The 72,089-nt window shown below is 47.9% G+C and overlaps 1 long non-coding RNA gene across 3 annotated transcripts; it reads left to right on the top strand.

The window, feature by feature from the left end:
* The first annotated feature begins 30,774 nt into the window (after nt 1–30,774).
* Nucleotides 30,775–48,343, top strand: LOC148002346 (uncharacterized). 3 transcript variants are annotated; one of them, XR_015634359.1, is made up of 4 exons: nt 30,775–31,250; nt 32,223–32,387; nt 44,619–45,933; nt 47,504–48,343. It is a non-coding gene; the product is annotated as an uncharacterized LOC148002346 (long non-coding RNA). The 3 variants fall into 3 exon arrangements; XR_015634360.1 differs by having other exon boundaries at nt 44,619–45,732; nt 47,504–48,342; XR_015634361.1 differs by lacking the exon at nt 44,619–45,933.
* Nucleotides 48,344–72,089: the final 23,746 nt, after the last annotated feature.

A 72,089-nucleotide genomic window follows, 5' to 3' on the forward strand; every position in this document is an offset into this window, starting at 1 on the left:
CTGGTTGACAGGGGTGTGTGGTCTCCTCCATAGAGAAATGCTGAGCTTGCCAGGGGAGAAAGGGATTGTGGACTTTGAAATAGGTTGGGCAGGACCAGAGAGAACTTAGCAAGATTGCGTGGTATCCTAGCAGGCTTTCCGGGTTGGTGAGAGATGTTGAGATGACACAAGACTGTGGCCCATTGTTGAAATGATGTGTGGGGACAGCAAACTGAGGTGACCATTGCCTGAGACAGCCTGTAACACACACTTACCAGCTGCTTGTCCCTATTATGGGACCTGGGCTTGAGACTTGCAATCCCATGTCAAAGGACAGTCTCCATTTTCCTGGCTTGAAAGAGACTGGAACACGAGTTCACAAGGAAAGGAAGTCTCTTAGAGAGTGTTTTGGGTCTGGTCTAAACCATAGAACCCTCCTCCTGGCAGGATCAGGGAATGAGCCCCAGCCAGAGGGCTACTGCTACTCAAGGAAGCTTTCTGGCCTTGACTCCAACTCTGATTCATCTCTCCTTGGGCCGATCTCTGCTGGCCTTCCTCGCAGTCCTTTGATGGACCGATGAGATAGCAGACAGGCTTTGAACGAGATCAAAAGATGATTCAAAGGCCGTGCCAGTTGCAGCAATGGGTGCCGGTGATTGGGTACACACTGGTTTCCTTCCTATCCGAGGTCAAGATCGGATCCGGGTCTGCATGTTTCAGTTGCCAGATCTGCCTCCTGACCCTGCCCCACCTCCCAGGGTGATGAAACTCACCAGCCATTCTTGACAGGCACAGTTGAAAACTGTGGAATTGATGCTGTTACCAGGCAGGGAGGGGTTGAATGATTTGCCTTATAGACACTGAATATTTTTAAGACCTCACAGTTACTGGGTTCAGACCTGGGATCTATGCCGAGACATTTTTATTCTAAACTCCAGAGAAACAAGAGGGAGTTGGTCAAGATGTCCTCGGCTAAACTAAAAAGGATAAGAGATATATGGTTCTCAGAAAGTGTCCCTGACAGTGTTGCCAAACCGGTATGAAAGATAGCTTCTCATCCCTCCCAGCTGTAGCTGCTTGCTGTTCTTGGCATGGAGTGGAAGTCCCACTGCGGGGAAAGCAGAGATTATAGGACAGGTCCCTGCACAGTGGGTGAGCCCAGCTGAGCTACCTGCGCTTGGACACTTGTAGAGGCAAAGTGGTTCTTATTGCAAGCTGGTCCCATCTAGTTCTAGCTGGCTGTCTGCATCCCTGGCCTCCTCTGGGTAAGATGGCAGGATCAGTTATGGTAAAAACTATGCCCAGGCTCACTGCCCAGAGAGGCATCCTCACAGGGAGGGTTTGAGGGGCATGAAGACATGGTCATCCATGTCCACAGTCACACTTTATGGAGCAGAACTAGTTAATTCTGGTGTCATATGGCTGCCACCTTAGGACACTTCAGGAGGCTATAAGAGACTGTAACTGAGCAAGACAGGTTCAAGGCCTGCCTGGGCTACAGTTTGAGTTCAAAACTATCTTGGGAAAATCAGGAGACCCTGTTTCAAAACAAAATGTAAACTGAGAGTTGAGGAGATGGTTAGGCTGGTCAAGCATGCAAGTGTGAGGACCCGAGTTCAGTTCCCCAGCACCCACGTGATGCTGGGCAGGTGTGGTACTCCCCTGTAAGCCCAGGCTAGGGGCTCCTTGGAGCAAGATGGATGGGCTCAGCTGAGAGAACTTTCCCGAAGACATAAGCTGGAAAGGCAGAGGAAGACAGCAGACATCAACCTCCAGCTTCTTGCTGCATGTGCGCACGGGAGGATGTGCATGAACATGTGAGCTCTCCACATGAAGCACAAATCCAAGCATGCATACCACATGCAAAAAACCTAAAAGTCAAAAGAGGCTGGAGGGATAGCTTAGTGGCAGTGTGTTCACCTAGTGTTTTCACGGCCCTGGTATCAGTTCCTGCCTCCCCTTATACACACATAGACACACTCACATTTACACATATACTCAGACACACCATGAACGCATACACATACTCACACACACCAAACACCTCACACATGTATACTACACACATACTACATACCACATACACATGCACACATACACACTCACACCACACACCCCTCTCACACACATGTACACACACATATACACTATATACTCACACACATACACACACTCATACACACTCACACTACATATATGTTCACGTATACCACACACATATACTCACACACACTACACAAATACCTCTCACACGTTCATACTGCACCCATACTGTACTACATACCACACACACACACATGCACCTCACACACCCATGTACACACACATATACACCACACACATACATCTCACACACATATACACACTACACATTCACACCTCTCTCACACACATACAGTACACACACGCACCTCTCATACACATGTATACATACATATACACTGCACCCTCACAACTCACACACACATACACACCACACGCTCACACCTCTCACACACATACACACCACACACTCACACCTCTCACACACATACACACCACATGCTCACACTTCACACACACACACACACACACACACACACACACACACCTTGCAAAGCCTTGCAGCTCACCTTTGGGATTGGTTTGTCCCTCATTGCTTCTGCACATTGATTTTTGCTATCAAACCTCACTCCCTTCCATCTCCTTAGTGCCCAAGGAAGCACAGAGGTGGGAAGGAGCCTGATCTTTTTAGCTAGGAGGCCAAAGAGAATTCCAGTAAAACAAAGAGGGCCATCCCCGTTAGTGTAGACTCTCCAGTCAACTCATTAGAGTTCAAGCCCCCGGCTATCACTCTCTAACTGGCCAACCTAAGAAAAGTGAACTACCATCTCTGAATAGGCTGGGAAATAGGGACCTAAGTACTCATGTGTTGCCATTTAGAGTTACGGGCACGATTCAATGTGTTTAGCACAGGGCTGATCAGTGGTCACAAAACTACTGATGCTGGCCTGGGCTAGGGGTTTAGATCAGTGGGAAGCAGAGCAGTTGCCCAGTATATGCCAGGCCCTGGGTCCCATCCCCAGCTCCAGAATAAAGTGGGGGAGGGGAGGGAGAGAGGAGGGGGAGGGAAGTGGGGGAGGGGAGGAAGAAGACGCCTCAGACCATTTCCTTGAGGTTGAGGAGGCTATCAGCCTGTCCCATTTGACAGTTCCAAACTGTACCCAGGACCAAGATTGCCAGATACAAACTGACTCATGATTTTGAACCACAGACACGTTACTTAGACGCCTCTGTCCCTGAGTCAAAGATCTCTCCAGATGGATGGAGAGGTGGGGGTGAGGAGCCCATGCTCCATCCTGGGTCTGCTCCTGTGGTCCTTGTCTTCCTGGGCAGAGATTGGTGCCGAGTGATTCCATCAGCAGAGCCTGGAGGGTACTGGAGGAATGGGTCTTGGCTGCCTTCTCTGGTTTTCCCCTTCTGGGGTGGACCCTTTGTAGCTCCCATTAAAGAGCAGCGAGGTTCAAAACCGACATCAACCAAGGCCCACGGCTTCCTGCACTTTTCCTAAGCACGTGGGCAATGTGCCTGTCTCGCAACCCTTTGACTCATCTTCCAACTCATCCTTGGTCTCCATGGTGAGTTAACAGAGGCCCGGAGAGGCAAAGTCATGTGCCCAAGGCCCGTTTTATCAGCTGCGGATTCAGGCTTTTATTCTATTTCTAACACACTGAGATGCTTGGGGGTTATGAACTGGGTGCCACGGTCTCTTGGAGCCTGTTATGAAGTGGGGGTGGGTGGGGCAGGGGCATATAATGCCTATTAGGCCTGTCGAAAGGGTCAAGATGAATTTGTGCTTGCCCAGGGCTCATGGCTTTATCTGGCTAGCCCTAGCTACATAGCTGTGGGCTCTTTACATTTTGATCATACATACATATATACATATGCATACATATATGCATATACAGTATACATTATTCATTATACATGTGCATATACATTATACATAATATGCATACTTATATGCATACACATGCTCATATATGCATATATATTATACACATGTACACTACATATACATACACATACATCAGTAATACTAATACTAATACATCATATGCATATGCATATATATACACATCATACACACATATGCATATATGTATATATGCATATGCATTATGCATATATGCATATGTGCACACACATATACATTATGCATATATGTGTATGTGCCTATATGCATATACATTGTGCATATATGCATATGTACATATATGTGCATGTACATTATACACTATTCATTATGCATACCTATACAAATGCATATACATATATATTGTACATATGTATAGTTTGGGAAACATATTGGTCACTTATGTCCCTCCTTTTGCAAATGGCCTTTCTTTGCTAGACCTGGGCCTGATGGGTAGCCTTTTTAATGTCCTCCTGGTGGGAAAAGGGACCTTGTCTTCACCTTTTGCCCAACTCCCATGTGTAGGAAGCAGGAAGGGATTGGGTACTTCTCTGTTAGTGTGCTACTTCACTTCCTGCTGGGCTCAAGAGCAAGGCTGAGCAGCAACACTGGGGTGACCTTTAGGGAAAGTCAGTGTGGCCCCCTGAGCTGGGAGAGTGCCGGACAGACAAGAGGGAGTGCACACAGGCATTAACCCAGGGTCCTTCCCTTAGGAGTCTTCCAACACAAAGCCCATGGTCCTTCTGTGATGGGAGAGCCCAAACACCCACAGATGCCTTCCCTTCTGGCCTTGGATCTCTCCAAACCTTCTCGCCTCCAATCCAGAGGGCCTCACATTCCCTTTCCAACATCCGTTCCTTCTGTGCCCTTTGCCCTTGGCCCTGCCCCAGATCCTGGCAACATCCTGTTCTTCCCTGAGCCGCCGGCCCCTACTACAGCTTCCCAGTGTGATGGGAATCTTAAATAAATGCTTCCTGTTTCAGAGCCACCTTATCTCCAGTTCCTCCCCAAGAGCCGAAGGCAGCCCGTGCTCCCTTCTAATTTTAAACCTACTCTCTTCCATTTCAAGGTCCCGGGAAAGGCCAGGGGAGATGGTCAGAGGTCCTGCTGACTGGCTGACTCAGCAGACATAGCAGAAGCCCTGTCAGGGGATCTTGTCCCACAGGGAGCTGGGCTATTTGTGGGGAAGTGGGTAGGATAGAATCCGGAACTCGTGACAGAATGGAACACTAGTTTTGTGGAAACAGAACCAAATGTGTTTTTGAAATAACCTTACACCCACCACCACCACCACCACCACCAAAAAGTATACAAGCTCAGCACCCAGTCATTGGATTCCTCTAAGAAGCCACAGGATACTGGATTCCAGGAGTGTCATTTAGCCCATTGGGACCTATCCAACCAGAGTGTCACTGGCCAGTGAGGGAGTTCTGAAGGAGTGTGTCACTCAGACCTCACCAATAGTGGTTGGACACTGAGGCTTCATTTTTCTGGATTCCCAAGGGAGCATGCTCTCCCAGATGATTGTGACAAAGATGCCAGAAAGGTCACTGACCTGATGGGAGTGGTGGTTCCACAGGTGCCATGTCCCCTGCAGGTTCTGGTGCTTGAACACTTGGTCCCCAACTGGTGGCACTGTTTAGGGAGACTATGAGATGCCCTTAGGCGGTGGTACCTGTCTGGGGGATACGAGCCATTGAACGTTATAGCCTCCAAGCTGTGAACAAGTCACACACCACACTCCCACCACCACAGATCTCCCCGGCGTCTACTGCCTTCCCTCCATGTTGGGCTGTATCCCACCAATCATGAGTCAAAATAAATACATCCACCCTTCGGTTGCTCCTGTGAGGTCCCGGCGGAGTCATGAACAACTAAACCTGCCCCAAACTCCCCAAAGAGGCGAGATAAACTCGCACATTGTTTTACCATGTCTGTTAGTCATTAATAAAAATGGCAGCCGTGGGATGGCCGTGGCCATGTCGGTGATATGCTAAGGTTGGAGCCTCTGTGAGCAGAAGCTGAGCAAGGGCAGAAAAGGCGTAGATGAGACCCCCAGTCACATCTTCATTCTTGAATGTGGACCTGTCTGAAACAGATTCTTTTCTCAGTCCAGTCACTGGCACCCCAGAGTCCCCCCGCCCCCGATGTCCATCCAGTCTCCCTCATCTGTGGCCACACTGCAACCCCCTCCTCCACACACCACCTCATGAAAGAGTTGTGGAGATAAAGGTGAGTGCATACTGAGAACATATTCCATGCCTGGGGATCCCCTCAGACAAAACTCTAAGCAAAGGGCTATGCACTCCACTTCCACACTGAAGTTCAGAGAGGTCCAGGTGTCTACCTAGGATTACCCAGCTGGGAAGCTAGACAGTTGAGCTGTAAATCCAGGGATGATTCAACCATGGCCTTTGCAAAACTTGGCTCTGTATTTCTTTCTTATTCTCATTTAGCATTGTTCTGAGACGGCCCCTGCTGTGTAGTTTAAGTCAGCCTGAAACTCCCTATGTAGCCCAGGCTCATCTTGAAATGAAGCCCCTCCTGCTTTATCTTCTGAGTGCCCACTCCCCAGGCCCAGCATTCTCTGCCATCTTTAGAAAAAGCTCGGGGGCAATTTCAGGCTAGGCTATGGAGTGTGAGCTTGGCCTCCACCGTGAATTGCAAACGTTCCTAATGTGTTCTTCGAGACACACCCCACCAGAGCCTCTGCTTCCTCCTCCCTCACAACCTCAGCTCTCTCCTTTCATCTACCCACAACCCTCTCCATTACGTCTAGTCTCAGCCAGGAATCCCTTCTCCCTTTTAATCGCTGTGTCCTCCCTTGAAAAGGTCCAGCCACCACGCCTTTCTGCCTGGACCTTTGCACCCTCTCCTCTTTGATTCCCTTGCCCTCCTGGGTGGGTCCTGGGCTCAGTTTTCAAACATCTCTTGCCTTGAGCCTCAGAGCTGCAATCATTCCGTGTCTCCACATCTGCTCCTGGCTGTCCTCCAGGCGCTGAGAAATGGGCCATATTGCCTTCCCGGCCCTTGCTGTGTGTGTGTGTGTGTGTGTGTGTGTGTGTGTGTGTGTCCACGTGTGTGCATGTTCAAGTGCACATGAATGTCGAGGCCAGAGTCTGATGTTGAGTGCCTTCTTCAGTGGTTCTCCATTAGATTTCTTTGAGGCAGTGTCTCTCACCAAACCAGATCTCACCCAACTCTGCAAGCCTACCTAGCTATTGAGTGCCAAGAGTCCACCCATTTTCACCTCCCTGTTGCACAGGGACTCCAGACTGGCCCCACTGTGCCAGGCTTTTGGACATGGGTGCTGGCATTCCAAACACAGGTCCTCATGCTTGCTGGGCAAGCACTTTACCCACCAACCCATCAACCTTAGTTCTTGACCTCTGTTCAGCAGCTCATCCTCTCCCTGTGCTCCCTCCTAAACAGTCGTTACAGTCTCCCTGTGCTTACACTTCGTTAAGCATGACCAAGCCCTCAGCCACACCATGGAGCGTGCGTTGGTGCACGCGTGTGTATGTGCACGTGTGTGTCTGATTTCACAGCCCCCTTTGGTACCTCAGTGATTACCCCCAACTCCATGAGATGGGTAAATTCTGTAACATTTCCTTTCCAAATGCACACTTCCACTCTTTAACGGGATCACGTACCAGGTGCCATCTTGGCAGGCAATTTCTCATGGGCTGTAAGGCTTTGTCCTGACATTGAACATAACCCGAGAGTCTACCAAGGGAAGATGAAATTAGAATATGCCCATAGAACACTTAACGTGTGGTAGGCACACGGAAGATTCTGACATAGTCTAGAATTGCCACTGCTGTGGTTGTTCGTATCTGGAGGGAGTTTTGAGTCTGTGGTTCTGTTCTTTTCCAGGTGACGTCCCGCAAGTTTCACTTTTTTTGATACATTGTTTCAGACAGCTGAGGCTGAGCAGTCACTTGTCATCCTGAAATGAGCGGTTCTGCCTTAATTAGCAGCCACCAGGGGGGAAAGCGGGGCGTCTGTCCTCACGCTGTTTACATTAACAGTCTTCCTCAATCGCGCATCAGATAATAGACACCACCCGACGTGTGAAAGAATATTCAAGCTAATCGTATCTGAATAGATGTCTGTTGCCTCAGAGAAAATGATCGCAATCCAAGCTCTTTGTACATCTATTTCTGGCTGCGTCCAGCAAGTTGAACGGGGGTGGCTTGTTGAACAACTGGGGGACGGGGGCTAACTCGGATCAGGTGTAGGGCGTGGAGTGGGCTCTCACCAGGCAGAGCAGTGGACTCAGCAAGAGGCTGTAGGCCCTGCAGAGAGGCGGCTCTGAGTCGCTGCACTCCTGGCTTTGGCAAACCTCCTTGACCTTGTGACACATGTTTTATCATCTAGAGGCCTCAGAGTTCTTATTGACACAACAGGATGGCAGGGTTTTGTTAGCTTCCTTTGCGTGGCTGTTGCCAGAGTACCTAAGAGAGACCTTCAAGGAGGAAAGATTTATTTAGTGCGTGGTTTTGAGGGTTTGGTTTACGTCCTTGGTTCTGTTGATTCTGAGCACCACACAGAGAAGGGAGCTGCTCACACCATGGTGGGTAGGAAGCCGAGAAGGTGTATGGTCCTGGACACAGTGCAACCTCCAAAGCCCTAACCACGCCCAACCACTGCCCAGTGCCCTACTTCCTTTACCCGGGCCTCACTTCCTGTTTTCATAATTTGGGGGCCAAGATCACACTACCAACTGGAGAGCGAGTATTCAATTCACAAGGCCCAAGGGACACTGCAAAATCAAACTGTAGCACATGATGAGCTGAAGATAACGAAATAAGAGAGTGTCCCATGCTTATTTAGTGTCTGACGTGCGGCAAGCACTCAATAAATGGGAGTTGTCACCCTGGAGCCTTTGTACCCACTCTTCTTCCTCCTTCCTGGAATCCTGTTCCCCTGAGAGATGGTAAGGCCCCTTTTACTCACAACAGTTTTAGCTTTGCTCCGTTCCTCCGGCTGAAGGTTTGCACAAACCCTCACAGGGCAGCATATAGACCTTGTTCCCCTTGTGACCTCAGTTCTACCAAAAGACACTTACATTGTTTACCTGTTGCCTTGTCTAGCGTGTGTTTTCTTTCCCAGCCTTACCATCTGTCCTGCTCCAAGCCACACAGGTGCTCAGTGGCAGGCACACAGTAGGTGTTCAACAATACTCATCAGAAGAAGGATGAATGTGTGTGTGTGCATGCATGCATGTGTGAATGTGTGTGTGGAAGCCAGAGGTTGACATTGGGGTGTCTCCTCCATCACTTTTTACCTTCTATTTTTCCTCGCCTTATTTTTAGAGACTGAATCATTTTATTATTTTAAGAGTGAGAGAGAGAGAGAGTGTGTGTGTGTGTGTGTGTGTGTGTGTGTGTGTGTGTCTGTGTCTGTGTCTGTGATTGTGTCTGTGTCTGTGTATGTGTCCCTCATGCATGTGAGTGTCTTCTGAGGCTAGAGATATTGGATCCCCTGTAGGTGGATTTACAGGTAGCTGTGAGCTGCTCCCCATGGGTACATGAGTACTGTGCTTGAGATAGTGTCTCTTCATTAGCCGGTTAGATCAGGCCGATGGGACACCCAGCTTCAGGGATCTCCTTGTCTCTGACTCCCCAGTCCTGGGCTGTAAACATGGGTCACCATACCTAGATTTTTAACTGAGGATATGGGGGATTGAACCCATATCTTCATGTTTGCACAGCAAATGACCAACAAAGCTGTGTCCCTACTACCAACCTTCCCCTGAACTCTGTGACACCAGCAGTAAGCCAGTCAGAGAGCAACCAGGTGCCGTCAGCATCTTTATCTAGCCCCAGTCCGGTGGGTCTGTCACAAGTATCAGGCAAAGAGAGTTTCATAAATCCCATTGTGTTCAAAGCCTCCATTCATGAGTGACAACTGTCACTTTGGCATATCTGAATTATTTCCATCAAAACTTTATGCAAGAATGAAAAAGAGGTTTCCTACCTGCAGGCCAGGTGCTGCCCCTGGCAACAGAGGTAGCAAAGCTGGGAGAATATCATTACAAGCACAGGGTTGTAAATGTGTGTCAGCCTTTAAGCTGTGGCATCCCAGGTCCCCCTGCCCCCAAGTAGTACATTTGTAAACTATGTTGCAAATAATTTGTAGGGTTGATAGCTCCCCTTGAAGCACCTCCACTAAGTAATACATTTGTAAACTATGTTGCAAATAATTTCTAGGGTTGAGAGCTTCCCATAAAGCACTCCTTCCCCATGGACGCTTTAGGACTTGGGATGAGAGATCTTTGTATAAAGGAACAAACTGACTCTCAAAGAATCAAATAATGTAAAGTACCATACAGGGCATATTTGGGGTGCATACAATTTAGTGTATATGTGAGGAATGAGATCATTGGGAGTTACTCTGTAGGAGATCTTGGAGTTGGGAAAATCAAAGAAAGTGTCTCATGGAGACTGGGTCTTGACGTATATGTAGGAGTTTACTGGGTGGGGATAGGGCACACAATTCCAGTAAAGGAAACACCAGTCATCACGGGAAGCTTTGAGAACATCCCGATCAGAGGCCCGGAAATCTGGACTGTTTCTGGCTTCCCAACAAACTGGATAATGAGAGCAGGCAATCCTTTTTGGCTTAGTGTTTCCTCTGGCTCGCCAGCCTCGCACAGTTGCACCAAATGCCGGGCAGAGTGGCTCCCTGCTTGTTGCATATTGTCTGAAGGAGAGCAACGAGAGGCTTCATGTTAATCAAATATTGTCACAAACGCTGGAGGGATTTAATGGCTCCGGTTTTGCATTTCAAGGCTAAATTCTTTCACCCCACAGTCTGCCTGGCTTGAGTGGCTGATGCGATTTGTGGGTCTTTTTTCCTTTTCTAGCTTTTGAGAAATAGAAATCATATTAGGAGAATGGATGAGGGAGGCTTTTGGGGGGTTATGTGTCTGTACCTCCCCTCCATCTCTCTCTCACACACACACCCTCCCTGTCTCTCATCCTCTGTTTCTCTCATTCACATACACACACATCATTCTCTCATCCTCACTCCATCTGCCTCTCTCTCTCTCTCTCTCTCTCTCTCTCTCTCTCTCTCACACACACACACACACACACACACACACACACACACACACACATCCTTCCTCCCCCTTTTCCTTCTCTCTGTGCCTCTCCCACCCTTTGCACATGAGTGTAGTTTGGAACATAGAACATAGAATGCAGATGAGATCAAGCTGATAGCCCTTAGAAGCACAGAGCGGGTTCTGAACGTGTGGTGGCAGGTTAGTAGAATGAGTTTGTGTTGGCGTACATGTTCAAATCCCTCCTCACTGCCATCTTGGTTTTTTGGGCTGCCTTAGGAAAATACCCCAAATGGAATACGGATTAGAACAACAGGCGTCTCTCCTAGTCGTGGAGGCAGGACGAGATGGCAGGGAGTCTCCTCTGAGATCTTGAGGGGAACTTTGTTCTTACTCCTTTCCAGCCCCTGATGGGGTCCTTGGCTTAGACACAGACACAGGACTCCACTGCTTGCTTCTGCCTTCATGTGAACATCCCCTCATGTGCCCATGTTGTAAATTCCCTCTGCATTTCTCTTTATAAGGACGACTATTATAGGACCCAGGACTCTCCTAAACTCAGGACACCCCATCTCAAGTCCCTTAACTTAATAACTAACCAAGACCCCATTTCCCCTGTTCCCATACCAAATCACTTTCAGTTTCTGGGCAGATATGTCTTTGGGGGCCACTACTTGATGGTGTTTTCAGTATAAGTGACTATACTTCTAGTTCACCACGTATCCAGGCAGATGTCCCAACCCAACAGAGCTGCCAACAAAACATGGATACATCTAGAACAAGATAATCGGCTCGGAGCTCGCTGTGCAAAGCCTTGAGCTCACCGCTGAAAGGACGGTGCTGTTCTCCTTAGTAGCAGCGGGTGGATATCTGTGCTGTTGACTCCCATCCAAGGGCTCCGACATGAGGAGGGCGGGAACGGCATCGGCTCAAACATCTGGTAAACAAGGCGGTGGTGCTTTCCAACTCTGCTGGTTTGGAATTTCGTAGACCCCAGAAGCAGATGCCTGAGGAGTAAGATGATGGATGGTCTACTTTCCAAAAGCGTGATTCTCCGAGACAAACGGAGCCATTTTTAAAACGAGATCAGCTGTGTCTACTTCTGCGCGTCTATCACCACCATCCAGACCCTTCCATCTTCACAGAAGGGGAGGGGAGGGTCACTGGACCCTCACTTGATATTCTAGCCACACTCCTCCCAGACATGTATATGTAAGTTTGCCCTAATTTCTCTTGGTCCCAAAAGCTAGCCTAGGGGCTAGGATAGGTTAGGGGAGGTTAACAGATGGGGACTTCATTTGAACAGCTGTGTGGAAGCCATCATTCATGCTGGGAAGACTTTCTATTGAGGTTGTTTTGGGGTCACCCACTCTCAGGTCAGTTCTCCCTCACTAATGCTCTGCAAGTAAGCCCAACGAACACATTGGTTCTCCAGAGCGAACTAATGGAGTTAAACTTCAGTTCTTCATTTGGGTCTCAGGCAGAGACACTGTTCAAACCCCTCTCCCAAAAGGAGAAGATTTTTATCAATGAAATAGTTGTGTTTCCTAAAAATATAGGGGGAGAAGGAATATGTTTGGTGGGTGTGTAGTCAGGTATGGGGGAAGTGAGTGCCTCTGCAGGCCCATGATGAAGCATCTCTTCCCCATGAGGGACCAGCCACATGACGGTATAGTATAGTATAGAGTTTATTCAGGACATGGAGAGGGGTAGAAACAGAGAAAGGCAGAGAGAGAGAGAGAGAGAGAGAGAGAGAGACAGACAGACAGACAGACAGACAGACAGAGACAGACAGAGAGACAGAGGCAGACAGAGAGACAGAGACAGACAGAGACAGAGAGAAACAGGCAGACAGAGACAGAGAGACAGAGACTGACAGGGAGACAGAGACTGACAGGGAGACAGAGACTGACAGAGACAGAGACAGACAGAGAGACAGAGACAGACAGAGACAGAGAGAAAGAGAGACAGACAGAGAGAGAGACAGAGACAGACAGAGACAGACAGAGAGACAGAGGCAGACAGAGAGACAGAGACTGACAGAGAGACAGAGACAGACAGAGACAGAGAGAAACAGGCAGAGACAGAGAGAGAGACAGAGAGAGACAGAGAGAGACAGAGAGACAGAGACTGACAGGGAGACAGAGACAGACAGAGACAGAGAGAAACAGGCAGAGACAGAGAGAGAGACAGAGAAAGACAGAGAGACAGAGAAAGACAGAGAGACAGAGACAGAGACAGAGAGACAGAGAGAGACAGAGAGACAGAGAGAGAGAGAGACAGAGAGAGAGAGAGAGACAGAGAGAGAGAGAGAGACAGAGAGAGAAGAGGAGTAGAGACTGGCCATGAGCACATGGAGAGACAGGGGCAAGGGATGAGAGGACAGAGCCAGAGAGCAGGAAGGTAAGAGAGCAAGAGAGAGTGGAGGGGTCAAGCAGCCCCTTTTATAGTGAGTCAGGCACACCTGGCTGTAGCCAGGTAGCTGTGGGGTGGAGCTAAGACAAAATGCTAACAGAAACCCTCTTCCTTTTCCCCCAGACACTGCCAACGCAGGCAGTCTGGGCATCATGGATATCTGACCCAATGCTGTTATACTCTTATGCCCAGAGTTAAGTACCAGTGAAGTCCATGGGCCCAGAGACTGGTATCAGAGTTATACATAGTCTAGAAGCTCACTGCCGTGGTTGGTGTTAATCTTTAACTTGACAAAATCCAGGCTCACAGGGGAGATGGGGTCTGTGAACATAGCTGTGTGAAATTGTCTTGGTTGTATTCATTGATGTAGGGAGACTGACTCAGCTGCTCTTCTGTTTCCGTATTGTAGCTCCCTGACTAGGACAACTTAAAAAATAAAAAAGCGTTTAATTTGTGGTTTACAGTGCTAGAGGAATATGTTTGGTGGGTGTGTAGTCAGGTATGGGGGAAGTGAGTGCCTCTGCAGGCCCATGATGAAGCATCTCTTCCCCATGAGGGACCAGCCACATGACGGTATAGTATAGTATAGAGTTTATTCAGGACATGGAGTCAGAGTAAAGGTACGGAGGCAAGAACAGCCCAGAGCTCACATCTTGATCTGCATGTTGGAAACAGAGAGAGGGGGAGGAGGGAGGGAGCCGTGTGAGACTTTTGACACACAGTCTCCAACAAGGTCTCACCTCCTAATCCTTCCCAGGCAGGTCCCCCAAATGGGGACCAAGTGTTCAAACATATGACCCTGTGGGGACTGTTCTCATTCAAACCACCTTCAGTGTGCAAGGCACCATTTGCTGGACCGACGACCCTGACTGTAAGAGAGGGGAGGCATGCTATACCAAGTACTAGCTTGCCTGGATGCATTGCTCTCTTCTGACCACTGGTACAACGTGACCGGCTGCATCCAGTCCCTGATGCCTCAACCTCCTGGTCACGAAGGACCACACTCTGAAGTGTGAGCTAAAACCAACCACTCCCTCTTACGTTGCTCTCCTCACAGAAGCAGAAGAGACAGAGGCCAAGGCCTCCACCGACATCACGGCCACACGCCATAAGCTTAGAGTACACAGGGCTGTGGGTTCAAACCTCAGCAGTGTTGTTTGGTTGATGAGTCCACTCAACTCTCCGAGCCTTGATTTTTCTAGTCGTCACAAGGGCTGGAGACATGGCTCTATCATGATGGACGACTTGCCTGGTCCAGGCGATGCCCTGAGGTCAACTCCCACTATTAGAAAAATGAAATATTAAGCTTATCTGCGTGTACCCAACACCGATGCCATTCTCACTGAATAATTACTGTTTATTTGTGTCATTGCTGAGGTGACCAATCAAGTCTCTTACCCCGTGGAAGTTGGGTTGTTCGTCTTTTTGTTGCTCTCAGGTACGTTTTATACAACACGAATGAGAATGTATTATCAGAAGCACGAGTTTCAAATATTTTTTCCCGCTTCCGTAGATTTTGGTTTCTTGATAACCGTGGCGCAAACGACTTAATCTTGATGAAGTCCAATCCCTTTCTTTACTTCCTTGCCCACATTTCCAGTGTGGTATCTCAGGGTCTCCTGTCAAATCCAAGGACGGTGCTTTATCACCCTAAGGATTAAAATGGTGAGGCTGGAGAGATGGCTCAGTGGTTAGAGCACTGACTGCTCTGCCAGAGGTCCTGAGTTCAAATCCCAGCAACCACATGGTGACTCACAACCACCTGTAATGGGATCCAATGCCCTCTTCGGGTGTGTCTGAAGACAGCAAGTGTCCTGGAATACATTAAATAAATGAGTTAAATAAATGAAGAAATAAACAAACAAATAGTTAAATGGTTTCAGCTCTTCTTAGGGTGCTGATCCATTCCCCAGAAATCCCCACAAGGAGGGACAGGATCTGACTGCAAGAGCATCTTTCAGTTTTCACCCATCGCTCGACTCCTATCTCTGATTCCCCTCTCAGGGCTCCACAACCCACCTGAAGCAGGCACAGTGAGGGATCGGAAGAGGAGAGGAGTGTAACTGGGTGACTGTGACCCACGGGTGAGAGATAATAGGTCCATGTGGTTGATGGATTTAGGTTCAAACATACATCCTGGCTCTTTGTAGAACCGTGTAAAGTCCCTTACGTGGTGCCTTGTGATCAGCCCCATGATGGGAGATGTGTAGGTGTGAGCGATTGAAGAGTAGTTGAGAATGATGTCCCCATGTGTCAGCAGAGTCCAAGGGATGTGCTTGGCAGCTGCACTTTCTGCTCCATCCCTGAGGCCTGAGGTGGCAGAGAAAGAAGCCAAGTGGCCAAAGGCTTCAGTGACTCAGAGGCGCCAGGAGAGCAGCCAGCTGAGGACAGACCTCCCCGTCCTGGGAATCTATTATTCAAACTCTGATCGCTCTCTTGAAGTCACACCCATTCAGAAAGCTCTCCACTTATAAAAGTCACCTTTTAATGGCACATTACAGCCTCCATGTTACTGAACCCAAAGTCTTTGTGAGTGCCAGGGAAGATTGAGTTCAGCCTCCTGGGGCATCATGGGAAAGGACTGCGTCGTGACAAAGCTGAGCCTCACCCTTGCCATCTGTCGAATGGGTTTGGTCTGACTGGAAAGAGTCACTTTATATATCTATCTGCTTATGAGGAAGATCGAGGATTGTCAGCGATTCCCCTTCACCCAGATCAGAATAAAATTATAAATAAAATTATATAATGTTTACGAAGTCTCAGTTACATGGTGATTAAGAAACAGTAGATTACATTATTTATACATTTATTGCCCATCATATTATGCACACAGTCTCTCTACACGATAAGGCCTTTAAGTTGAAAGGCTTCTTAAGTTTAACCTTAGACTTAATTTTATTTTATTTTTTCTGTAACACTGGAGATCAAAAAACAGGACCTCACATGTGGCTGTGCTTTGAAACTGAAAGACTGAGGGGAGGGGGAAGGAGGTCAAATCACAAAAATGGCAGAAAATAAAAATGCATGCCTATGTGGGCTGAAGTTTCTGCTTTCCCTGCCATGAGCACCCTTCCTCTGGGTTACCTACAGTCAACGTCAGATGTGCAGATAAAAACGATCCATGTGACAGTGTTTAAGTCTGTCACCTGCTGTACAGTACCTGCCTGGTGCTCACTATTTACCACCTCAAAAGTGCCTGGGTACCCCAGTGTGACGTTCAAGACCAGCACAATGTAACCCAGCGGTCAGACTGGCCTCTCCCCCATCCTTCCAAATTTCCCAACACTTGTTTCATGCGTATGTCCACAATTTCTGAGGTTTTGTTTTTTCTAATCGACCAGTAGATTGACCCAAAACATTTGCATATATGTCTAGCATCTCCAGTTCTGATATTATGATCATCGGCGTCAGGCTGGGGAGATGCCTCAGCTGGGAGGCCTGAGGGTCCACATCCCATCCGCATCGCTCAGGTAAAAAGCCAGGCTCAGCATTGCAGTATCAGCGATGGGGAGGTGGAGATGGGAGGGAATCCCATGGGGCTCTCACGGCCTAGAGGAATAGGGGTGAAGTACGACAGGCCCCATCTCAACAAGTAAACTGGACAGCGACAGAAGAGGCCGGAGTCTGGTTTCCATGTGCAGGAGCGCACGCACACACACACACACACACACACACACACACACACACACACACACACACACACACACACAAGCACACGCTCTCTCACTTGGATTACCGTAATTTACATCTAACCTCACCTCTCTGCCCCATTCTTGGCAAAGGACTCGGTCTTGACGACCAGCCAACACCTAATACAAACACACTCAGACGAGGGCTGAATAAAAGACCTTTGGGTTACTGAAGCATTTGGTGGGGATATTTCACAGGAAAAAAATGGGGTTTCTGAAGACACTGAGGAACGCTTTTTATTCTGTTCAAGAGACTCGCCCTCTGATGTGAAATCAGGACCCAAAGGCCCTCCGGCTGTAGGTTGATTTCCCACAGTTTTCGTTGGTAGCAAGTTCCCTTCTCTCTCCTTGAATACCACACCTTGGGTTCCATGGGAACCTCTGTGCTGTTGGTACTTTGGTCTGGCCTCTCTGAAGGCGTTCCTTCATGGTCTCTCTCCTCAGTACAGTCTTCTTCTCACCCATGGCCTCCCCTGCCCCAGGAGCCAATTATTCTCATTGGACCATCAACCCCGGCATGGAGAACAGGCCACCCCTCTTTATGGCCCTTCCTGACCCATTCATTAAGGCCAGAGAGAACGTGTTTTGGCTCAAATCGGGGCCATCAGCAGGTGGCCTGGGGTCCAGTCTCTGCTCTAAAATGCTGCCAGTGAAAGAGTGTCCCCATCCAGCCTTATTTCATGAGCCTTGATAGTTACACCTCAGGATGGAGGGAAGTTGGGAAGGGAGGGCATTTCAGAAGGATATTAAATAGAATCTAGTACAAACACCAGTCAGCAGCTATCCCTTCGTGGCTCCTTATTCCTTCCTATTGGGTCTGAAAGTAACATCCCGCCCTCCCCTGCAGCTCTTTCTGGGATAGGTCTTTAACCAATGTTTACCTCACGAAGGCATAACGTCTACGGAGAGCTGAGCTGTCCGCTTGCTCAAACCAGCGGTTTGCTACTGACGTCCTCTCGGTTAAGGTTCCCAAACTCCCCTTCCTTGGGCCTCTGTCTCCAGCTGGTCAAAGTCAGAGTGAGCCACAGATACCGTGGAATCCTTCCTTGTGAATTGCTCAACACCAACTGCCTTTGCTGCAGGCCCTAGGCAGGGTGAGCAGTGCAGGGGCAGACAGACCACGACTTCATCAGGGTACCATGTGCTGTGTGTGCTCTCTGGATCTTTCTGGCTTCCTAGATCAAATCATTTCCCTAGTCTATTGTTTTATTTGCTGCTGCTACTGCTGCTGCTGCTGGTGTGTGTGTGTGTGTGTGTGTGTGTGTGTGTGTGTGTGTGTGTGCGCACATTGTGCACATGCACAGGAATATTAGGTTTGTATGTACGAAGACATGTGTGGGAGGAAGATGCATATGTATATATGTTTGTGTGGAATCCAGAGGCCGACCTCAAGCTTCACCCTCAGAAGGTGTCTCCAATGGCCTGGGTACACCAATTAGGCTTAACCTGGTTGGCCAGTGAAGCCCAGGGATCCTCGTGTCTCAGTCTCCCCAGGTCTAGAAAGTCTGATGGTATTTTTGTTCCCTGCAGCCTGGACACACACTGATTGTGATTGTCATGGAGCCCAGAGATCCAGCTAGCATTTCCTCACCTCCATGAACTGTTCTTGTAAGGCCACAGATAACAAACACCCCTCTGCCAAAGGTGCCCAGTCACAGCTCCTCTGTCCCCTCTTCTCTGTCTACTTCCCTAGGCCCAGGATTTTCTTCACAGACTCACACAGGAGCATGGTGGAAAACAGAAAGGAAGGATGGGAGGAGGAGGCAGAAGCATTTTGTAAAACATGCAAAGAGCTGAGGACCTCTCACGTGAAGGCCCAATGGCTGCCGTGTACAGTCTGAAGGAAGAGGATAGCACAGCCCAGGTTTTGTCTGAGCCGATCACTGGTGGACTACAAGCTGCCCAGACATCGAAGGTCTTAAAAGGACAGGAGTTTTCTCTGAGGGTGCTACAGCTTGAGCTCAACAATGCGGCTCTGCCCAGGGCTGGGCTGTCCATGGGAGACAGGAAAGTTGTCCTAGTCAGTGCTTTCAATGGAACAGCTACGACAAGCGGAAAGTCATTGGGCTGAGATGCCTTTCTCCACATGCCCTTCCTCATGAGCAGGGACCCAAGACCATTCATGAGTTGGGGTAACCAGCGGTGTCAGATTCCTAGAGGCAGAAGCTGCCACCCTATTGGTTCACAAAATTACCTGCGTGTGTGTGTGTGTGTGTGTGTGTGTGTGTGTGTGTGTGTGTGTGTGAGAGAGAGAGAGAGAGAGAGAGAGAGAGAGAGAGAGAGAGAGAGGAAATAAAGTACACATGGAAGAATACAGTGGGAAGTAGATCAGGGGATAATAATTGCCCTAAGCCTTTGCAGGGTGTGTGTGTGTGTGTGTGTGTGTGTGTGTGTGTGTGTGTGTGTGTGTGTGTGTGTGTGTGTGATGTGAAGGGTTTCAGGATACCAGCCATTTTTTTTTTGACCTGAGTGATGGTTGTATTACTGTTAAATTTGACTATTAAATTGATTGGTTTTCAAATATTTCTTCCTCCTTCTCTCCTCCCTCTCCTTTTCTCCCCCTCCCTCTCTCCCTTCCCTTCCTCCCCTCTCCCTTCCCCCTACCCTCTCTTCCTCTGTCCCTCCCCTTCTTTCTCCCTACCTCCCTCCCCTTTCATTCTTCCCATTTCTCTCTTACTTTCCCTCTCTTACTGTCTTCCTCATTGCCTCCTTATCTCTCTCCCTCTCTCCCTCTCTCCCCCTCCCCACTCCTCTCTCCCTCCCTTCCCCACCTTCCCCTCTCCCAATGCTGGAAACTGAACCCAGGGTCTTGAAGGTGGCAGGAAAGCATTCTATCCCTGAGTTATGTCCTCAGGCCCCTGTTTTCTAGTCACATTTTGGAGTAAGCAAAAATTTGGGTGTACACACTCGGTCTGAGTAACTCCAAGTTCTGGGCAGCATGGTGTGTTAGGAAAAAAAACCCTGAAAGCTGGCTGGGAAGCCCTGCCAACAAGCTCCAGTTCACGCCTGGAAATGACAGCTTTGGAGTAGAATGTGACGCCCGCCCATGCATCTCACCAGAGGCTTTGACACATCCTGAGTCTGATGTGACGTCACGCTGGAGAAGGGGGCTCTGAGCACGTCCCCCAGGGATAAAGGCACAGCTGAGCAGCCCAGAGCAACCCCAAGGTCATCACTTGAACCCAGTCCTGTGGCTCTTGGCATCCTTCAGCCCTCAAGCACCTCGCTCATCTCTCAAGCTCTAGCCAGTCAGGTCTAGATTGGGCAGCACTCAGCTCCCTTAGCTGCACAAAAGCACCATTGTTTAGGTCCTGTTTTCTCGGAGGAAGTGGCCCATCTCAGCTATAGGAGTCTTGGCTGAGCCTCAGACATGAATAGGAAGAAGGTGCTTCTCCACTCTTTTGGCTGTGGACAGGGGAGTGGCTGGCTTGGCCAAGCACTCAGCACCCAGGATCTGCAGCAAGGCCGGGAAGGGCCATGGAAATAGAAGCATCTGGATTCCAGGAGTCACATGGTGACTATTCTGAGGCTAGCCTCCTTCCCCTCTCCCACGGTGCTCTGCCTTGGTGGCTGAGCATTCACACCAAGTATAATGAGAGAATGCATCTCTGTTTGGATTTGACAGACTAAGCCACACCATCGGAACAAGATCAGCACCTTTGAGGGCACTCTCTGGGGTCCACTGAGCCAAGGCCTAATTAAATCTACTGGGGGAAGGGTCTCTTGTTGGAGAAAAGGAGGTCTGTGTTGTGTCTTTTGAGAAAACACGCAGCTTGTGGATGGCGCTCCAGCGTATGGTTTGTCCTGGCTAATGTTATGTCAACTTGACACAAGCTAGAGTCAACTCAAAGGAGGAACCCTCAATTCAGAAAATGCCATCTGTAAGATCGGGCTGTAAAACAGATTATTGATTGATGGCGGAGGGCCCCGCCCATTCTGGGTGGTGTCATCCTTGGGCGGGTTGCTCTGGGCTCTATAAGAAATTAGGGGGAACAAGCCAGTAAGCAGTAAGCAGTAAGCAGTAAGCAGTAAGCAGTAAGCAGTAAGCAGTAAGCAGTAAGCAGTAAGCAGTAAGCAGTAAGCAGTAAGCAGTAAGCAGTAAGCAGTAAGCAGTAAGCAGTAAGCAGTAAGCAGTAAGCAGTAAGCAGTAAGCAGTAAGCAGTAAGCAGTAAGCAGTAAGCAGTAAGCAGTAAGCAGTAAGCAGCACTCCTCCATGGCTTCTTGGCCAGCTCCTGCCTCTAGGTTTCAGTTCATGTCCTGACTTCTTTCAACGATGGACTATAATGAGGAAGTGTAAGCCAAATAAACCCTTTCCTCCCCAATGTGCTACTTGGTCATAATGTCTCGTCGCAGCCACAGAAATCTTAGCAGGGACATGGGCACCAGAAAAACAGACCGAATGGGTGTCATGGACAATGTTGACATTGCCACAGTGCTTTGAGAGTCACAGAGAGTAGTCACTGTTTACCTGCTCTGTGAAGCCGGTGGGTCTGTGTTCACAGCTTCATTCCAAAAATAAAAAGAAAATGAATGAAGCTCTTTCCCAAAAGAGCGAATTCCTTTTACCTTTTCTCTTTTCTTTGCATTGAAAAGCTAGGAGGAAACTGAATGGGGAAGGATGCTGATTCTGATGCAAACGCTAGGACATCAATGATGCTAATGTTTAAGGATAGAAACACTACTGCAAAGAAAGGTGGAGAACAGGGAAGAGGAGGAGGGGGAGAGGGAATAGGGAGCAAGAGCGGGAGCAGGAGGAGGAAGGAAGGAAGGAAGGAAAGCAGGAAGACTATAGAAGCTGGAAAAGGAAAGGAGGAAGAGTAAAAGGGGTTCTGTTGTTCCTTGAGTACCTACTATGTGCCACAGATTATTGCTGTGGGTCCTTCCTTACCACTCTGCCTCTTCTCTGGTTACTTTCCCCTCTCCATAGTCCCAGTGCAGGCGACCACATCTCTGTGTGTAACCACTGGGCAGATGCCTGTCTCAAGCTGAGACAAAGCGGAGTGTCACACCGCAGGTAGCCATGACAGACACTTCTCCACCAAAAGAGATAAGACGGGAGCCGGCACTAAAAATGGAGTGGTGCTGACGCTTGCTGAGCGTCTGGAGGGAGAGATGAATGGTAAGAACTCCCAGTCTCAGGAGGCTCGAACATGCTTCCTACTCAGAGCAACATGAGTATTTCCGGACTTCTTCCCATCGATCTCCCTTCGCTTCCGGTTGAGCAGGGACTGGGGCTTGGGGGAGTGGCGTTGACGTCTTTCAATCCAAATAATGGCTGTGTCAATGTTCAGATTTTCACCAACTCAATCAGTTGAGTGTTTGGAAAGAGAGTTTGCTGCTCTTGCAGGAGACCCCAGTTCAGTTCCCAGCACCCACAAATGCCTGTTCACTCCAGCTACCGGAGATCTCACGCCCTCTTCTGGCTTCTGTGGGCACTCCGCGCGCGCGCACACACACACACACACACACACACACACACACACACACACACACACACGGCGCATATACTTAGGTGCAGGCAAAATGCCCAAACACATAAAATAAAATTAAAAATTAAAAAAGAAAACGAAGAAAAGTGGTTTCAAGTGGGTAGGGAAAGCTCCCATTTGCCCTTTCTCGTTGCATAAATCTTTTCTAGAATTCTCATTTAGGTCAGTTGTGAGGTTGAAGTGAAGCAACTCTCTGGGTTCTGAATTGAATGTGCTCATTTTTTTTCTTTCTTACGTTACAGTGGGAGAAGGGGTGGTGGTTTGACTCATTCCAGGCACACAACTCTTGGGAAACAGAGACAGGGATACCAGGTTAGTGGTAGTCTCGTGGCCTGCGTTCCCAACACCGCTTTGAGTAATCCAGAGACAGTGCACTGGACACATTTACAATTTCTTACCACTTCCCAGAGAGGCTGCCACAGAGCCTGGATCCAGATGTTCCAGACATGGGAATGAGATGGGTATCAGAAACCCAAGCAGCCTTTCCCACATCCCCATGAGCCGACAGTGAGTGTACGCTACGGGTCATGATGACCACAAACTCATCAGTGTGACGACAGATCTCGAAAACACGCTCACCCGAACAGGACAGGTTTAGTACAGAAACAACTGCTCTGGGGTGGGCACAAGGAAGAAAGCCACCTGTGGTGTTAACTGTTTTCCAAAGCAAGTCCAAAAATTCATTACTTAAAATAAAAATGTGTGTGTGTGTGTGTGTGTGTGTGTGTGTGCGCGCGCGTGCATGCGCCAAGCCTCTCATTAGCAATGGACCTGACCAAATAAATAAGCTATGCTGTCTGTCTACCCAGACTCAAGGATCCACCTCTCTCTGCTTCCCCAGGGCAGGCATTTCAGACCCACCACCATGCCTGGCCTTTTAAATGTATGTGCTTGGGATTGAACTTGGGTCCTCATCGTCGAAAGGCAATCACTTTACTGAGTGAGCCATCTGTCCAGCCCCACCACTACTTTATTTCAGTGGTCATTTGCATGTGGCCCGTCACTGACAACAAGACCAGAAGAATATGGGCCAAATTAATCTTGTCTCCTTTTAACATGTATTTTTGTAAGTAAAGTTTTGTCAGTACAGAGCACACTTGTTTTCCTGAATGGTGTGTGGGGGGAGGGGCCAGGGCGTCTGCGTGGAAATGAATGTGTAGCCGCAAACAGAGACTTGCAAAATCTGAAGTGTTCTCTCTGTCTAGTTCCGTGCAGGGAACAAGCAGCCTTTGAAGTGTGGCCGATTCAGATGTGTTTAATTCGGAACCAGCGGGCAAACCTTAGAAACTACGTGCTGGGATTGTCTTAAGTATTTTGTTGTGTTTAAGCGGATTAGTTCTCCCATAAGGGTCCTGTGAATTTGAGCATCGTCAGCTTCTTCTAGAGCTGTGCCTATCTGGCAGTCACTGGCAGAGGCTGGGGAGCAGGCCAGTCCTCCTTGGCTGAAGTCTCCACCTCTCCCTCTTGCCTTTCTTACTGAAGCTGAGGCTAGCTCACCATGTATCATGGCACTTGTCCTAGAACCCACACGAGCTCCCCAGGGGTGAATCTCTTCTGGGAAGAGGCCAGATAAGGTTTTGCTTCAGGTTGCTGTGTGCTAGGGGAGAAGTTGTGGTGGGGAGGTCCCCGGGATAAGACCCAGTTTACACAACACTTGCCTAGTATGAAGCACAGAACCCAGTACTGGATCCCCAGAGCCTCATGAACTAGGCATGGTAGGATAAGCCTGTGAGCTCAGCAGGAACACACACACACACACACACACACACACACACACACACACACACACACCATATGAGAATATTTAAGGGTTAATAGGGCCAGTTATGGTGGTCTACATTTACAGTCCCAGCACATGGCAGACAGTGGCAGGAAGATCCCAAGTAGTTTGGGCTCGGCTGAACTATTAGAGAGTCGCAGTCCAGCAAGGGCTACTGAATGAAACCCTATATAAAAACACCACACTCCCCCAGGGAGAAAGAAAAGACTATAACCTGTCTTTTAACAACACAAGCTCAAATATCACGTGTCTGTAGTGACTGTATTGTAGCCTCTTTGTTACAGTGAAATGCTGGAGTGAAACACATATATGCACACATACATACATGTATATACATGTACACACACAAACGTACATATATCCACATTCACACAATGCATACACACATACACACACATGCATATACACATGCACACACATATACATGTACACACACAAACACACATATACCCACATTAACACAATACATACACACATGTACACATGCACACACTCATGTACACACACATTCACATGTGTACACACATGCACATACATACACACACGTACACACATAAACACACACATACCCACATTCACACAATGCATACACACCTGTATAATACACTTATGTACACACATTCACATATGTGTACACAATGCAAACACACATGTACACACATCCACATCCACACACATGCATACCAGCAGAATAGTTGAGAAACAGCAAAGGGTGACGTATAATCTTATCAACATAATTTTACCTCTATATGAAATTCCATGAACACAGCAGCTACTAATGCCAGCTGATGCAGCCCAGCTTTATATAACAGTGCTTGTATGTCCAGCCCCATTCATGTCATTGTCACTAGTGACATACTTTTTGGTCTTGTCCCAGACACACTTAAATTCAGTTTTCCCTAGGAGCATCCTACCTGCATATCCAGAACACATAGGAACAGAGACAAAAAAATTAAAAAGAGTTGGGTTGAAAGCTGAAACGGGTTAGCTTCTAGGTTGGGGTGATTATGGTTTAATTACTATTACTAGTGGCTTTGTTGTTGTTACTGTCTTCTTCTTTTTTTTTTTTTTTTTTAACCTACATCTACAGTCTTCAAGATTTGGAGCAGGACTCCTGCCTACGAAGTACCACTGCCTTCTTCAGTCACTGGGCACAATTAAAGAGCACCCCACATACTTCTGGGATCCTTTAGGGGGAGCAGCCAGGTGCTGTTGAGCCCACAAGCCAAAATCTTTCCCCTCTCCATTCTGGATGGATGGGATGGATCAGTACAGCTCTAGAAAGATACCCAGAGGATCATGGGATTTCGTCAAGTGCTAGGAGTTACGCCTAACGACCAGGTTTCTGAGGATTTCTCCAGGCTATTGACAGAGAGCATCCTGGGATGTGGAAGGAGAGCCATGGACAGTTCCAGCCCACAAATGAACCCAACTTCCAAAAAGAAGGGTGTAGCAAGGGGAGCTGTCCCCAAAAGCCTTCTAGCACAAACTGAAAAGCTACTCCAGGGTTCAGATCAGGATCCAAGCAAAAGATGACACAGCTCAGACCAGCCTCTGACTTATGTAACCAGAGGGGGCGGGGCGGAGAAGGTTGGGCTGTTCATTGTTATGCAAATGAGATGCAAAAAATTTTCTCGAGCTCCAGGCGCCCCCTCCAACAGTGGCTTAAGAGAATCTCCGAAGATGCTTCTGCTACATGTGCAAGACATTAAAATTAGCCTGAACTCATCTGAAGAGCCTTTCTGACATCGCCATATGTCGGGAGCGGGGCTGCCCCTCCCATTCAGAGAACATCTTAAACTATTTTCAAATGATTTAGGTTCACCAAGACCTAAAACGTATTTTTCCTCCTTTTGAGTACCTTTTTAAGCCCCGGAGTATTTTGTAGGGAATTCAAGCCACATGCTCACACTTGACTCTGCTACATGTTGTTTTCTGAGAGTCATTTGGTGTCCAAGCCGACTTTGAGAAATGTATATTGAACGCATGAGTACATAGACATTGGCATCTACATGTGTGTGTGCGTGTGTGTGTGTGTGTGTTGTGTGTGTGTGGATGTGTGTAGACAGTATTAACATTACAAACAGGCGATTGTCTAAAACATGTAGTATCTTTTACTGGCTGGTAACTTGCTTTGAAAACTGCTTTGCCTATTTTTAAATCAACTTATTGTTTTCTGATACTTGTTTTTCTTTACTAACGTCGAGATCTAGAAGTTTCTATGCTTTGCATTTTAACTCCTTCTGAGATCTACGATAGGTAAATATTTTCTTCTATTCTATAGGTGCCTGACTTTCCATTGATTAGTATGTTTGTATATTCATGTGGGTGCATGTGGGTGGCAGGTGTGTATGGGGGTTGCACATAGATGTGTGTGTATGTGTGCACTCATGCATGCATGTGTCTGTATGTTAGTACAGACCAGAGGCCAACCTTGTCACTCCTCAGACACCGTATATCTTGTTTTTGGAGACAGTGTCTCTCACAGGCTGGATCAAGACATAACCAGAGAGCTGGATATCTGAAGACAAAACAGATCTCAAACAGAACTCACACCACCACCTCTATCCACACAGATTCATAAGCACACAAGTCCATCCCAGGCAGAAACACTGTGATTATTCAGTTTCCTGGCTGCCTAACTATTATCATTATTACCATTGTTATTTTGTATTGTACTTATTTATTTAGCATGTGTGCTGGGGAGAGGTGCATGCCACGGTGCTCATGGAGAGGTAAGAGAGCAGCTTGCAGAAGTCTGCTCTCTCCTCTCCTTTTTCTGCCTTGCAGACTTGGGGATCGAACTCAGAGCATGAGGCTTGGCAGCAAGTGCCTTTACACGCTAAACCCTCTTGCCGGTCCTCACCTGACATTATTAAGGGCAAGAGGGAAAGGAGGGTAGCACAGACACAGTCCTTAATGACACCCTGTGTCTCGTGCCAGAAGAGTGGTGAGTTTACCTGAAAGATTTTGCCCAAGTGTGGATGGATTTGGTTTGACACACGGACACCCAGGTGTGAAGACAGAGGAACAGGAAGGCAGGAGAATATTACTGTGTCCTCCCAGGCTCTGTGTGACCTGCTTCGTGCAGTCTGAATCCCCTTCCTTCCTACTGGATTCATAGCTTCACTTTTTACACCAAAACCAACAAAGGTTCCAATGCACCCGTAGGGTCTGTTCTGCATTGCTTTGTCTGCAAACTCCCCTCTTGCCTCTCTTGGGAGCTGAGATAACTCTCCCAGCTAAGGCTGTTACTCTTCTCTCAATTTGGTGTGTGGCATGCGTGTGTGTGGCGTGTGTGTGTGTGCGTGTGTGTGTGTGTGTGTGTGTGTGTGTGCCTGTGTGTGCATGTCACCTGAATGTTGCCGTGCATGGGTGATTTCAGGTATGTGTGCTGGGGTGCACACGTGGACGTCAGAGGACATCTTTCAGGAGTTTTCTCTTCCTGTGGTGGTTATAGGGATCAAGCTGAGGTAAGGGAGCCTTGTGCTGAAAGTACTCCTCCCCGTCGGCCATCTTGCTGGTCCTGTTATTTGTATTAATTACTGCCCTGCTGATTTCACAACTGTAAGTCTTAGCCAGTGCTGAACACTATGCACACATTCTCATTTAACCCTCACAGAAATGCCTACTCTTCCCTCCTTGTCCCACCTCCTGATCATCCCCTCCTCCCTCCTGTCCTCCCTTCTTTCCCCCTCCTGTCCTCCCTTCTCTTCCTGCCCTACTGCCTCCTGTCTTCCCTTCTTTTCATCTCCTCCTCCTCCCTCCTGTTCTCTCTTTTCTTTCTCCCCTCCTCCCCTCTTGCCCTCCCTTCTCTTCCTTCCTTCTGCCCTCTCCTCTCCCCTTGTCTTTCTCCCTTTTCCTTTCTCCTTTTCCTCCTCTTTATTCTCTTCCTTCCCCAATCCTCCCTCCTCTCCAACTCTCCCTCCTCCCCTTCTCTCCCTCCTCCTTCACAATCATTGTCCTCACTCTGTAAACAAAGCCAAGCTCACGCTCTATCCAAGTACATCAAAGACTCAGATGCTCGAGCTTCCTCTGTGGACTTGAGCCCCTGGCTGCCATCTTCCCCGTGGACCCTTGTGCTCCAGCAGCCTCCTGCCTTCCTCTCCTGTGCTCTACCTTGTGATGGCTGGAGGAACCATTCAGCCAATCAGGTATTGTGAGTAAGAGTCTTCATAAGCCTCAGTTACAAGCGGTGCAGCTGGTACCGAGTAGACCCTTGGTCAGCACCTGCACTTGACTGTTGTGTGGTCACTGTTGTTATAAGACCAAATCTCTTGTAACCCAGGCTGTCTTCATACCCACTGTGTAGCCAAGGGTGACCTTCTATTTCAATTGGTGGGGATGGGGGAGCAAGGTGGAAGGGAGGGTACCATGGAAACTTCTCCAGCCTGACCCCAGCTGCCCAGACCCCTGGTCTCCCGAGGCGGCCAGCAATGTTGGTATAGTTTTTATTTATCTTTCCAAAAATGTTTGATGCGCGCGCACACACACACACACACACACACACACACACACACACACACACACACACACCCCGAGAGAGAGGGAGAGAGAGATACATTAATATAAGTGAGTTGCCTTTCTTTTTTAAATATGCATGTTAGTATATTATAAATGTTGTCTAGATACTACTCCTTTATGTCAGCCTTGTGGATTCTCGTCCTGGAGATTGAACCTAGAGCCCCACGAATGCTTGGCAGGTCCTCTCCCGTGCTAAGAAAGGCCCCTGCCACGGAGCTACACCCTCAGCCCTCTTGGAAGACAGTTTTGTTTGTTTTGCTTTGCAGTGAAGTCTCACGAAGTTGTCCAGGTTGACCTTGAAGGTTTTAGCTGTCTTAGTCTCCTGAACGAGTCTACCATGACAGCCTGCAGTTCCAGCCCCCCACCCCCACCCCATTAAACACCGTTTAGGTTCCCAAAAGAGCGCTTACAAGCAAAACCTCTTGTCGGTTTTTGTTTTGTTTTGTTTTTTTGTATAAAATCTTTAATGCAATCTGACTCATTGAGAAGAGAAGAAACCTCCTATTTCCAGATTGATCTGTTCATTAACATCGCCTTTGAATGAGAGACACCCCCACCCCACCCCATCCCTCACCGGCTCCCTCGCCCCGGGATTGGTGGAGTTTGAAACTTCACAGGGTCTTCAGCACGCCTTGGTTCCTGAGTCTCTGGATGGAATTTCGGCCCTCACTTTCTTTAATCTCCCCTAAGCTCTCTCTGTTTTACCTAGGACAGGACTCTCCTCTTTGTTTTCAGACTCTGGGCAGCTCGGAAGCTTGTCTTGCTGGAGGCTGCCCCTCCCCCACCAGGTTTGCGCATGCTGTCCCTTCCGGCTCCAGAAGCACCTCTTCCCTCCTGCTCCCAAGGGGACTTCTTAGAATTTAAAGGGACTGAAAAGGAAGATCGAGGTGGGTGGAGCCAAAGAATGGAGGGTTCCAGAAACAGGCTGACTTTGTTTATGGAGATAAGCAAGCCTTTGCTGTGTTTCTTGACTGGGCTTCCCCTGTCCCTTCAGAAATTCTGCAGTTTCTGCTGCAATTAGTGCGCGTGCGCGTGCGCGTGCATATAGAAGCTAAAGGTTCAAATCTCTTCTTTTTGAATTCCTCCCTCTTGGTTTTTGTTTGGTTTTTGAGACAGAGTCTCTCACAGAACCCGGAGCTCACCAAGCAGACTGGTCTGACCAACCAGCAAGCCCCCATGGAATCCCCTGCCTCTGTCACCTCACGATTTCGGGTGAGCATAACTACACCTGGATGTAGACCTGGTGGTCTGGGGATATGAAGTCTCATGCTCTTATAAAACAAGCCCTGAGACCATCTTCCCAGGCTCCTCTCGAAATTTCCAGGGCTTAAACCTCTGCACCACCACTCCGGAGGCCTGGAGGCCTGGCATGGTCCCTGCCAAGTCTGACTCAAATCTCACTTTTTCAACCCCTCTCTGCCTCTGGGGTCTGCCTTGCCCACACTGCAAACTGATTTTCCCATCATCCGCTTACTCCGAGGTATATTTTCCGGCACAATTTCCTTCAATAATTCCTTGCTCCCCGAGGCGATCCTTGAGGCTGGAGTGAACACCTCTTCTCTACCCACACAGCGCCCCCTGCAACCCCCCTGAAGTCTCCCTCCACACTTTTCCCTACCTCCTTTCTCCACCAGAATGGCTCATTTTCCAAGGGGGCTTTCCACTTGGTACCTGTTCAGGAGAGCTAGTGCCTATGGGAGTCACTTTTGGACCTCACAAGCCTCGGCGTTTTTATGTGAATTCAGACGGCTGGAACACCCAGCTACTGCGGCGGATTCATGAACCGTTGGCATGACTGATCTGCCAGCAAAACTTCAAGACGTTTATGGGTTTGTTAGAATTACATGGCAAATCTTGGAAGGATTCTCAGAGTTATGTAAGAAGGGAAAAGGCCTGGTGTGGAGTCTCTCTCTCTCTCTCTCTCTCTCTCTCTCTCTCTCTCTCTCTCTCTCTGTGTGTGTGTGTGTGTGTGTGTGTGTGTGTGTGTGTGTGTGTGTGTGTTTCCTGCCTCCTCCCTTTTCATCTTAATACAAAGGAATGTGTGAAAAGCAGAAATGTTAACAGATCCGGGGCTTTTGGAGGCCTGCTCAGGAGACAAAGGTCAACGTGTGTTCAGCTCAATTGTCTGTATTCAAGTGCTGACAAGACAGAACAGGCCTCCGACACGCAGACTTCTGGCAGAGTATCAGACTGGATGCTTCCTTCTCCTAAAGAGGCCGTAACGCACATCCCGGGCTGAGTTCATTTCTGGATGGGAACGAATGGACGACGGTCGCCTTCTCTGACCAAGTCAAAGCCTCCTCATGATGGGGCCCAGCTAAGACCCAGCCTTAACCACGTTCTGAGACAGGTAAGGCATCCGAGCGTGCACGTGGCAGGAGCTCAGTGGATATTCCTGAGTGAGGGAGAAGATCTGTGTTCGCACTTGGCTCGAAGCGTCTGTGTTTACCATGGTTACTAGAGACACGGCTCAGTGGAGTCCATGGGGGGACTTCAAGTGAATGTACACATTTGTCTTTGCATGGATGCAGGCTTCATTTTGGACACAGTGAGGGCCATGTCCACGAAATGCTCAAAGTCTATCGAGAGAGAGAGAGAGAGAGAGAGAGAGAGAGAGAGAGAGAGAGAGGCGCTAGCAGCCAGTACTTGGCTTTGGTACACAGAGCTGTCTTTCTGTAAGAGGTTGTGTCCCTGCTTCTGGCTCCGTACCTTGGCCCTCCCAGAATGCCTTCAGTCTTCTCCCTATGAATGCGATTCCCAGGTCAGCCAAAGATTTGGGCAGAGTTTATACATGCCACCTGGGGCGTTCCCTGTCTGGCTCCTTGCTTTCTTAGAGGGCACAGATCATCGCCTGCCTTTTAGGCTGGGATCCATGAAAGTAGGAAACGTACATTGTGGAGCTGCTTCCCCCCAGATGCTCTGCACCTCTCGACTTTGCCCTCTATCAGTTGCCGTCCTATGCCTTTAAGTTTTACTGCTCTTTAAAAAAAAAGTGTTCAAGGCAACTGTTGTTAATTGCCAGAGATCATCTGTCCATCTGTCTGTCCGTCCATCTACCGTCCATCATCTGTTCATCTGTTAAATCACTTTTCTTACTTTCTCTTTATATCAATGATCCGTTTACATTATTTAATATCTATCATCTATTGGCCACTTCGATTAGCAGCTAACTGCTGGCCAATGCAGGTCTATATTCTTCAACTCGATTCTGATTTTGCATCATAGCAATCATGAAAGAGGACCACATCTGCACTGGGATCTATAGCTGTGAAAAGAAAGAAAAAAATCTGTCATAAAATTTGAATTTATTTAATTTTCACAGTGCCACTGTGGTCTAGGGTTGATCACCGTGTCCCTTGCTGAGAGCAGAGCCTTACCCCATCAGAGGTCACAGGGTCCTACGGAAGCACGAGGCTGCTCTGTCTGGCTTTCTCCAGTCGTGGTCAGAAAAGGTAGCTAACCAGATTCATCTGAACATCGAGGAAGGGTAAGAGAATAAAACTTTACTTTTTTTGCTCACATAACTCCCATCCGCTTCAAGTTTATCCAGTGACAACCCTGGCTTTAGTCATAAACAACCCAGGGAGAGAGATTGCTTGCCCTGCTGAATCAGTCACACACACACACACACACACACACACACACACACACAGAGCAGAGGAAGAGAGAGATCACAGGGGGGCAGTGTCAGTGGCTGCTCTGTGCACCAGACATGGGCACAGACCTCAGGGCAAGAGGAGCTTGGAAATGTAAGCTGCCAGCAAAACCACGGAGAAGAAATGGTGTGGACACGAGGCGCTGTGAAGCCCAGGCTTTCTGCGTGCCTAGGAAGCAGAAATGGTGTGGATGTGCTCCTGTGGGTTCCAAAGTGGCGTCTCGGTATCGTCCAGGCAAGGACCGTACTGATGAGGTAAAACGTAACTTTTACTCTCTAACAGTTAAGCAAATCTCACTGCTCTGAAGAGTTCAGAAATACAAACGAGGAGAGGGGAAGAAATGTGAACACCGCCCCCAAACGTCACAGCTATTTTGGCATATTAATAACTTTGTTTATTCTTTATGTTTATTTCCTATGTGTCTATGGTTGTCTATGTGCAATGGTTACCAATCATTTTCCCCCCACAGAGGTTCCGTAGCACACCTACTGTTCATGTTTCTCTACCGTCCATGAGGCTTTAGGAATATCTTTCAATAGGTATGCCTGATTTTTAAGGTGGAATAGAGACACCTTAAGGGTGGGATGGCTCAGAGGGCAAAGGCCTGTGGACCTGAGTTCAAACTCCAGGTCCAACATGAGGGAAGGAGAGAACCAAATCCTGCACTTTGGCCCCTGATCTCCACATGAGCGCTGTGATGCAGGCTTGTGTGTGTGAAGCCATGTGCACATGTGCGTGTACACACACCACATACACTAAATAAATGTCGTTTACATTTTAAAGGTTGAATAGTAAGTCGCTGCCTCCCACTTTGCTGATTTTGTTCTATTATTATTATTATTATTATTATTATTATTATATTTATATTTATTGTTACTGGTATTGGTATGCACAGTAATTTTGAGACAAGGTTTCACTGCCATGTTGACCTTGAACTCACATAACCTTCTGCGTCATGCTTCTCAGTGTTGGTATTACAAGTGTCTCCCCCACACAGGCCACCTTATTCTTAAGCATCGTGTTAGCATGTTGGTTGGAGTGGTCAGAAGCCAAGTTACTTCGGTTCAATCACAGCCCCAGTGGCGTTTTCAGGGCTGGATACACAGAGCCTGGATGCAGAATCCTCAGTAGACTAAACTATTAATCTGGAGTCAGATATCCCTGACCAGACTGGCAATGGGCACACATCCCTAGGCCCTCCTGGAGCTGTGCCTTGTGAGTCTCACAACGTCTCTCTTGACAATCAAACTTAACCATCAGGGATATTGATGTTGCCCTCTCTGGCCCTCCTGCTGGCACCACCCTTCCTTCCATGGGCTGAGAAGTCTGTGGAGTGGGTAGGCTGTTTTAGTACAACCTGTGTTCTCTTCCAAGCTACTCTTTGGATACACAGCCCTAGACACATTACACTTTGCACCCTGAATCTGCTTCTATGGACACCCTCCCGAGGAGCAGGCATGCTTGCAGTGTGCATAGCCCTGGTCCTGAGGCATGATTGGAAAGTCTATGTTGATGGAGGCTCACTGGGACCTGAGTGTCTTCTCATGTCTGCCCGTGGCCCCTCATGGTACAATCAGGGTGGCAACAGAAGACCTGAGAATTGAACAATCAAACTGTGTCATTATGAAAGTATGCTCTTCCAGACAGAGAATAGAAAAGGCATTTAATTGTTGATTTATAACTTTTCAAATAGTCTATAGGCCCCCGTTGATTTCATGCCCCAGCTTTGCCAAATACTTAGCCAGAATGTGTGTAACTTTTGGCAAGCTGCTTGGGTTTTTCTGTGTCTGGTTAGCTCTAACATTAGCCAAAAAACGAGTCTCTTCACTTGAAGAAGTTGGTGGGAATCAGATTAATATAAACTAACTGTTTACTTTTGCATCTGGCCCATGGGAGACACTGAACATTTATTATCGTAATTACGTTTTGTTACCTCTTAGGATCTTCTCAGTCTCTACAGAGCTAAGGATAACTCGTTGGCCACATTTTTAATCAAATACTTGTGCACCTGTATAATTATTTCTCTAGGAGAAAAATTAAAAAAACAAACACACACAACACACACTCTCTCTCTCTCTCTCTCTCTCTTTCACACACACACACACACACACACACACACACACACACACACACACACACAAACCCTCTTTTCACTAGACAGGAAATTTTCAGGTCAAAGAGAGCACACTTTTCCAAGTCTTTTGATATGTTTATGAAGGGCTTTGGGGGAATGAGGTTGGCTGATTATATTATTCGTCAGGTATAATTCCTTGCCTGTCGAGGCTTTGCACACTAAATTATCGAGGTTGTTAGTGACATTTTCAAACCTAAACTCTTAGTGGGAGAAAGAAGCCCTGAAATGAAAAGTTGGATTAACTCCCGAACAAAAACTAATTAGTAGCAGGAAACCCAAAAGGTACACAATGGAGTCAAGACAGAACTCGGAAGCCCTTGAGTCCGCTGTGGGCTGTTCAGAAGCCCTTAAGTCTGCTGTGAGCTGTTTGGTGTGGTGGGCGCCCCATGGAGAGCACTGGAGCTCGCTCCCACCCTCCGCTGACCTCACTTTTGCAGAGACTGGCTTTACCTTGCTAGTCTTTCTCTTGAGAAATCAGTTCTCCTCTATGATCAGCTGTCCGCCCCCGCAGCAGGTGGATTTGGCCGGGGTGGGGGGTGGGGGTGGAGCAGGTGTGACTTCCTTTTTGGTCATGAGCTGGAAAGGCATAGAAACCTGACAGAGTCAGGTTTGGGGTTTAGGACCCCCGAAGGGCAATATAGCTCAGGCATTTTCATCTGACTCGCAGGCTGTCCAGTTTCCACAAGGAAGCAGTAACTGGGACAGGTTCTCTGCTTCTTTGCTTTGACCCAAGAAATTACCCTATGTCTGTTCTTCAATGGGCACCTTGCTTGTTGGCTTCCAGAAGGGTTTAGCCATAGGAAGCATAAGGAGGAGAAGGAAGAGAGGGAAATGAAAGTCAGTGTGGGTTTCCTTTCCAAGTGGGCACATCTTTCCACATAGCTCTCTTGCAGCCCCAGCTTCCACTCTTGGAAGACCTCACAGGACTGAAGGATGCTAGTAGCATGGTCATAATACTCTTAGCTGCTCTTAACTTAGTCCATAACGTTCTGGGAAACTCCCTGCTTCCGACTGAGCATGCTCTGTGAATCTGGCCAAATTCCAGGCACGCAAGACAGCTTGCTGCTTCTTAAACTGGAACAGAGACTGTGTGCCGGGCACACCTGAACACTGAGTTTTGGTGGGTGATGTCTCTGATTCACGGAGTCTCCAATGGGATGACTTAGGTGATGGATGACTGGGACTGCATGGGAGGTGGTGGTGGTGGTGGTGGTGGTGGTGGTGAGTAAGCTTGTCCTATGTAGTGTCAGAGCAGAGCAGGGTTGGGACTATCTGACTCAATCATGTGCCAGCCACCTCAGAGAGAACATCTCCACCATCATCTAGAACATTCCCTGTGGGGCACAGGGCCACTGGTTATGGAACGCAAAGATATGATAAACCTAGAGGATCTGAGAGGAGCCCATCTCAAATCCCCCCTCCTTTTGTCTTGTTTTAAAGAATTGTCCTTGCGTAGCCTAGGCTGGCCCCAAACTCACAGAGGAAGAGGATGACTTTGAACATCTCATCCTCCTGCCTCTAACTCTCAAGTAGTGTGTGCCTCCATGCCTGGTTCATGTGACATTGTGGATGGAACCTGGGACCTCTGCGTGCTAGGCCAGCGCTCTACCCACCGAAACTCAGCATCTCTACAAGAAGCTTTGAATAACAAAGTACTGGTGAAGGTAAACTGGGAGCTGTCCCAAATCAGTGTTTTGATCCAGTTGTCCTTCCCGGCTCTAGACAGACTTCCTCACTGTGACAGAAGTATCATGGAAGGCACACTCCAGTTGAAAAGCATTTTAACTTTTTTGAAGGAGATTCTGAGCGAAGAAGTCTCCAGAGCAGGCGGGTCACCAGGGAAGCGGCCGGAAGAGGGGGTAACTAGTCCTAATCAAGTTACATGAGACAAACTGCCAGGAAACAGAGGCTCCAGAAGACGAGATACTGTAGAATCGGAACTGTGAGGGGTGGGTACATCGTCACGGGAACTCTACAGGTTGTTTGCATTACAGGGGAAGCTAGGCTCTTCTACCACTCTAGGCAGAACAGCCTCCTGCGTGTGTTGAAGACACAGTTCCCTCACAATGTTTCCTTCTCTTCAGAGATCAGACACAATGTTTCCTTCCCTTCAGAGGTCTGACGCAATTTGGGTCCCCAGAGCTTCCGTACTGTTACCGCTTGAGATAGAAATGGGTTCCATAGGTTTGATGATTTGTGAGGATGACACAGATTCATCTCAACTGTTACCATGGCGATAAAGGTTGGCGATGGGCTAAAGGTTGGGAGTGTCCCAGGAGTATTAGGAAGGGACAGGGGATCCCCCTAAAATTAAAGCTTGACATACCAGAGTTACCACTCCAGCAGAAGGGCAGCCTAACCCAGTGTGACCCCAAGCTTTCTAGTTGAATGAAAAATTGGGTAAGGACCTACTATTTTTCTTTTCCAATAAGATTTCAGTATATTAGGCACAAGAGCAGTGGGTGCTTCAAAATCATGGCACCCAGCATGGAAAATGTTCCAGCATCTCAGGGCATTGCCGCTAGAGGCTGGGGAGAGGGCTCCAGGGTTAAGAGCATCTTTGGGGGCATGGGTTGGGGGTGGTTCTTGCTTTCAGAGATTAAAGAACTACTTTGAGAGTTTTCTCCTTCTGCCCTGTGGATTCCGGGATCCCTCAGGTTTGCTCTGGCAAAGGTTCTGAGTTCAAGCCATGTGGGGCAAGTCAAAACCACCTGTAACTCCAGGTCCAGGGAAATCTGCTTTCCTCTTCTGGCCTTCTAGGACACTGCATAAAAATGGCACATAAATCCACACACAGATACACATAATAAAACAGATTACAGTTAACAAAGAGTGGATGTATTAATTAACTATTATTGATTAATCGATGGTTTGCTTGTTGAATGAAGTTTGGGTATACTTAAAACTAAAACCATCTAGCTCTCAGAAAGCGCAGGGTTCTGCCCTGACTGATAGAATGTGTCTACAACTATTAAACATCAGCAAACTGTCTTCACTTACACTATGGAAACTGGGACACAGAAAGGCTTTCCCAGGGTCCAGGCTGGTTGGGAGGTTCCTCTGAGCTGTCTGAGCTTGCCTTCAGATAGGAAGGTGTGTTTGTGTGGGTAGGGGTCCTTAACCTTTGGCCTACTGCACTTAAAACAGAGGAGAATTAGCATTCATGCAAAAGGCATCACGTGACCTAGCCTTTGGCCTCCAGAGCTCACACAGACCTTGGAGATTAGCTCAGCTTTCCCGAATGTTCTTATGCAACCTACGTTGTGGGAAGAAAATCGCTGGGTTGTGTAATCTCATTTCGTTTCAAATGAACCTCAGGTACAGGGGCAGCTACTGAAACCTGCAGGGAAACTAAGGTTCAGAGAGGCTGAACAAACTTGCCCAAACTCACCCAAACTTGTCCAGCCTGAGGGCGAAGCGAATGTAGGAGGAGGCTCTGTCCACTCAACTTCTCAACCACACAGCCCGGGGTCTACACGGCAGTGGCCACTGGGGAAACAAACACGAAAACTATCATCAGGGCTCCAGGCCCCGTGTCTTTTGAGGACTGAGGGCCACAAGAGTTTCCCAGCCAGTTCCGGACACAGCCAAAGATGTGTCTAGTTGAGTTGATAATTCCTTCTCAAGCCCTCACACACGCAGTCAAATGCACCCACTCCCCCGAATCCTGGAGCAAAGACTTTCACACTAATGGGAGGTGGAGCTGGCCTTATCTCGAAACTTCAAAGAAAGCCCCTCTTGATCTCTCCCTGCCCTGTTCCATGCTGCTGACACGGAGACCTGATGGAAAGGGGACCTGTGTCCTCCCTTTGATCCCGGGGCAAGCCGGGCAATCTCTGGTCTTCCAGACTTCACTGGCCTCGTGCCCTGACTCTATGATATTTACGGATTGAAACCATGCCGCCTTGGCTTATTCAGTTTTACTCCGTCACCCCCAGGGAGTGAGAAGTGGAGTTTCAGATTCAAAGGGGAGTGTGCAGGTGGGCACCCTGGCCAACTGGGTGGACCTGGTTCTCACCCTGCTCGATGCTTTCTTACCCACACTTCAACACTTCACATCGAACAGCTGCCCAAGCTGTGGCTTTAATCTGGGGGTCCTCGGCCCCTTCTATGATAAAGAGATAGTTATAGGCTCACTCTCAAAGCCTGCCCATAAGGGCCGGAGAGATGGCTCTTTCAGGGGGACCCGAGTCTGTTTCCCACCGCCCACACTGGACAGTTCATGTGTGCTTTAACTCCAGCTCTAAGAATCTGATGCTCTAAGAATCCTCTTGCCTCCGTGGATTCCTGTCTAACCGTGGTCCGCACAGACATGTGCACATACATTTTAAAGGATGCACATATCTGAAAATTATGTTTTCAAAGGTTCACAAGGCCACCAGATCCCCATCCTGTGCAGTTCTAGACTTAGACAACTCTGACTTGGGGTCCTTGCATGTCAAGAGGACAACAGACAATAACATGTATGTATGTATGTATGTATGTATGTACATACGTATGTATGTATGACTCCTTATGACTCAGGTCTAAATGCTTCAGCTCCGAGACCCTCAGTTTATCTATCTATACAATGGACATATTTCTAGACCCTGCCTCACACAGTTCCAGGGAAGATTTCACAAGTCGATGCACGGAAAACGCCCGTGGGTTATTGTTTGTGAAGGCTTTGCCTGGGACGACTGTTTGCCAGTTCTGATGCTGCCCCCGTGATGGGAGCCTTGTGCTCTCGGGTTTCAGTTTCCTCATCTGCCAAATGGGTTGATCCGCTTTGCAGACATGCTGACTTGATCCACAAGCACAGCTGAGGTAAAAGAAAGGCACGGGCAACCTCACCCTCTGAGGCCATAAGGGACCAACTCTAACTTCCTTCTCTGCTTCCCTACATGGGATTGCATACCACCACAACTGGGGTTTTCACACGAGCTCTGGGGATCTGAACTCAGGTCCTATTGGCAAGGCAAGCACTTTATGGGCTGAGCCATTTCTCTAGCTCGTGCAATCATTCTGTTACATGGAAAACTTTATGGGACTTGGGTGGGGGTCTCCGATGTCTGCAGGGGGTTGGGCTGTCTTGATCTTCTGAGAAGAGTAAGGGTAAGGGCAGGGGTGAGTTATGAGCTCCAAATACTTTAGCGGGATAGCTAATATTTGCTAATATTTCATGAAATTCATCAGGTCAGATATTAAAAGCTGCTTTTCATTAAACCAAGATAGAAAAGGATCTCAAATCACGGGGGAGGGAGAGGGGCTCTTGCACTGAGCTAATACATTAATCGCAGTCCATGGCCCTAACTCAGCACAGCTAAGCAGTACCAGAGCAGGTCACAGGGCGAAGCTGATGGGGTAAGAAAGATATCCACAAAGGCAGAAATGTTCGCCAGAGTGCACACAGACTCTGTCCATTCCCCATGGCAGGGTGAGAGACTTTAGTTTGGTATTGGTGTAGGGACCAGAGAATGGTGGGTAAACAGGACCCTAGCATGACCTCAAGAGATTCTGCAACCTTGAGGCTGCTAACTACCATCACAGTCAGCATCCTACCCCGTGACACCTTCAGCAGTTCAACCAACCGATGAGGACAGGCACAGAATGCCTTCAGGTGTCAGGTATCAGAACCGAGGCCCTACTCTCTTCCTGAGTTCTTGAACCCTGGTGGAGCCCTTTTTGTCTCTGTTCTTCACAAGGGAGGGAAAAGTGAACCAGATGAAACTGGGCAGAGAGGCAGAGAAATGAGTCAGGTGAGGAAAGAGCTGTCAAGGGACAAAATTTAGAGACCCTTGTCCACCGAGTTGCAGAAAGCGATGGTTTCTCCATCCCATGCCGTCGGCAGACAGTTGCCTGGGGTTGCCGGTTGATTTATGCCTTGCAGATTGCTGCTGGTGGTATAATTCATCCAGAGGAGTAAGGCTTAGGTCAATATATGTTTAAGTAAAAAGGTTCTGTAGGGCCCCATGGGGACAGACTGGGAAAGGAGCCTCCTACTGCCAGGAGAGGAGAGGCTAAGAGAAGCAAGGGTTGGGGAACAGGAAGGGAGGAGAAGGACAAGGGAGGGAGACACAGAACCAGAGAGGCTGATGGACTGGACAGAGCTCCCTGGCCCCCATGGGTTTCCTGACATTCGCTTCCACTTCCTTGACTTTGTGGGTGCAGTGTGTTCAAGCACAGATGTAGTTAATGTACTTAACACATGTATTAGGCATGTCAAGGGGGCAACAGGCAATAACATATATGCATATGTATGTATGTATGTATGTATGTATGTATGTATGTATGTGTGTATGCATGTATCAATAGCAATCATCTATTATGACCTGCCTGTCTCTTTATCTATGCCTGGTTTCCTTTCTGATGCTGTTATAAAAACATTCTGGCCCAAAACAACTTGGGTGAGGAAACGGTTTATTTTATTCTACAACTCTCAGGTCACATTTCCTTGACTGCTAAGGGAAGTCAGGGTAGGAACTCAAGGCAGGAACCTAGGGCCAGGATCTGATGCTGAGACCATGGAGGGGTGCTGCTTACTGGTTTGCTCTCCATGGCTTGCTCAACCCACTTTTTTTTATAGAACCCAGGATCCCCAGCCTAGGGATGGTGCTACCCACAGTGCCCCTCACATCAATCACTAATTGAAAAACCTCCCACAGGCTTGCCTGCAGGTCAATATGATGAAGGCACATTCTCAATCAACGTTTCTTCTTTCCAGATGATTCTAGCTCATGTTAAGTTGACAAGAAAACCAAAAACCTAACTAGTATACTATCTGTTCGATCTATCTATCTATCTATCTATCTATCTATCTATCTATCTATCTATCATCTATTTATCATTTGTCTATCCATCCATTTCCCATATCTGTCTTTCTATCTATCTATCTGTCTGTCTGTCTGTCTATCTATCTATCTATCTATCATCTATTATTTATCCATCTATGACCTATCATCTATCAATTGATCATCTATTATCTGTCTGTCTGCCTGTCACTATGTACACCTATCTGTGTACCTATCTCATCTATCACCTATCCATTTGCCTATCTATCTCTTTATCTATGTGCAAACATCCGACAGTACAGCACTGCCTGTTGTACGCACCGCACAGAGCAGGTTTCAGAACTTTACTGACGATGTCTTGTCCTACTTCTCGCGGTTAGCTACATGTGGAGGGTACAGCAGCGGGCAGGAATAACCAGAATGATATTGAGGCCCAGGAGGATTTCATCAGCCTTAGTCTGCAAACCAGTTCACCTTCCAGCCCACGCTATTGAGCCTCAGACCCGGAATACCTGCTGATTGCTCCTTCACTGGGGGTGGAGCAGTCTGGAAAGTTCCAAGTAAATTCTGGTGCCTCTTATCTGAGTTCTGTTCCTGGAAATTTCTGCCACTAAGACACACACACACACACACACACACACACACACACACACACACACACGCACGCAATCTCCGTAACCTTAAATCGTTTCGTAAGTGACAGATTTATTTTCCTCTGAATCCCAACACATTATGCTACCCAGAGCCTGGGAACTGACTCACAGGGCACTGAGCTATGAGTGTGACTTAACCTCATTTCTCCTATGTGAAGGGGGAAGAAGAGAAACCAGAATCACAGAATCCGTCCTCCCTGCCTGCAGATAGAACCTTCTAGAAGCAGGCTGACCCGAGGCCACCTCATCTCTGAGGATTTCTGCCTGCAGCAAATGCAAAATGCCAGGCCAATGAAACTCGGGGAGCATTGGGAACAGGTTTATATGACGTGTCACCTGCTTGTCATTTGTCTAAGATACAACCCTAACTGAGTGCTGCACACTGTATCTGGAAATACTAGGATCCAACTGATAAGGGATTAGGGACAAGCCGAGGAACTGTGGGAATTGCAGGACGTGAATAAACTCCATTCAGCCACTCTTGGCATCTGAGCAGACAGCACCACAGCCACAAGATCAGCCAAGGGGGATGAACAACCCCAGGGGCAAGGCTCTGCAATCCACACATTAAGTTCAAGTGCTGCGTGGCTGAGAGATGGGCCCCATGAGCAGCAGGGTTTCTCAGGAAGGGAAACTGGTGTCTTTGTCATTCATGGGTGAGTTTTCATAAGAAACCAAACAGGGACCAGATCAATATTTCTTGCGAAGACACAAAGTTAGGAAGTATCTTGTGTGGAGGTACCATTCTAAGCCACCCCAGGACCAAGTTTCCACTCCCAAACCCCAACAAGCCTCTTCCTGAATCCTCACTAGGGTCCTGAAACTACCTTGAATTATATGGCTTTAGAGAGACGGCATTGTTTACTCAGTTTCCCCAGATGCACCACCTGAAAGCCAGGAAAACTTAGAATTAAACAACCTCCTGGAGCACTCCACACTATTTTTGGCTCCTCCTCCTCCTCCTCTTCTTCTTCTTCTTCCTCTTCCTCTTCCTCCTCCTCTTCTTAAAGCAGGCTGTGTAAACCCTGCAAATCACTGACTCCCCCACCCCTGCCCCCAGTCCCTTCTGTGGTGACACTCAGCTAAGAAGGGCGTCTTGGGGCCAGCTCCCTTCTCCTCCTGGACCCTTGCCCTCCACACCAGGCGTCTTAGGCCGTTACAATAGTCAGCAGACAAATGCCATTAACAGCCACTCTGTGAGTCTCCACTTTTCGCCCGCCTGACCTTAACTAGGCGTCTCCGCTAATCTCTCTGACCCTGATCCCTCCTATTCTCAGCAGGGGAGGAGAATATTTACCTGTAACAAAGCTCTCTGAGCCCCTTAGATAAAAGGCTTTGTGTGAACAAAACAGACCTGAAAGCGGATTCTTCTTGTAATGGACCAGCACCACGTGGGTGTCTCGAGTTCTTCCTCCTCTCCTCCCCTGTCCCCTCCTCCAATCACACTGTGGATGGCGTCTGGTCGGCCCTCCCTGCTCTCTCTGGGTTAATCCACTACTTCTGGGTTTACGTAGGTTCTCCTTCCTCAATGGAGGAGCCCAAACTTTGAAACTTCACAGTGACTTTAGGGCCTGGGTAATTATTTCCAGGAAGCGGCTAATAATTCCATTCACTAGGCTGTTAACACCAGAAAAGTAACTTCAGTATTTATGACCCACGGAGATGGCATTGTTTGGGGAGGGGGGAATGGGACACACATAGGTGGGAAGGAGAAAAATGCCCACAGCGCCATCCTCCTCGAGCAGAGTGCACGCTAAGGAGGTAGGTTTTGCTGGGGTCCCACAACACTTCCCAAACTTGGACCCAGATCTGTGACCGCCGCATTGAGAATTTGCTTGAGACATTGCTTTTTGAATACAAAGTATCTCCGGGTGTGGGATTCTCTCAGGGATTGGAGTGTAGCAAAGGAACAGTTTGCTTCACTGCACTGCTCCTCCTACAAAGCAAAGCTAAACCCTGTGACCAAGCGTTTGAAACCACACTGAAAGCAGGAGTGTAGGGCAGCAGACATGAAGCTGCAGTCTCCTATAGATGCCAATTTAGGCATTAGAATAGCCACAGCTCAGAAACACCGAGCAATGTGGATCTACACACACACATGCACATGCACACATGTGCACACCACACAGGCACAGGCACACATACATGCACATGCACATACTCACAAACACATGTACACTCACAAATGCACATGGGCACTCACATGCTCACACATGCACACACATACACACCACACACGCATATACACGCACAGGCACACACACATGCACATGCACATACAAGCACACATATGCACATGCGCATGCACATACAAACACACACACACACGAACACACACACACTTGCAAACAGGCACATACATGGGCACACACACATTCCAAGGAAGGAGAAGAGATGGAAGGAAGGGGCAGGAAGGAAAGGTTAAATTCTCCAGCTAAAGATCAGGGAGAGGTCAGAAGTATGTGGGGTTTTCTTTTCGGTTTTTGTTTTTTTGTTTTATTCTAGAGCTCAAGTCAAAGAGAACTGTATGAGACTACATCCCCCCTCTTGTGAACAGAGAAGGATGCTAAAGAGACACAAACATGGGGCATCCTGCTTTTCCTGGTCCTCAATCAGTCCTGCTGTAGCCTGGAATGGAGCCCTGTTGACCTTCTCTGTCCCACGTCTCTCTTGGAAGATTTGAGGCTTCCTACCCTATCACGACAACAGAGATCTTCTCAACTGTCCCCAAGTGAGAGCAAACATGGCGGACCCCCCTCGCCCTAACAGGAGATAAAGAGAGGCAAGGATTACAGAGAGGGGAGAGCCACCCACAGGGGTTCTTCACCATGTGCCTGAAGAATGACTGAAACGAACCACGTCCGTATGAAGCCCTTGGCACGCCCTCAAGCAAACCATGAATGACAGTAAGCAGAGTCACAGTTGGGGAAATCACTGAGAATTAAGTGACAGAAGAAAATACCACCCAGGCTTCCTATGGGTCTCTAGGTAGCACACAGGATACTAGGGTAGTGTTGCCAGGGATTTGAAAATCCAATTGCCGTTCAAACCGGGGTGTGCAGAAGTCAGCCAGAACCTCAGCAGTTTGGCTACTTGCAAAAATAGAAGATTGAAATTAGAACTGGAGCCGCACAACCCTGTACTAAAAATGTCTAATGTGTAGCACAGACTTGCTCCCCATAGCCAAAGCAGGGAAATCTCAAGTCAAATAGGAGGTGACAACCAACAGCCCAAGAGGACACAAACCCTGGGAAGTTACTTGGAGGGAAAGAAGCTGTGGAAGGCTTGGGAAAGAGGTAGAAGACAGGAAAATGAGCTGGATGGGAATTGTGGTGGTGAAAATAAATACCACCCTGAGCAAAACACCCAGGGGATAGGTAGGTTCTGTAGGAGCAAAGAAGTAGTGGGCTTGAAGGCGAGTCCACAAAGACAATCTGAACAACAGAAAGAAAAGGAGATTTTTTCCCCCAAAAAGGAATAGAGTGTGTTGAGAAACTTCTAGATGACAGCAGCAGCAGCAGCAGCAGCAATAACAACAACAACAACAACAACAACAACAACAGAAATATAATGTCAAGTTCACTCAAAGTTCCAGAGAAGAGCATAAAGTTGAGAATAGGTTTGTTTGTTTTTGGTTTTGTTTTGTTTTGTTTTTTTGAAGAAATTAACAGAGGAAAATGCCATCAATTTGGACGATGACGTGAATCCATGTCCTTGGAGCATACGGACCAACCAGCATCCTCATCAGAACAGCTACCATTATTTGCAGGAATCTCCCTCCCCCAGGTTGAGCTACTTGTTGACGTTCCCCACAAAGAAGGTGGGTGGGGAAGGTAACTGGGTACCCACCTGAGATTCTAGCTCTTCCTCCTGCCCAGTTCTGCCCTAATAGCCCTCGGTCTCATGATCCCCAGAAGTACTACAGTATTTCGACCGTTGATGGTTAACTAACGGGGAGACTCCAGGGGAAGGCACCATCCATGCTGGAGTGAGGCTTTCTGGGTATGGCTGTTTTGTTGCCACCTATACTTCTGAAAGCAACCCCTCACCCATGCTCTATAAGGAAGCCCAACAGACTCATTGCTCCATTTCTTTTTTTTTTTCCCCTTTTCTTTTTTTCGGAGCTGGGGACCGAACCCAGGCCTTGCACTTGCTAGGCAAGCGCTCTACCACTGAGCTAAATCCCCAACCCCTTGCTCCATTTCTTACGCACAGGGGGAAATACCCAACTGATACAGACCTCCAAAAATCAAAAATTGGGGAAGACATAAAGAACTGTCCCATTCATAAAGAAAAGACCTAACAACTATTAATTCTCTATACAAGGAAATAATACACTATTCATGCCTGGAGGAAGCATCAAATATTTATACAGAAATCCCTCAAAAAGTAATATAGATACGTGAAGGTGGAATGTTAGAAAACATTGAGTAGTCTACAAGAAGACAGGGAAGGAACAACCAGGAGTAAAAGGCAGAGGGAACAGGAAAAACACATGCAACAAAGTGTCGGGCTTAAATTTCATGATACAAATAATTGCGCTAAATGTAACTGGCCTAAACACACCAATTAAATGGCAGAGACCCACTTTGAACATCATGAAAATGAAGTGAGTGATACAATTCTATCCAAAGAAATCGAGAGTGACTGCATACACATGAGAGAAAGTGAATGTGGGGCAAAATGAATGCAACCCAACTTATTTTTGAAACGGGCACTTCGAAAGATGTGTTTTGTACGGTGTCCCACAGGCTTTAAGTATCTCCCATGTTTCTTCACAAAAATCTAAAGTGTCTATGCACTCTTGTGGATTCTGAGAGTCCTGGCAGAGACCTTGATACAATTTAGGAACTAAAGGTAAACTTCGAAGTTCATTAGGTGAGCAGACTTGGTTGGCCTTCATTCTTTCAGGAAACAGGAAGAGGCTTTCAGATGAGGGTATCGCAGACAGTGGGCAAATGTGGCTTACTGCAGAGTGCAGCTGGCAGGCACTTCCCTCAGCATCTTCCAACCCCGTCTCCCCACCTTCTTCTCTGTGATGTAGGTTTCTGAACTTACTGATTTCAAATGCACCCATCTTACTCCATTACAACAGTCTTGTGACAGAGGGGATTGGGCAAAGGGTCTTGTGCATCCCTTCACCACTGAGCTGCATCCCCAACCCTCTTGGACACTTTTGAGATAGACACCATTGCCAAGGCAAGCCATGAACTTGCACTCTGCTGCCTTTCCTTCCAAGTTGAGATTGCAGACACACACCACCAGGTTTGGCTCCAGCTGCCCAGATTGCTCTTTCTCCAATTACCTATCTAGTTAATTCTCCATCTTCCTTCTTATGTTGACATCTGAGGTTTTTCTCAATTTGCTCATTTGAAATTACCTTCCATCAGGACTGAAGAAGCTGGAGGGGATGGCACCCCCATAGGAAGAACAACAACATCGACGAACTCCCAGGGACTGAACCATCCACCAAAGAGTATATATGGAGGGAACCATGGCTCCAGATACACTTAGAGCAGAGGATGGCCTTGTTGGGCATCAATGGGAGAGGAGGCCCTTGGTCCTGTGGAGACTTGATGTCCCAGTGTAGGGGGATGCTAGAGCAACGAGGCAGGAGTGGGTGTGTGGGTGGAGGAACACCGTCACAGAAGCAAAGGGGAGGGGGAGAGAAGAAGGATGGGATGGGGAGATTGAGTAGGGGTAACCTGGAAGGGGGATATCATTTTAAATGTAAGTGAATAAAATGATTAATAAAAATAAATGAAAAATTACCCTTCTATCATCCATCCAAGTCCATAATTTATATTTTTTTCACATCTCTTAACTACCATGTGACAATAGTTTTGCTTGCTTATGTGGTGTCTCTCTCCCACACGAATGTAAGACTCACAAATGTAGAGGGATTGTAAAATGGACCCTGCTCAGTATTTTTACCCCAGCAGCTAGCATAGAACCTGCTACATTGTACTAGTTCAAGAAATACTTGTAGAATAAATGTTGAGAGTGGGAAAAGAGCTTCCAAGAAAAGGTCATTCGTTGTTACAGTTCGACAGGTGGACCAGAGAGTATCCATGAGTAAGGGAACGGGAGGTGAAATCAATTGTTTCTAATCACGATTAATAGCAATGAAAACCAGGCACCACCTGTGGTTACTGATGCACCTCCCCTGTTACTTTCTTTGCTCATTAATTTGATATTAGTATGTTAATAATAAAACCTGGTTTCTCTGTAACGATTTTCCTTTTTTTGTTGTTGTGCTGTTTCCACAAGGGCATACAGTATAGCCTGACCATATCTTCATCATCCTCACCTCCTCATCATGTTTGTCCTTTGCCTATAACAATATCCAACCTGCCGGGATATTCCCCATGCATAAACTGAATCAATGAAACATTGGGCAGCAACAGGCTGTGGGCGATCACCTGTTGGCTGTTGGAAAGAAGGAAGAAGGAAGAAAGAAGGAAGGAGGAGGGAAGAAGGAAGGAAGGAAGGGTGAAGGAGGGGGAGAGGAAGAGGCAGACACTTTTCTGTGCTGTTACAGTCACCCAACTCCTGCACAGTCCCACATCTGAAGCATTTGTCCCAGCATTTGCAACTGTGGTTACGTGCACCACTCCAACTTTGGTGTATTAGTTACCTTTCTGTTGCTATGATAAAAACACCATGACAAAATGCCACTTATGGAAGAGAGAGTTTAATTTGGCTTAGGGTTCTAGAGGGAGAGTCCATCCTGTTGGAGGAACCACGGCAACAGACAGCAGAGGCAGGAAGATGGGTGATCACATCTTCAACAACAAATAGGGGGCAGGAAGAGTGAAAGAAATGTGGTGTGAGCTGTCAAAGCCCACCCCAAGTGTTGTGCATCCCCTAGCAAGGCTCCACTTCCCAAATGGGCCCATAAACCCCCTAAACAGCACCATTAACTGGAAACTAGATGTTCAAATACCTGAGCCTAAGGTGGGAGGGGTTGGGTTGGCTCTCACCAGGCTATACTAATCATCGTTAACAAATCTTATGACTGAAACAATAAAATAGAAAAGAAAGCGGATGAAGGAGCTATACAGGCTCCTACAGATCGGAAGGGGCAGAATTTAGAACATTTTCTACTGAAATCTTTTATTTAAAAAATTGTCTCTAGGTAGTGGGGCTTCTAGTAGTGTGTGTGAGAGCATGTGTGTGTGTGTTTGTGTGTGCGTTTGTGTGTGTGAGTGTGTGAGAGTGTGTGTGTGTATGAGTATGTGAGAGTGTGTGTGTGAGTGAGTGTGTGTGAGTGAGTGTGTGTGAGTGAGTGTGTGTGTGTGAGTGAGTGTGTGTTTGTGTGTGTGTGTTTGTGTGTGTGTAGTGTGTGAGTGTGTGTGTATGAGTGTGTGTGTTTGTGTGTGTTTGTGTGTGTAGTGTGCGAGTGTGTGTGTGAGTGTGTGTGTGAGTGTGTGTGTTTGTGTGCATTTGTGTGTGTGAGTGTGTGAGAGTGTGTGTGTGAGTGTGTGTATGAGTGTGTGAGAGTGTGTGTGTGAGTGTGTGTGTGTGTGTGTGTGTGTGTACATGAACATGCACACTCTAGAAAACCCAATTGATACATTAGTTATGTAGTGATAAATATTTAGGCTACGTCTGAGACTATATTCCAAGTTCTCACTTTTCTCTCTTTTGCGTTCTCCCACCTGTGACTCCATCCCCTCTCCTGTCAAATGAAGAATTAATCTCTACTCTGTAAAAAAGAAACTGCACTCAGGAAGGCTTAGTAAACTGCTCAAGGCCACACAGGTAACCAGCAGCACCTTTGGGGAAGCCCTGGTCTGGACCACTCCTCACGGCCAGCATCCCCCCATTCCTTCTCCATTGCTCCATCCTACTACCTTTAAAATTGAAACCTCAGTTTCCCCCTTCAGTGAGTAAGTATCAGAGACTGTGGAATTCCTGGCTTTATGTTTATATCATCTATCTACCTACCACCCACCCATCCAACCACCCAGCCACCCACCCAGCCATCCACCCAGCCAACCATTCACGTATGTATGTATGCGTGCGTGCATGTATGTATGTATGTGTGTGTATGTATGTGTGTATGTATGTATCTATCTATCTATCTACCATCCATCCATCCACCCAGCCACCCACCTAGCCATCCACCCAGTCAACCACCCAGCCACTCACCCATGTATGTATGCATGCATACATGTATGTATGTATGTGTGTATGTATGTATGTATGTGTGTATGTATGTATGTATGTATGTATCTATCTACCATCTATCCATCCATCCACCCAGCCACCACCCACCTAGCCATCCACCCAGTCAACCACCCAGCCACTCACCCATGTATGTATGTATGCTGCATGCATGCATGTATGTATGTGTGTATGTGTGTATGTATGTCTGTATGTATGTATGTATCTATCTACCTATCTACCATCCATCCATCCACCCAGTCACCCACCTAGCCATCCACCTAGTCAACCACCCAGCCAGTCACCCATGTATGTATATATGTATGCATGCATACATGTATGTATGTATGTGTGTATGTAAGTATGTATGTGTGTATGTGTGTGTATGTATGTATGTATCTATCTATCTATCTACCATCTATCCATCCATTCACCCAGCCACCCACCTAGCCATCCACCCAGTCAACCACCCAGCCACTCACCCATGTATGTATGTATGCATGCATGCATGTATGTATGTGTGTATGTATGTATGTATGTGTGTATGTATGTATGTATCTATCTACCTATCTACCATCCATCCATCCACCCAGCCACCCACCTAGCCATCCACCCAGTCAACCACCCAGCCACTCACCCATGTATGTATGTATGCATGCATGCATGCATGCATGTATGTATGTGTGTATGTGTGTATGCGTGTATGTATGTATGTATGTATGTATCTATCTATCTATCTATCTATCTATCTATCTATCTATCTACCAGTCAACCACCCAGCTACCCAGCCACCCACCTATGATGTACGAATCTATCTATCTATCTATCTATCTATCTATCTATCTATCTATCTATCATCTATCTACCTACCTATTGTGTGTGCATGCCCCTGAGTGTACCATGGTGCGTATGTGGAGGTCAGAGGATGACTGGTGAGAGTCAGTTCTCTTTCTCTATCATGTGCCTCCTGGAGGATTAAATTCAGGTCATCGTTCTTGACTGCAAAGTGCCTTTACCTGCTGAGCCATCTCTCGAGCCCCTTGGTTTTTAACACACGGACGCAAAGCGCTGAGCACAGTGCTCAGCACACAGCAAGCACTCAGTCAATGTTCTTGATTGTGATTGCCCAGACTGACAGTGAACATCCATCCAGTGCTGGCCTCTTCTCTCCGGGTCTCTAACTTGCGGGAAACCTCATCAGAAGGGGCATCTTTAACTGAACAACTCTGAGCTCTGCTTCTAAATATTTAATGAATTCCTGAGGCTCTTGGAGAGTGGAGTGAGAAATGTCCTGTAAAAATCTATTAGTGCTAATAAAATACCGGCCAACAGGCTGCCCATTACCAGCAATTAAAGTTTCTAAGAGGGTCAAGTAACCCTCTGCAATGATTTGTGTGCATCCTTTTCTTCGTTTTATGTAAGCAGGTATTATTTTTCTGTTTAAGGTCCTGGCCCCTTGGTCTGTACTCTCATCCAGTTCCAAATGATGTTTTCAGACACTGAGGAGGCATTTGTAGTCTCCACTCAGGCCCCACGGCCCCAACAAGAACCCAGCATAGACATGTGGATGCCATGATACAAGCCATGCCTCAGATATTAAAAGAGGTGTTGCAGACAGAAAAGCCGGAGGAGGAGAACCACATCTAAGCGTTCTGACGTCAGACAGGAAGCTACAGGAATCACAGTTTGCTCGGCTGGGTTTCAGTCTTGTTTGAACTGGTATATTTCCTCACTGTTCCCCGATTGGAATTGTAGTGTATATTCTGAGCCACTATATGCTGAAAGTATATAAGTTATCTTTTGATTTTGCAAGGAGTTATAATTAAGGAATTGCCTTGAGTCTCAGGAAAGACTTTGGACTTTTAAACAGTGGTGAGACTGAGAAAGGATGGTGGGGACTTTAGAAGTTGGAATAAATGCATTTTGTATTATAAGATGGCTACAAGTCTATGGGGGTCAGGGTATAGAATGCGGTGGTTTAAGGGAGAATGCCATTCCCCTCCCCCAGTTGGCTCATATATTTGAAGGCTTGGTCTGTAGTTGTTTGGAAAGGATTAAGAGGTGTGGCCTTGATGGAGGAGGTATGTCTCTGGCGGCGGGGAGTGGGTTTTGAGGTTTTGAAAGGCCACACTACTCTCAGTTAGCTCTCCTTGCCTTGTGATTCTATCTCAAGATGGGAGGTCTTGCTTAGCTATGACTCAAGTGTCAGGCCTGCTTGTCTGCTGACAGGCTCCCAGCCATGAAATTGTAAGAAGTCGATAAACTTTTTGTTCTATAAGTTGCCTAGGACATGGTGTCTTATCTCAGCAATAGAAAAGCAACTGAGGCGTTCACAGAAAGGTGTAACAGCTGGGGGTTACCAGAGGACTGTGGAGAACAGGACTTTCCTTTGCACACATGACACACGTAACTGTGTGCGCAAAACCTGCAAAAGATCAAGCCAGCCCAAGTCCCACCATCGAGAGGGAAGGGAGCCATAAAATCCCACTGCTGGGTTGAGGAAATATTGACAACTGGAGGCTACCAGGAAAGGGAGAATGTCAGTTTTCATCAGGGGTGAGGACCCTGTAGGTTACCCATGCACACCCATGCTTAGCACAGCAGCACTAAGCTGATTTCGTGGGCTTAGAAAAAAAAAATACAGCACATGAGTTGGAAGGGAACATGATGGAGAGAATATGGAAGGGATCAGAGAGGGGAGAGTGCACATGGATTTGATCACAATATACACATGCACGAACACTTCAAACAATACAAAGGACAGCCCCAAAGGAAGCCTTCTGACTGGGAATCTCTTGCTTTCCTTGGCTTCTTGTACTTGGAGAAAAGAGTCTCTCTCCTGTTTGCTTACTGATGAGCACTGAGAAAGAGAATCCTCATTAAGGCTGGGGTGGAAATCTCGGCTTGACCCATCTGAGAAAGGGAAACTCAAATGCTGAGTCACACAAGCCCGCTGGATTGGCACGCACTGGAAGCCAACCGTTTCTGCAGCTGTTGTGTGACAGACTTTTCCTAGTGTGACATCACACACACACACACACACACACACACACACACACACACCCCTTCTCACCTCAGAAAGGAAGACCACAACAGAGCAAAGACATGATTTTTCCAGTCACATGTCCATCGTGGTGAACCAGTAGTTTTATTGAGCTTACTTACACGAGCAGAAATGACTCAAAGACAGTTCTGTCACCAAAGCCCACCCCAGCATGAATGACAGCTCACAAACGCTGGGAATCTGGAGCACAGTGCACAGCCTCCAGGCAGATCAATCCGTTATGGAGAGTCCTTTCCGGGTGCTTCATTTGGCTTGAGCCTGTTCTGGGCAGGTCCATTCTCACTGCCTTGCTTATAGGTCAGCAGCCTACTCCTTACCTTTCTTCAAATGCATAAAGGGTCGGGATGTGTCTCTTCTTAGCAAGGAAAAAGAGACCTCATGGTGATGGCAAAGGGTGTCGGTCACTGCACTGGCTCAATGGGTCACCATGATCGCTCAATCAATATTTACTTAGGAAGAGCTTGAAGAGATGGCTCTGTGGGTAAGAGTACACGCTGCTCCTGTCGAGGACCAAAGTTCAAGTCCCCACACACTTTATCAGGTGGCATAAAACCAGTTGGCCCTACAACTCCGGTGAAGTCTCATGGCCTCTTATAATATCCATGAGCAACTACCTCCACAGACCCATGCCCCATGTAGCTGTTACATGTGAGAGCAGAGGGTAGACAAAGCATGTACGGAACAGACAAAGTCTGAGGCTGTCCCTCTGTGAGGCAGGGGCATTGTTTTGTTTACTGGCACAGGACACCTCTCAGTAAATGCTTGCTCGATGAACAAATGCAGAAACAAACCATTTGAAACGCTCATGACCTTTCTCATCTCTGTGACAAAATGATCAGCAGGTCCCCCCCCCCTTAATCAAGGGGGAAAATATTTCTTGAGAACTGTACTCAGGGAGCTGAAGGGGTTTGCAGCTCCATAAGAACAACAATACCAACCAACCAGAGCTTCCAGGGACTAAACCATCACCCAAAGAGTACACATGGACAGACCCATGGCTCCAGCTGCATATGTAGCAGAGGATGGCCTCATTGGGCACCAATGGGAGGAGAAGCCCTTGGTCCTGCCAAGGCTGGAGCCCCCCACCCCAGTGTAGGGTAATGTCAGGGTGGGAAGGCAGGAAGGGAGGGTGGTTGGGGAAGGGGAACACCCTTATAGAAGGAGAAGAGGGGATGGAATAGAGGGCTTATGGACGTGAAACCGGGAAAGGGAGTAACATTTGAAATGTAAATAAAAAATATCCAATTAAAAAAAACCAGAACTGTGCTCAGTACAATATGACTAGAGGCTGATCTATTGGAACCCTTGCTCTACCCTAGTTATTGATCTACGTCGCTGATTTCCCAGCTATGTCCTTTAGTGTTCCAAGAGAACCTCTGGAGTACATGTATGTATGGGTCCCACTATGCAGAACAGTAACAAGAGGCCAGAGAAGCTAAGCCACTTGCCTGAGTTCACATGAATGCTTCAGAGCCATATGGTTAGACTCTCTAGCATCCACTCCCCCATGCAAGCTGTCTGTACTCAGCTCCTGACTACATACGCCCCAGTCGGAACGTCACAGGCTCAAGAGACACTGGGGAAGGAATGGTTAATCAGAACGTAACTGGTTTTTCCGTGGGTCTGTGACAGAATAATTTGGGGTAAACAGATGTAGCCTGAGATGTATATTGAGTTCGACCCTGAAGTGGAAAAAGCTCCTTACTCGGGCAAACGAAGGGAGTGGTCAAAGTCTGAGACTGTCTGCTCCACGAGGCAGGGGCATTGCTTTGTTTACTGCAGTGCTGGCACAGGGTGCTGCTCACTAGATGCTCAGTGAAGAAACGAAGTGAACCACAGGAAACTCCGTGTGGGAAACACTTCAAAGTCAGTCCGCAACACCAGGATAAAACATACAGGCTCAGGGACTCCAGCTGTCATGATCCAACCGTACTGGAGAACGTGGGAGGGGAGCCATCTTGGATGAGCAATTTGCAGAGATGCCCATCTCAGGATTAAGCTGGCACGCAGAGGCATCCAAATTCCCAGGCGGGTATCTTCCTGGGAACCTGTTAAGCTGTCAGAAGACCAGGCTCCCTCGTGGCTTTTCTTCCTCTTCAGGTGCAGGATTGGAGGGGCACCCAGCTGTTTCTGATCACAAACGCTTCGGTTGGGGAGATGGCAACAGATGAATGAGATGTGGAGGGTGGATGTGAGAAGATGCCCCACGATTTAGCTCAGTGGTAGAGCGCTTGCCTAGCAAGCGCAAGGTCCTGGGTTTGATCCCCAGCTCCGAAAAAAAAAAAAAAAGAAAAAAAAGAAAAAAGAAAAAGAAAGAGAAGATGCCCCACTTGCAGAGCAGTTGCTGGGGCTTCACGGAGACAGGGGAGTGGAATTTTATCTCTGCCAAATCCCCCAAGCTTAGAGAGAAGACTTCATTCTCTTTGCAGAATTTATTTTGCTAAGCCGGCCTTCTCCAGCCACACAACTCTATGACAATGATAATGAATTTCAGATGGTGTGGGGGGGTGGCGACGACCTCTCCTCCCCTTTATTTTAATGGAGGTGGGATTTACAACGTCCTTTTAAAATATAATCTACTCACTTGGTCACTGGTCTTTGAGAGGCCTTCCAGGGGAAGGAAGCTGTTTTCATGTTGGCGTTGGTGCATGGGCCTCTCTTGGCAGATCTTCTGTGGATGATGCAAAAGCCAAGACATGGATCTAAAACCCACACGCACCATTCTTCAACTCCAGTTCTCATGAGCACGATCCCTTCATACTTAAGGCCTTTGAGAATCCGGTCTCAATCGCATCGTGCCTAGCAGGACAACAATCAAACAACATACTTTAGTTTGAGTTGTGCTTTTGCCCAGAAGTGCACACGTGTTGCCTTTAAGATCATCGCCGAGCTGCAGGGATGTTACTGGGAAGCACGGTTGCACAGGTAGGTGTACTAGGTGTACAGGTAGATGAGGAGAGCTCTAAGTGGAGACTACAAGTCCATGTCGGAAAGAACAAAGGGAGTGAGGTTGTGATGTCAAGAAACACACATGTGAATCCATCATGTCAACTAACATGCAGGATATCATCAATCTAATATGTCCCCAACACACATGATGGCACAAGTCTATCCTGTCAGCTAACATACACGATATCATTAATCCGCCCTATGAGCCAGCATACATGATGTCACCAATCCACCATGTCAGCTAACTAACATACATGATGCCATGAATCTACCATGTGAGTTAACATACAAGATGTCATGAATCCACCATGTCAGCTAACATACATGATGTCATGAATCTACCCTGTGAACTAACATATAGGATGTCATGAATCTACCATGTCAGCTAACATACATGATGTCATGAATCTACCCTGTGAACTAACATATAGGATGTTATGAATCCACCATGTCAGCTCACTAACATACATGATGCCATGAATCTACCCTGGGAGCTAACATACAAGATGTCATGAATCCACCATGTCAGCTAACATGTCATGAACGCATGATTCCACATGTCAGATAACATTCCATGATGTTATTTCAAAATGCTATGGCAACTGCCCTAGGTTATGCCCTAGGCAGACAATGCTAATTGATCAGGTAGACATTACTGATCACACACAATCAGCAGAAGGTACAATACAACCCACTTTGTTTCCTAAGTTTTCATCTATTTAAAAGAATCATACTTGAACACTAATTCTGTCACGTGGTACATCTCCAAATGCAGTGGGATTTGAGCATCCGGGCAGGAGCTGAGCCCGGATGTCTGCCCACCGGGTCTACTGTGCCTCTGAAAAGGGGCCACATCCTCTGAAGGAAGGACAGTAAAGCCCTAGGAAATGGCACCCTATCTCTCCTATTTTCTTCTTCTTGCAAAAAGAACAAAAACGAACACCAACCCGAACCAGCCAAGAGCTCATTAATACACTTGACCTTCAGAGGAAAATTAATTCCAACTTCACACCTACCGGCTGTGTTGCTCAGCTCTGTCAAAACATTGGCATCATTAGAGTGAGGCTGACAAGGCTTGAGGGGACAAGGAGTCTGCCACCTCTCTCTGCTGCACTGAGTTAGTAGGAGCTGGCAGGAAACACAGAGCTGCCTGCCCTGTCAGTTTCCTACATGGAGCAAGCCTTCCTCTGTTGCCTCTGGATATCCGTGTCTCTGTCACTGGTCCATGAGTCTCACCAGGCTCACCATGCAGGCTACAGAGGGGCAGCCTTCCAGGTCCTGATGCTAGAGAGTTGACAGGCTGTGTGTATGTGTGTGTGTGTGTGTAGCCATGCTCTGCCTGGTGTTACCATCCATCCCAGTGACACGAGTATCTCCATTCTCATGTATATTAACCGCTTATAAATAGGAACAAATCCAGGTAGGCAAGCACATCTTTTGAAAACATTTTTACTAACATAAATTAGTTCTACATAATACTGGGCCTCATTGTGTTTTCCCATATTGTAATATATTTTGATCATATTTACCCCAACCCAATGCATATGCACATACATGCACACACATATACACACACTCACACATACACACAGACACACACAGATACAGACACATGCACACTCACACATACACCCACGTACATACACACTCATACATACACACAGACACACACAGGCAGACACATACAGATACACACACTCACACAGACACACACAGACAAGCACACAGATATACACACACGCACGCACACACACACATATATGCATACATGCATAACATTACCCTGCAGATCCCTTTCTTCTTCCCAGGTAACCTCCCTCTGCTTTCCTATGCTTTTCAGATCCAAGTGAGCTTCATTAGGAATGTTCACAGGACATGGATCTCAAGTTATTTACAGAATCACAGGCACATTCCTGATGGCTGTAGTATCGAGGAAAATGTCTCTTCTACCCTCAGCAATCTTATTAACTAACCACCAACAGATCCTCAGAGAAGGGGGCACTATCAGCTCCTTCTCCCTGCTAGAAGGTTTATGAGCCGAGTCACATGCGGGCCTTGTACACATGGCACAGCAGCTCTGGGTCAAAGGTTGACTAGCCATGTCATGCCCAGGAGCCAGTGTTCCACAGTCCTCTACCCAATCCTACACCCTGCAGTCTGTCCACCTCTCTTCTGAGATTTGGAGCAGTTGGTACAGAAGTGGCATATAGAGCTGAGCATCCATCCCAAAATCTCTCTCATCCCATGGGATGTGCACTCAGGTGTCTCATTAGTCTGGTTCTGGACCAAATTCACCTTCCTGAAAATCACCTGCTGTGTTAGGAAGAACCACCACTACCCCTAGAAAGTTCAGGGATTATCGTCTAAGACTTGAACTCAAAATCACAGAAAGCAATGGAAACATGTGGAAAATAGGAAGGTGATAGCTCACAGTTTCAGAGCAAGGGCAGAAGCAGAGGAGGAAAGGCTTGGTTGGGACCCACAGGGAATCCCATCTCCGCTCCTTGAGTTTGCCAGGAAGGCTCAGTGGGGGTAGTCTAGCTAGGCAGGCACAGGGATCTGAGTTTAAACCTCTAGAACCTGTGTAAAAAAGCCAGGCATAGCAGCTGTACCTAAAGTTTGCTAGTCAACCAGCCAGCCTGGCCAAGTCAGTTTAGTGAGAGACTCTGTCTCGAAAATAAGGTGGAGAATGACAGAGGAAGACATTCAATATTGACTTTTGGCCTCCACAGCTGTGCACACGTGCGTGGGGGCGCACGTATGGTCAGACATACACCACATGCACAAAGATGACAGAGAAGGAGAAGGGAGGAAGAGGAGGCAGAGGAGGAGGAAAAGAAAGAGGAAGAGGAAGAAGCAGAAGAGGAAGAGGAAGAGGAGGAAGAAAAGGAGAAGGAGAGGAGGAGGATGACGAGGAAGAAAAGGGGAAGAGGAAGAGGAAGAGGAGGAGGAAGAGGAGGAGGAAGAGGAAGAAAAGAAGTAGAAGCAAAAGCAGAAGAAGCAGAAGAAGCAGAAGCAGAAGAAGCAGAAGAAGCAGAAGAAGCAGAAGCAGAAGCAGAAGAAGCAGAAGAAGAAGCAGAAGCAGAAGCAGAAGCAGAAGAAGCAGAAGAAGAAGCAGAAGAAGCAGAAGCAGAAGAAGCAGAAGCAGAAGAAGCAGAAGCAGAAGAAGCAGAAGCAGAAGCAGAAGAAGCAGAAGAAGCAGAAGAGGAGGAGGAGGAGGAGGAGGAGGAGGAGGAGGAGGAGGAGGAGGAGGAGGAGGAGGAGGAGGAGGAGGAGGAGGAGGAGGAGGAGGAGGAGGGGATAAAAGTGAACAGAGGGCACTTAGCATCCTATGATAAACAGTGCCTCGAAAGCATCTTTCCTTCATTATACACTAACCTGCCAATCATATCTGCCCTCCACGCCCCCCTCCCTGCCCCTTCTCCAGGATAATGAGAAAAGAAAGGTCTTTACGCCCCTAAACAAAACCTCCAGAGTTCAGGGTCTGAGGAGAACTTGGTCTTGGTGTGGAAAAAGCTGGAAGGAACACGAAGAGGAGCTGGAGACTCTTATCTACCGGCCGTGGGGAGGAAGTTGCTGAACCCCTATCTCCACACCTGGGAGGTGACAAGGTCTTGTCCTGGGGAGCAAAGCGTAGAGATGCCAGGAACACGTGTGTCAGACGAAACACATGGGAACACGTGGGAACACATCGGAACATTGCAGTTCAGCTCAGCCGTGTTCGTTTTCATTTGTGGCTGGGGCTTGTGGGGAGGAGAGGAAGTCCTCTTTTTTTTATTTGCTATGGTTTTAGTTTGATTTTCACTGTATCGCTTTCTCTGAACGGGAAAGGCGGCCCCTCAGGTGAATGGCGAGGAACCCCAGATCAGGCCTGGCTTACATTCACTTAACTTTCTCATGTTTCCAGCTTTGGTTCCCATAACACAAGCTGTCTTGTTGTATAAAAAGTTCCCCCAGAATCCGGGTGGACCCTCCAACCATCCTGCTTCCTCTGCCTGGTGTGCGAGCCCCACAACTATAACAATCAAGAATTCCCTAAAGTGAGCGACCCCGGCACACAGAGACAGACAATAATAGCGTTCCTTCATTTCGCCCAGCGCTACCCGTCACCCCCCACCCCCACCCCCATCCCCCGCACCCACGCAGCGCCATAAAGCATTTGATTTAGGATATTCGATGCTGCCGGTGAGGAGAGCGTCATGTAAGATTTGCTTTGCGGCTTCAATCTTCTCACACTGTCATTAAAAATGATTTATTGGTGAGCCCAAGCCTCAGCAACACTGTAAATGGGATGGAGGTATTGGGAAGGGGCTGGAAGGGATCGGATTTCCAGGCAGCCTCCTGGGCTACCCGGAGTCTCGGAAGATGGAGGGTGGGAGCCTCCGGTGCAGTGTTCGGAGGTGAGGAACACGTGTTCCTGGCGGAGCTGGAAACAATGAGGCTTTGTTGGGCATAGCAACTGCCGGCTTCGGGATGTGCCTTCTGGGACACTTTGTAGGATGTCGGCTGACCCATTTCAAACTCGATTTGGAATGGGGTGCTGTCAGGTGTTTAACGGCATGGAGGCCTGATCCGTGTTTTACATTTGTTACGGGCCCGGTACACGAGAGAACAACCTAAGGAGGCCAGCCTGTTGCTGATCCCCCTGCCACAGAAGAAGAAACGGAAGTTCAGTGGAGGGCAGCACCTTGCTTACCACAGGGCACGGAGCCAGGGTTGTTTATTTTATTTTAAATATATTTTCTATTGACTCACTCATTTGCGTATGGATGTGGGCACTGCATGTGTGCAGAGTTAGGTGACAATTTGGGGAGCTGGTTCTTTCCTTCCATTATCTGAGTTCTGGGCACTGAGCTCAAGTCATCAGGCTTGACAACAAGTGCGGACAGTGTACTTCCTAGGCAGAACTCAGGGTCTCCCTCCTCCTCCTCCTCCTCCTCCTCCTCCTCCTCCTCCTCATCCCCCTCCTCCTCGTCCCCCTCCTCCTCCCCCCCTCCTCCCCCTCCTCCCTCTCCTCCTCCACCATCTCCCTCTCCTCCTCCTCTTTCACCACCTCCTCTTCCTCCCTCTCCTCCTCCTCATCCCCCTCCTCCTCGTCCCCCTCCTCCTCCCCCCTCCTCCCCCTCCTCCCTCTCCTCCTCCACCATCTCCCTCTCCTCCTCCTCTTTCACCACCTCCTCTTCCTCCCTCTCCTCCTCCATCTCCTCCTTCTCCTCCTCCTCCTCCTCATCCCCCTCCTCCTCGTCCCCCTCCTCCTCCCCCCCTCCTCCCCCTCCTCCCTCTCCTCCTCCACCATTTCCCTCTCCTCCTCCTCTTTCACCACCTCCTCTTCCTCCCTCTCCTCCTCCATCTCCTCCTTCTCCTCCTCCTCCTCCTACTCCACCACCACCACCTCCACCTCCTCCCCCTCCTCCTCCCTCTCCTTCCTCTTTCCTCCCCTTCCCCCTTCCCCTCCCTCCCATGCTGGGAAGCTAACCCGTGGCAATATATGTACTAGGCAAGTTTTTCTATCACAGAGCTGCATCTCCAATCACTTGGAGTCAGGGTTTGAAACCAAATAACTGGGCTATAGAACTCATGTACTTAACTGACTCTCCATACCGAGTCACAACTAAGGGTTGAAGAGATAACTTGGGATAAAGTACTTGCCACACAGGCATGAGGACCCATGTTTGAGCCCCCAAACCCATGTAAAACACTGGGTGCTTTTAATCCCAGTGCTCGGGGGTTGAAGGTGAATGGACCCCTGACCAGCCAGCTAAGCCTGAAGAGGTCAACAAGAAGTCAGGGCTTGAAAGCAAAATAGATGGTAGCCAGGGAGTAACGTCTGAGGTACTCTGGCTTCCACACCCGCACCTACACATACATAGTGTAACACATACACACACATACACTAGCTGGACATGACGACATAACCTATAGTCCCAGCTCATAGGAAACTGAGGGAGTAGGACTCTGAGAGTTCCAGGCTATAGTTAGCAAGGCTGACCAGGGATATATAATGAAGTCTTGTCTCAAAAGGTAAAAATAATAAAGGGACAACGAAGTGTTCGTTTAGTCCTCTGTCCTCCCCCACATCCACCCCTCCTCTCTGCTGGGTGAAGTGACCACTGTCGGCCATGTACATGGAAGGCTTAGTGTCAGACCCCACCCCTTCCATAAGCCTGTATGGTTGGAGGTCTGCTTCATGCCATTTTACAAGACTCTGAGGTAGCCATGAAGAGAATGGAACTGAGCTAAACTGATCCCCAAACCCATCAGACTCCAATGCAAAATGACCAGAAAGGTGTTTGAGTCTGAGGGTGACAAACCACTGGCTCAGGGCCTTTTAGATGCATGAAAGGGCTTAGGTAGTATATAGTATGTGGCAGACACTTGAGGTCTGAGACCACTCTGAATGTGGACCCAGGACAGCTTCTTCTACTGTCGTTGTTACTATGGGAGGGTTGCTAGGAGGGGATTGTTACTAAGGAAACATTGCTACAATGTGACTTAGCAATTTTGCTTGATGGAATTCTCTTTGTGCCCAATGCTTCAGTTGTGATGGTTAAACAACTCCTCTCTGTGCCTCCCCATTTTGCAGGAGATAAAACTGAGGCCCGAGCTGAGCCCCAGCCATGGTGGCTCAGAGTTATGTGCTACATCCTGAGGGGTGCAATCAGAACAGATCACCCAACTCTGCAAATTGAGAGAGAATGTTTCACTCTTCATTGAGGAAGAATGAAACCTCCCCGGGGTGGAGAGGCAGTTGATTGAGTGTCCAGCTGTGAATAATTTTAATTAGTTATATTGGCTGGGTTTGGGAGCACTCACTACTCCTGGAGAGGAGATTGAAGACACAACAACCTTCAAATCCAGGACAGGCTCAAAATGAAGCCCATAAGTGGGTAACTTGGTTAGACTGAATGCTGAGTCTGTGATTGGGTGCATATGGTCTCAAAATGCTCACTCTGCCTCTCACTCCTGGGGAATCTGTGAATAGGGACATAGGCAGTGTGAGTCTTAGTTTTCCCATCTGTCAAAGATAAATGGTATAACCTCTAGGTATCTCCTCTCATGGGGATTCCATGGGGTCTTGTCCCCTGGAATTCAGTCAAGGTACCCCAGAAGCTGACGATGGTTACTCCTAACTGACCCCTCCCTCCCCAACACACACACACACACACACACACACACACACACACACACACACACTTTCCACAAATAAAACCGATGACAATGGACACTGGTCTTTTAGTCATCAGACCCGACCTGGTTACTGGGCATCAGTCTCCAGGATGGTGTCAATTGGCCCACAGAATGGAGAGCTGGTCTTTGATGTCGTCATTTCCCTTCTGCCCATATCCCCTCCATGCCGGATAAGAACAGCTTGAAGGCTATAGTGGATTCACTTATGGGAAGCTGGAGAGAGAGAGAAAGAGGGAGGGGGAAAGAAAGAAGGAATGAGGCAGGTAGAGAAGAAAGGTTGGAAGAGGGAAGGAGGTGAGAGGCAGAAGTGGGAAGAGAGGGAGGGAAGGAAGAAGGTGGAGGAGAAAGCCTGGTGACTTCTCACAGGTGTGGCACCCTGGGTGACATTTGCCAGCAATTGGCGCCTTGTAGGTTCAAGACACCTGGCGTAACTTGGCCACATTCACAATAAGTGAGCTTTAGCAACAACGAGAGTCTTAACAGATTAATCCTCGCCGAGTTCACGTGGTGGCCTTGTGGATCCTTGTCTGGTACTGTCACAGCTGTCATTCTTGAGAACATATCACGAGGTAGAGCCAGCTCTGTCTTACCCTGTGCTGTGTCTTGGAAAAGCCACTCAGAGAGACTGGAGAATATTTGCTGAATGAAGCAAGTCCCAGACCTGGCAACAGAGGACTATGTTGGAAAAAAAAGGGGAGGGGGAGAGAAACATTGAAACTAATTCATGATTAGGCACTGGAGACTCTGGCTGTGCCTTGTGTGTTACAAGTTCAGCGTTTGTATCAGTCACAAACCATGATATGGTTACATAAATACCGAACTTTCTGGTGTTTTGCTTTTCGCTGCATGGTGGGGCGACTTTTCAAATGTATTATTTTAATAACACAAGAACCTCCCTGGCAACCTGATCTCTGTCCAGATTTCCATTGCAAAGAGGTTAGGGTGGATGCTGGCTTTCACAGTCCCCCCAAGTTCCCTGGAACCAATGCATATTACATCTGCTGACACTTGATTGGCCAAGGGCTATCACCTGCTATCCTGGCTACCCTTAATTGTCAACTTGACACAACCTAGAGTCATTTGAGACACCTTGGTTGAGGAATTACCTCCATTAGACTGCCCCATGGACATATCCGTGGGAGCATTTTTCTTGGTTGTTACTTAATGGAGGAGAGCCTAGCCCATTGTGGGTAGCGGCATCCCTAGGCAGCTGATCCTGAGCCATATAAGAAAGCTAGGTAGGCATAAGCCAGCAGTCAGCATTCTTCTATGGCTTCTGCTTTTGCTCCTGTCCTGATTTGCCTGTGATAGACTATATATAACCCGGAAGTGTAAGCCCCTTCCTCCTCAGGTTGCTTTGGGCCAGGCAAACTAGAGCACATTCTATTCCCAGTTGGAAGGGGATCAGAGAAGCACAATTCTGATTGGCTTCCTGGTTGGGAACACTTCTAGAAACATGTACCAAATAGTGTCAATGAAAAACACGGTTTTAAAATATCCTTTAATTAGTCATGTGTGTTTTATGTTCAATAATTTATGTAACTATAAGCATGTGGGTTCTCTACCCAGAACTGGGTGATCTCATATCAGGACTTGTTGGTTGACCTCAGAAGGGGCACTCACAAGACGGCTGCAGCCCTGCATGGTCTGCGCCATTCATTCTTGTTTGGTCTCTGGCTGCTGAGCTCCTATGAGGCCAAAGACCCCACACCCAGTTGAAGGAATTTCTTTTTGTTGTTTTAAATGATGTGTATGAGGGGGGGTGGAGGGTTGCACACATGAGTGCAGTACCTAAGGAGGCCAGATGAGGGTGTCAGATCCCGTGGAGCCACAGGGGATTGTGATTTGAACCGGCGCTAGGAACAGAACTCAGTTCCTTTGCAAGAGCAGCAAATACTCTTAAACACTCCAGCATCTCTCCAGATTCAAACTCCTGTCTGAGAATGATGGATGCTCTGTGCACTTAGGCTGCCTTGACTGGTACTGCTAACCCCAAGGTAAGAGACCCCAGCACCCTGTTTTACTGGGAGGTTAAAAAAAAAGAGGAAAACTTGGGTCAAAGTCCAGGTCAGTGAGAAGAAGGAAGGGGACCACATCTCAGCCAGAGCTTATAGAATGCCACGGGAGACACAAAACCACTTGCACATTTTGGTTCAACAAACCAGATGTTGAGCGTGTAAACTCAAATCTATTACCAAGAAGACAGAAGAAACACATTTAAATGGCTGTTTTCATGTCCAGCCAGCACAACATTGATGAAAATGGGAATTAGAGTCACTTGAAGGAAGATCTTTCACCAAGAAATGTCTTTGGTTACCCGGCTCAACGTCCTCATTTCGGTCCAACCGTGGAAGCACAGTAAAGTGTCCTCGGCAGCCTTTGAAAACCCACGTCTGAAAGCGAGGCTGTGAAATGGCCCCTGTCTCCTCCTGGGCCTTTAAAAAGCCATGTATTAATTTGTATGTCATATCATTTCACTGCATTCCAACTGCCGTGTACCATTTGCCTTTGGCGGGGGGGTGGGTGGGGGGAGAGAATTCTCCAGAATGTCTGCCCGTGTGAGTGTTGCTGGTGTTTACTGCTATGTTTTGTTTTGTCCCAAGCATATTCTGCGCGCGCGCGTGCGTGCGTGCGTGCGTGCATGCGTGCGTGCATGTGTGTGTGTGTGTGTGTGTGATGCATTCAATGCTTTCTCCTTCGTCCCACCAATTCCCCAACATGTGCCGGGTTCAAATCCAGCAGCGCTCAGACATGTCCACGTGAGAAACCCCGACAAACCAGCATGGAGCCCTCTGTTGCTCCAGGACGGAAACACCAGGTGATCCTTCATCCTTTCTCTCCCCTTCCCCTCCACAGTTCGGGACCAAGGTGCCCCCCACCCCCACCCCCAGAAGCCTCCTCCTCAATCAGCCTGCTCAGTCATCAGTGGCAGCTGGGCCTGAGACGGAGGTGTGTTTTACATTTGAGATGAGTCTGCATCTGGGACTCAGTTGATTGGAAAGTCCCCTGTTTCCGATCCAAAATCACAAAACAAAACGAAAGAATGGGAAAAGAAGAGGATTTTCGTCCCTTTCTTTTCGTGTGGATTTTTTTTTCGTTTTAATTCTGTTCAACTTAGCTCGCAAGGAAAAGAGAAAGTAGTGGTGTGCGTTGGCTCTGCTTGGTGCTCGCCTTCTCTTGCGGGGTGCGGGCGGCGGGCCTCCCCGCTGAGGCTGATTGGATTATTGCGGATGGAGAGGCTGGACTCTTCCTCTGGGTCTGTTACTTTGGGATTCCTGCCCAGGAAAAAATCGGAGCTGGATGAACGAAGAGACTGCTGAAACCACAAAGAAATTAAACCAGCACGCAGTGCCGGCCGGAGCCCCGGTTTGGCTGGCTTACATTTCCAGGCTAAATGTCTGGAACTCTATCTTCAACCGAAGAGAGGCTTTGAAGACATTTGGGCTAAGAAAATGTGCAGTGAGGAAGGAGGATGTGGTTGGTTGGTTGGTTGGTTGGTTGGTTGGTTGGTTGGTTGGTTGAGAGCTCAGCTGCCTGGCTCAAGGCTCTGGGCTTTCTTAGAGGTTATGCTTACAACCAGGTATAGCCGCACAGGCTGTAACCCCAGCACTGAAAGACTGAGACAGGGAGATCAGAAGTTCAAAGCTATCCTCATCTACATAATGAGTTTAAGGGCATCTTGGGCTGGGGGGGAGAGAGGGAGGAGGAGAGAGGAAGGGGAGGGGGAGAGAGGAAGGGAGGGAGAGAGAAAGAGGGGGAGAGAGGAAGGGGAGGGGGAGAGAGGAAGGGGAGGGAGAGAGGGGGGTACAATGAATCTGATACCTAATTAACATAAGCCAAATTAAAAAAACATTCCATTATTTACAACTCAGATTTCTATGGGAATTACTCAGGAGGCAGAGGCAGGTGGATTTCTATGAGTTCCAGTCCAGCCTGGGCTACCTTCTTTCATATATATTTCTCCCCCAAAATGAGAAATACATATATTTTTAATTCAGTTTTCTAAGTAGTAAGCTCTCAGAATTTTTATTATTTCTAAAACCCATCAAATGTTTAAAATGAAACTTTGGGGAACATTTTTTTATTTTATCCTACTTTTGAGGTGGGGCTTACTAAGTAGCCCAGGCTGGCTTCGAACTCTTGCTATGTAGCCCAGGCTGGTCTTAAACTTGCAGGCTTCCCGCCTTGGCCTCCTTAGTGCTGGGACGGCCAGGCATTGCCACCGTACCCAGTGACCCACAGTGTTTGTTATCCTTTTCAGAAAGATTCACGTCTAGATCAGAGGTATTCTTTAAAAATCCAACAGTTGAGTTGACCATCTGATTTCTAAAGACACATTTCACTATAAATCATTCAAATTTTGTGTTAAAAAACAAAAAACAAAAAAACCTGTTCTCAAAATTATCACTCAGAGCTTCCGGGATGGCTTTCTACGCTGCCTTTAACAATAATGCTTTAGGTTTTTCTTCTAATTCCTTTGTATTTTTTTTTAATGTCCGCTGGCCTTTTATTTGCACATATATCTGTGTGAGGGCATCAGATCCCCTGGAACTGGAGGTATAGACAGGTGTGAGCCACCATGTGGTTGACTGGGATTTGAACTCGGGACCTCTGGAAGAACAGCCAGTGCTCTTAACCTCTGAGCCACCTCTCCAGCTCTGACAGTTGTTCTTTAAGATCCTGGGTTGCTGAGCCCCTAGCAGCCCCCAACAAGATCTAAGTCCAAGACACCACCACCACCACCAGGGTTGTTAAATATCACCTATAACGGCAGCATATACCTTGCAGAGACCCCCTCAAGGGTTAAGCAAGGTAAGATACCATGGGGTGTTTGATGCCCCCCCCTTTAACAGATTATTTTGGAACGGGGACCAGAAATAAGCAGGATGATATCAAATTACTGAGGACAGTGGAATTCCTGGAACTCAATAAATACCAGAGACTTTTTATTCAGAGGCCAGAAAAATCACCCACCTGCACATTCTTGGGTCTCAGTAACAGCAAGCGAGTCTTGTGTCCACCAAAGCAAGTCTTCGATTGGAAAGTTAAATCACCACGTTCAAAACCCTCCCCAAGAGAATCAGATTTGACCTTTGTGTCAGAATCAAAATTTCCAACCAAGTTAGCTCAGGGGCAGTCAGCCAGGCCTGGCTCTCTGAGGACCCCTGTTTTAGGCAACACCCATCAAGGGCCTCGTGGGTTTGGGGCCCAGTACTGAGCTCTGACTCAGTACCATTGTGCAGATAAGAATACCGAGGTCCAACAAGCCACTGACTGGTTAGCCAGGGGTCAGAGGCTGGTGCCACCTGTCTGTCTCCCTTGATGCCTACCCACCTTATATTTTGAAGCAGGCTCTCTCACCTGAACCCAGAGCTCAAATACTGGGCTAGTCTAGCCAGCAAGCTTGCTCTGGGGATCCCCTGTCTCTGTGTCCCTGTGTGACTGGATTACAGGTAGGTTCTCACATTCTGACATTTATAGTAGGTGCTGGGATCTGAACTCTAGTCCTCACATTTCCTTTCTCCATGCAGCCATCCCCACGGCCCTCAAGGCAGTGACAATTTTAAGTTTACATTCATTTACTTATACGGTGTGTGTGTGTGTGTGTGTGTGTGTGTGTGTGTGTGTGTGTGTGTGTGTGTCGGGGGTGGGTGAAGCCTATGCATGCCATGGCACTTGTGTAGAGGTCTGAGAACAAGTTATGGGTGTGTCCGTTCACTCCTTCACCACGTGGGTCCCAGGGATCAAACTAAGATGGTCAGGCTTTGTAGTAAGCTCCTTGACTTCCTGAGCCATCCTGTTGGTCCTCGATATACTTTTGACCCATGATAGTTTCAGCTTATAACGGAGTCAGCAGAATTCAGTCCCACCACAAGAGAAGCATGGAGCCACCCAGCAGCCAGGGTAGCTTACCCCATTCAGTGCTTAGTTAGCATCGTGTGGGCTGGAGTCCTTTTAATTTAGCCAACAGGAATGAATTCGAGTTTACTTCTAAGAAATGAAACCTTTGAGTTGATGCTCATGGAGTCACCTACAACTGGTGAGTCATACAGAATCCTTTGTCTTTCACCCAGGATTCCAGCTCCGCCCCAACAGCTCCGCCCCCACAGCTCCGCCCCCAACCCCACCACTGAGTTAGCACCTCACAAAACAAGTGCAGCTCACACACAGAGAGCCTGTTTTTAGAGTAAAACTTCGGTGGGGAGTTTGGGGGGTGGGTGCCGATGGTGTCCTGAGGACCTGAGTTCAAGTCCATAGTACCCAAGGAGAAAAAGCCAGACATGGATACATGTGCCTGCAACCCAGGCTCTGGGAGCTTGAGGGTGGAGATGACGGATCGCTGGGGCTTGCAGTGTGGGAGTGCAGTGTGGCACCAGGTTCAGTAAGAGACCGTGACACAAGGGAATAAGGTGGAGTATAGAAGAAGACACACACACACACACACACACACACACACACACACACACACACACACATCAGTCAACCGATGAATCAATCAATATGAGTTCTGAACGGCTACTTATGCACAAGAATACAAGCTAAAGTTTGTTAAAGGAAGCCGTGGAATAACTGTGTCCCATCTGCCGCCCCATTCCGGATCTGATTTGAGGGCTCCCCTGTCCATCATTTATCAGATATTTTAAAGACGCTTTAAGTCTCCCCTTCTGCCTGTGATGCTGCGCTGCCGGCTGGCTTTGAGTACTGTCCTCTGAGGAGGGTTTCCCTAGAAAGAGATGTCACACTGTGTTTGAGTAGATTGAGTACACAGCATTTTCAGTTAGAGGAATAGAGTAGGCATAAGCCTAGAACAAGGGTGTGCCTTCTTCCAGAAAGAGACAGGAAGAAGGTCAGGGGAACAGACGAGTGGCCAGGCGGAGCGCAATTCCGAGTCCGCTCCCTAAAGAACCCCTCATCCTACTCATCCCTCTGGCTCATCCCTGCATGTCTGGAGCCACCCTCTGGCTTGACAAGACCACCTCAGGTCTGTCCCTCCGTCCATAGACATGTCCCATAGACTTCTGGCTTCCCTAGGCCAGGGCCATTTCTGGGCTTCCTTTGTGGACACAGAGGAACCAAAGGAACCTTATTGGACAGCCGTCCTCAGACTTCCCTAATTTACTAAAGACAAAGGCAGAAAATGAACCTGATGTTTTGATCTCCCTGCTTCCTAAGAATCTCTCCAAACTTTTAATCCTGCTTGAGTTTCAAGCTCTCTTTCTCTCTCCCGTTCCTTTTTCCTCTACTTAAACCAATCTTAGAAAGCTGTAAATGGCCTCTGACGCTATATAAACTACCCTGTAAACCCGGGTTTTATAGGTTTAATTGCCCCCTTTATAGCACTCTGTGCCTGGGTCCCAAAACACTTCACTCTCATAGGACAAGTTCATTCACAGCAAGAGTCCGGGCCACCCCGAAATGGGGATTTTGAACTCCAGGAACCCGTGAGGCACCTGGCCTGAGCGATTTCTTTCTTCTCAGGAAGCTCCTAGCCGCACAGGCCACAAAAGAAGGTTCATTTCACAAAGTCAAAGGAGCCACGTTTAACAATGACCTTAAACTTTCAAGGCTCTGGGTCACTTCTGATTTGAAAGAGCTACAAAAAAAAAAAAAAAAAAAAAAAAAAAAAAAAAAAGAGGACAGAGGGACAAAACCACAAGACTTAAAAATGTTTGTTTATGTTTGCATTCAGTAAAAGAACTTGTGTGTGCTCATGTGTGTGTGTGTGTGTGCACGTGCCTGTGTGCAAATTTGTGCCTGTGCGTGCGAGCACAGCCTTCTGTGTTTGTGCTGAGGTCAGAGGACAGCTTGCAACAGTTGGTCTCTCATCCTGTGAATCCTGGGGATTCCGTCTCGGTGGCAAGCTTCCTTATCCACAGAGCCATCCCATCTGCCTCCTGTTTACTTATTGACCCATCTTTTAACACAGAATCTCACTGTCCACTCCAGGCTTGCTTGAGACTCACTGGGTAAGCCAGGCTGGCTTCAAATTTACAGCAATCCCACTGCCTCAGCCACCCAAGTCCTGGAATGATTATTACATCTCATTTCTACTTAATTTTAAAAATAAAATTGTATTCAGACCAGGGCCATGAGACACCAAGCTGAGGTCTACAAGAGCAGGCTCCATTTTGTCTTTATGGAAACTGCCCAGGGTTTCCTTATCAAGGGCTTGGTACGTTTTTGTAATTTTAAAACCACTGTACAGTAGGAGATCATTTGTGCTGCTCATGGAAAGTTCTTCTGCACCAGCTTAAATTTGAAGCTAGGGGAATATTTCTCCTGCCTCACCCTCATCCTGGCCTTATCACACAGCAAGGAACCCCTCCGGCAATCCATTCCTACAGCTGACTTCCAAGGTGATTAGGAATCTCACCCAGGAGGCTGCAGCTCCATCCAGGGGTCCTCATAACCACATTGTGAGGTAGCAGATTGGGGCAAATATTCTTGATATGTCTCAGCAGCTCAGGATAGAGAGGGGGCAGTTTCCCTAAACTGCCTTAGGGGTCCTCTGTGTGGGCTCCGGAGTCGCCAACCTACACCACTTCTTTACCACACTGCTTTCTTATATCTTAGAGTTCCCAACCCTGCTCAGTTCTAGGTCTCCC

Source organism: Rattus norvegicus, chromosome 12 (assembly GCF_021556685.1).
Source record: "Rattus norvegicus strain SHRSP/BbbUtx chromosome 12, alternate assembly SHRSP_T2T, whole genome shotgun sequence".
In the NCBI taxonomy this organism is placed as follows: domain Eukaryota; kingdom Metazoa; phylum Chordata; class Mammalia; order Rodentia; family Muridae; genus Rattus; species Rattus norvegicus.